Source organism: Arachis stenosperma, chromosome 7 (genome assembly GCF_014773155.1).
Source record: "Arachis stenosperma cultivar V10309 chromosome 7, arast.V10309.gnm1.PFL2, whole genome shotgun sequence".
Lineage (NCBI taxonomy): Eukaryota > Viridiplantae > Streptophyta > Magnoliopsida > Fabales > Fabaceae > Arachis > Arachis stenosperma.
Genome location: NC_080383.1, coordinates 88,898,705 through 88,969,621, shown reverse-complemented (window position 1 = coordinate 88,969,621; position 70,917 = coordinate 88,898,705). Strand labels below are relative to the sequence as shown.

General features: G+C 34.9%; 6 protein-coding genes and 1 long non-coding RNA gene across 8 annotated transcripts; 4 read left to right on the top strand and 3 right to left on the bottom strand.

Annotated features, from left to right (window-relative positions):
• Positions 1-5,336: 5,336 nt before the first annotated feature.
• LOC130941528 (zinc finger CCCH domain-containing protein 5-like) lies at positions 5,337-10,784 on the top strand. Of its 2 annotated transcripts, XM_057870071.1 has the most exons (8): positions 5,337-5,923; positions 6,010-6,132; positions 6,224-6,382; positions 7,833-7,925; positions 8,369-8,485; positions 8,726-8,800; positions 9,011-9,227; positions 9,848-10,784. In XM_057870071.1, the coding sequence occupies exons 1-8, from the start codon at positions 5,399-5,401 to the stop codon at positions 9,889-9,891; spliced, it is 1,353 nt and encodes a 450-aa protein (XP_057726054.1). In that variant the 5' UTR covers positions 5,337-5,398; the 3' UTR covers positions 9,892-10,784. The 2 variants fall into 2 exon arrangements, with proteins under 2 accessions (XP_057726054.1, XP_057726055.1); XM_057870072.1 differs by lacking the exon at positions 8,726-8,800.
• Positions 10,785-11,240: 456 nt separating this feature from the next.
• LOC130939194 (uncharacterized) lies at positions 11,241-13,329 on the bottom strand. Its single transcript, XR_009070197.1, has 5 exons — positions 13,018-13,329; positions 12,638-12,685; positions 12,504-12,548; positions 12,245-12,393; positions 11,241-12,056 (listed from the first exon to the last, which is right to left on the bottom strand). It is a non-coding gene; the product is annotated as an uncharacterized LOC130939194 (long non-coding RNA).
• An 18,307-nt stretch (positions 13,330-31,636) lies between these two features.
• Positions 31,637-33,570, top strand: LOC130940088 (uncharacterized). Its single transcript, XM_057868137.1, has 3 exons — positions 31,637-31,713; positions 32,333-32,821; positions 32,976-33,570. The coding sequence occupies exons 1-3, from the start codon at positions 31,637-31,639 to the stop codon at positions 33,568-33,570; spliced, it is 1,161 nt and encodes a 386-aa protein (XP_057724120.1).
• A 7,419-nt stretch (positions 33,571-40,989) lies between these two features.
• Positions 40,990-43,278, top strand: LOC130941663 (uncharacterized). Its single transcript, XM_057870220.1, has 5 exons — positions 40,990-41,122; positions 41,242-41,313; positions 42,055-42,636; positions 42,834-42,878; positions 42,983-43,278. The coding sequence occupies exons 1-5, from the start codon at positions 41,102-41,104 to the stop codon at positions 43,040-43,042; spliced, it is 780 nt and encodes a 259-aa protein (XP_057726203.1). The 5' UTR covers positions 40,990-41,101; the 3' UTR covers positions 43,043-43,278.
• Positions 43,279-44,642: 1,364 nt separating this feature from the next.
• LOC130942106 (mitochondrial protein pet191 homolog) lies at positions 44,643-46,730 on the bottom strand. The gene is made up of 4 exons (XM_057870796.1): positions 46,648-46,730; positions 46,436-46,543; positions 46,244-46,348; positions 44,643-45,071 (listed from the first exon to the last, which is right to left on the bottom strand). Exons 2-4 carry the CDS (start codon positions 46,502-46,504, stop codon positions 45,030-45,032), a joined length of 216 nt encoding a protein of 71 aa, XP_057726779.1. The 5' UTR covers positions 46,505-46,543; positions 46,648-46,730; the 3' UTR covers positions 44,643-45,029.
• A 143-nt stretch (positions 46,731-46,873) lies between these two features.
• LOC130942105 (multiprotein-bridging factor 1b-like) lies at positions 46,874-50,003 on the top strand. Its single transcript, XM_057870795.1, has 4 exons — positions 46,874-47,092; positions 47,743-47,826; positions 49,286-49,368; positions 49,673-50,003. Exons 1-4 carry the CDS (start codon positions 46,951-46,953, stop codon positions 49,790-49,792), a joined length of 429 nt encoding a protein of 142 aa, XP_057726778.1. The 5' UTR covers positions 46,874-46,950; the 3' UTR covers positions 49,793-50,003.
• A 3,655-nt stretch (positions 50,004-53,658) lies between these two features.
• Positions 53,659-58,072, bottom strand: LOC130941091 (tubby-like F-box protein 7). Its single transcript, XM_057869481.1, has 4 exons — positions 57,520-58,072; positions 56,559-56,646; positions 55,089-55,218; positions 53,659-54,433 (listed from the first exon to the last, which is right to left on the bottom strand). Exons 1-4 carry the CDS (start codon positions 57,835-57,837, stop codon positions 53,851-53,853), a joined length of 1,119 nt encoding a protein of 372 aa, XP_057725464.1. The 5' UTR covers positions 57,838-58,072; the 3' UTR covers positions 53,659-53,850.
• Between the last annotated feature and the right edge of the window lie 12,845 nt (positions 58,073-70,917).

Here is a 70,917-nt window from a genome sequence, read left to right as displayed (position 1 = left end):
CCTCCATTCCACTTTCAATTTTCGATTCCTTCTAAATTTCAATTCGGAGCTCCGATTGCCACATCGTTTGCGGGCATGAGACCGCCTTGGCGAGCTCTTCAAATCCATTCGAACAAAGTAGTAAGAAATTTGAATTTTTCACCCAGTCCTTAGCTCTCTTCAATTTTCTCATTTTGGTTCATGGGTATTGAGAATTGTATAATTTTGATGGTTTAGGGGTGTACTCTAGTGCGAGATATAGCTGAGTTTCATCTAATTATTTTGTGGATAAAGGTGAAGAACTTTTATCCCCTTTAAATTCTTTGATTTTATGAAGTTTAGGTATTGAAATTATTGCTATGTAGAATATTGTATATAATTAGATTGAATTTTTTTCATGTGATTTGAAGTCAAATTGGCAAAATAGTATGCTTGGAACTAAACTCTGATGGTTGAAAGCTTGTCAAGTGGGCTTTGGAGACTTGGAAACTTGTGAAAACAAAGTCTTGAGATGTTTTGGGGCTTAGGATGAAATCAACCAAGGTATGGTTTTGGTTTCCTGTAGTTAATATATAATGTTGCGTAAAAATTTAGGTTAATTGCCATAAGATAGGCTTGAATTCTTGACTACAGTGCTAGTATTGGTGTTGCCTGAACCCATTGAGCGATTCGAGGTTTATTGTGACGCTTTCTTAAAGGGTCTAGGGTGTGTGTTGGTGCAGTACCGAAATGTGGTATCTTACGCTTCTCGTCAGTTAAGACCTCACGAGGTGAATTATCCGACTCACGACTTGAAACTTGCTGCGATTGTGTTTGCACTGGAAATAAGGAGAGGTTACTCGCGACATGGCGGGAGTTTGAAGGTACAAAGGAAGGATTTGTGTGCCGAATGTGGGAGATTTAAGGTGTGATGTGCTGATAGAGGCTCACAGGAGTGGATTCTCGATTCATCTTGGGGCTATCAAGATATATCAAGACATAAAGGCAATATTTTGGTGACCAGAAACAAAAAATAATGTAGCCGTGTATGTATCTAAATGCTTGACTTGTCAGAAGGTTAAGATTGAACATCAGAAACTGTCCAAAACACTACAACCCTTAGAGATTCCACAGTGGAAATGGGAAGCTATCACCATAGATTTTCTGTCTAGTTTTCTAGCAAGTTGGGATCGATACATGCTATCAGTGGAGTTTGCGTGCAGTAATAGTTACCATGCAAGCATCAGAATAGCTCCGTATGACACTTTGTAGAAGTGTCAATCTCTACTATGTTGGTATGAGGCCGGAGAATCGAGTTTGTTAGGGCCTGAGTTGGTGGCAGAGACGACGGAATAGATTAAGAAGATCCGATCTAGAATCATTATCGCTCAAAGTTGTCAGAAAAGCTATGCTGATCAGAGATGGAAACGTTTAGAGTTTGAAGAGGGCGGCCATGTGTTTCTAAGGGTTACTCCGACTACAGATATCGGAAGAGCGATAAAGACAAAGAAACTGAATCATTGTTATTTGGTCCATTTTAAATTTAGAAGGAAATTGGGTCGGTGGCGTATCAGATAGCTCAACCACTTTATCTTTTGAACCTGCACAACGTATTTCACGTTTCACAGCTTCGAAAGTATACCTTTGATGCAAGTCATGTCTTAGAACCCGAATCAATTCAATTGAAAGAAGATTTGACGTTTTAAGTAATCCCGATCAGAATTGGCAAAACCGACTGAACCGGTGGTTAACCGATGAACCGGTCCAGTTTTTTAAAGAGTCGATTTTCTACTCAGGCTTCAAAACGTTGTTGTTTTGATCCTTAGGAAAAAAAAAGCCCAAACGGGCAAAAACCAGCGTTCTAAAAATCGGACTGGACCGGTCAGTTGAACCGGTTCAACCGAAAACCGGAAAAAATGGTCTGATCCAATACGTAAAACCGCTCAATCTAAAACCGCTCGAGAACTGCTAAATCGGCCGGTAATCGGTCGGTCAGACCGGATTGGAAGCCGGCCGGTTTTCAAAACGACGTCGTCTCCTTTGTTGAAAGGGAAAAGATTGAACGCGTTATCCACTTCTCCCCCACTTCTCCAACTCCTTCCTGCAGCAAATGCCCTAGCCACCACCAAAGAAAGCAAACCCTAGCAGTCTCCACCAATCGTCGCCGCCGTCCGTCGGAGTGGGAGATTGCTGCCGCCGTCCGTCGCACTCAAGAACTACCGTCTTCGTGCTCTCGGGCCTCTCGCCGGATCCTCCGCGTCGTGTGCTCGCATCTCGCCTCTCTCCTCTGTGCTCGGCTGCTCGTGCCTCCCTCCGCCAGTGAGTGCTCGAGCTGTGCGCGTTGGTTGTCTCTGCTCGATTCTGCCTCCCAGTGTCACTCGAGTCTCGTCTCAGTCACTGGCATCTCGTGGTTCGCCTGTCTCGTCACCGGCGGCAGAAGCAACTCGTGGGGTTGTCTCTTGCTTCGTCGCCTTCCGTGGGGTGGTCGCTGACTCGCCGTCGACCGTTGGTGAGTCCCTGCACCATCGCTTCCCTGTTCTCTCTTCTCCAGAATTCCCTTCTCCCTGTATTTTTGCATGTTGCTGAAAAAATTGCTAATCAATAAATTTCCCTTGTTGCTGATCTAAATGTTGCTGTAAATCGGGACTTTACTAAGATTTGTTAAATTTGTTGCTGAATTTGTTGCTTCCTAGTCACAGAATTATAACAGAATGCTCAGTCAGTGCTTGGTTGATTGGCTTTGCTCACTGATTGTATTTCATGATAGATTTTAAATTGATAACTTTTAAATTTTAAATTTGCACTGCCCATGTTACTGATTCACTGTTCCTTCAGTGTTTTTTGTTGTTGTTAATCATTGTGATGAGCTTTGTTAAAATTGGGTTGAAAAATGTTAATCTATCTTCATTTTTCATTGTTCTTAACTTCTGTTCTTATTTAAAAAATTGCAATTGGTGATCTTTTGATTTATTATATGCTTCATGTTTTTAATTTCACTCTGCTTCTAGGCTTTGAAATCAGTTTATGATAACTGTGATCCAATTATTTAGTTGGATAACTGATGTAATTATTGAGTTTAAGAGATTGAGTTTTTTTGTTTTCATTATTAGTAAGACATGAATAGTTTAGAATTTTCTATTTCTTTCCCTTACTTCTGTAGTTCGTTATTTCGTGTTGGCTTCAACTTTCAAATGGGAATTAGGAGCTGGTGAGTGGTGAAGATAACAACATCTTCTGGAACTGAGTCTGTTGTTTCACTGCCTGATGGGAAAGTAAGATATGATCTATAATTACGATAGTACACAGTGATGTTTTTTCCATTTGGCTGGACTCAGTGAGACAACTGGGAAATATTCTTGTTTGGTCTGATTAACCAACTTCAATATTTAACCTTGTTAATAATATCTTGTACCATTCAGACAAAAGCAGGGCCTATTTTGGTTGCCATAAATTCCTCCAAGAAAGTTCCTCTGTATGATAATGATTATATTAATGATTATATTAAAGCCTACAAGCATAAAAGAATTAAAAGAGCCTGTTTTGTTTTACTTTTTGACTCAATTACGTTAAGGTAATATTGTCTATCTTTAACTTGTGCACTGCAATTATTTTGCATATTTTGATGATTAATTACATTTAGTTGGTGATAGTTTGGGTAGGGATTTAAATTTGAAAGATATTTTATGATGTTTATTTATAATTTACTTATTATTTTATCATGAAATGGTTTTTCCGGTTGAACCACGGTTAGACCGATTGGATCAATAAACCAATAAATCAGTAACTAGAGTGGTTTGATGACCGGTCTGGTTTTCAGAACTTTGGTAGAAGCAAAACTCACCCCTCTCCCTTCTCTCTCACTATTCAGCATTCACCAAAATCTCAAACTTAACCCTATCAGAGCAAATATCCACCAGAAGCCCTAGCCGCCACCTTCTCCATCATTGATCTCCTCTCCTTGGCCACCGGCGGGACAGACCGTGGGTGTCGTCTTCGAGAGCGCTCTCTCTCTCTCTCTCTCTCTCTCTCTCTCTCTCTCTCTCTCTCTCTGTGTCTTTGTTCAAGCTCAAGCTCCCTCTTCGAGCTCTCTCGCCGTCGATGCTTCTTCGCCCCTCACCGTGGGTCGTCGCTGCTTCGCTCCTCTCTGTGGGTCGTCGCTGCTCCGCTCCTTACCGTTTTTGCTGTCGCCCCCTTCTCTTCTCCTCTGATTTTAGGTAACTTTGTCTCACACACTCTGAGCTCATTTCTGTCTTTGCCGTTCATCATTTTTTCCAACTAATTTTGAAGATTCTGAGCTGAGTCTGTGTTGTGAGTTTGAAATTGGATTATGTATTTAATTTGTTGAATGTTAAACCAAAGCTACTGGAATTGTTTGAGACAAGATATTTGCGCTCTATCACAGTAAACTCTACTTATAATTCAAAATCTTTCTTTCCCTATTGTAATGCTACCAAAAAAATCCCAATTGATTTTTACTAATGTTTTATTTAATTTCTTGATGAACAAGTTGGAATAGGGGCATAGGGATTATGGTATGCCAGCAATTTGCTGGAATCAATGGAATTTGTTTCCATAATTGACACTACGGAGGGGCCAGGATTTTCTTGTATATGGTTCTCACTCTTACCCTAAACTGATAACAATTATTTCGCAAATGTTATTTCTCCAATTACTTACTCGAATGGAACATATATATAGGGGCATAATAATAAGCCAAGGTTCATGAAGCAACACCATATTATATAATAAGATGATTCTGAGTATGGATTCTGAATTCAATTTGCTTAAATTGGATTATTTAATTTGTTGAATGTTGATGTGATTTTGAGTATGGATTCTGAATTCAATTTGCTGAATATTGAATTGATTCTAAATTTAATTTTAGATAACTCTGTCTCACACTCTTTGAGCTCATTCAATTACTTTTGTTGTTGATTTGTTTTTAGATTAGTTTGGATTTTTGAGATGAGAACATGTTGATTAGAATTCCAGAAACAAAATATGATTATATACTTTGGCTGTCTTATATCCGGCAAATTTAGGAATTTGTAATTGAATTGAATTTTGTTTTGTGTTACGATTATATTTGAAATTTTGTCTTATATTTTTTAATTGAATTTTGTCTTATATTTGAATTTTGTAAGTGAATTAAAATTAGTTTAAAAATATTGAATTTAAATATTTGAAATTGTATATTGAATTTTAATAATTTTATTGTATATTCTATTAAACCGGTTCGACCCCGGTTCAACCCCGGTTAGACCACTGAACCATTGAACCAGTCACTTGACCGGTTCAATGACCGGTTCGGTTCTTGCAACATTGGTTTGGATAAAACAGGAGAGTGGTGTTAGGCTTGCAAGTTGCAACAGCTAACGTAAAACTTGTCGAATCTCAATGACATGAATCCTTGTGATTATTGACCTAAATTATTCCTGTCATGCTGAGCATGTTTATAAACTTGTCAGTTCTGACTGAAGCGGCAAAGATGAAGGAGAATAAGGGAGAAGAAGAAGAAGAAAAAAAGGAGATGAGTCGGAAGGAGAAGCGGAAGGCATTAAAGAAAATGAAACGGAAGCAAATCAGGAAGGAGATTGCAGTTAAGGAGCGGGAAAAGGAGGAGGCTCGCATCAACGATCCCGACGAGAAGAGGAGGATGCAACTCCTGGAGCAGCAGGAGGCTGAGAGAATGGAGAGTGACAGGAAGCTTTTCGAGGAAAGAGAGAGGGCTTGGATGGAGTTACAGCAGAGGATCCAGCAGCAGCAGGAGCAACAACAGCAACAGATAGACCTTCTTGAAGAATCACAGTCGGCACGCAATGATAATGGTAGTGACAATGATGATGATCAATGGGAGTATGTGGAGGAAGGGCCTCCTGAGATTATCTGGCAAGGAAATGAGATTATCCTCAAGAGGAACAAAGTGAGGGTTAGGGTTTCAAATAAGGAAACAAAACAAAATCAGGTATTATCATAGCTGCATCCTTTTGTTGTTCAAAGAATTTCTTTCAACCTTAGTTAACACTGTTGTTGTTGCTCATGCTGTTGCAGCATGCTGATGATGCTGATAGACCTACCTCAAATCCTTTACCCCCAGAATCTCACTCAAATTCATTCGCTCAGCAGGTGCTGGAGAATGTTGCTCAACAAGTACCCAATTTCGGAACAGAACAGGTTATTTAGTTCTTATCTTATCTTGATCTTGCTCTTTCTCCTTTCTTAATTCTCAATGTGCTTATCTTGTTTTTTTGGGTTATCATGGCAGGACAAAGCTCATTGCCCTTTTCATTTAAAAACTGGAGCATGCCGATTTGGTCAACGTTGTAGCAGAGTCCACTTTTACCCTGATAAATCCTGCACCCTTCTGATGAAAAACATGTACAATGGTCCTGGCATGGCTTGGGAGCAAGATGAAGGCCTTGAGGTCTGTTAATGCTGCTTTTGTGCCTTCGCTGTATCCTCAAAGGAGCTCCTTACAATTTCCTTTTTTATAATTTTATTCTGCAATTAGTTACTTTATTATATAATAGCGGTTTTCTATCTTATATCAAAATATGCCTTTTACATCTTTTGTCTACAGCTGTTTCATTTATCAATAAAAAATGAAAGCATCCATGTCAACGGTCTATTCAGTTCAATTATTTTTCTTGTAGATATTCTCTTGTTCTTTAACTTGATAATAATCAGATTCATTGCGCTGGAGGCTCATGGTTTTGGTCTTGGTATGGTGGGTCAAGATTAACGACATTAGCTGTTGTATCCTTGGGGATATCTATGAAATATTGATCGTCCTCCCTTGTTAGTAACTTAATCAACTATTTTCTTTTGGTTGTGTTTGACATTTTTTCCTTTTAATACCTATTCTTAGATATGTCATATGTGTTTATTTAGTATCTGAGTCCTTTTTCTATTACCATTGGCATCATATGTTCGCAACTACTTTCAAGTTTCAATATTTGATATTTTCTTTGAGGTCGGAGGATTTTCTTCTTCATGATGTTTCAATCAATATTTTATATCTATATCACATTTTAGGATGTATTCATTAATTAGATTGTACAGTTAAAATTCATACTTTTAAATTTCATAATGTCCAAAATCTCTTGATCCTTAACCATAAATAGTTGTTGGGCAATATTCAAGCCATGGATTGTGGAGCTATGTTGCAGATATCACCAAATGGTTTGAGATTATTGCAGCCAGACATAAAAATGGGGACGAAGTTAGTTGGTTCTTGAAAGTACATTGCTTTGTGTGTGTGGGTGGGGGAAAGGAAAATTTTTATGCATGGCCAGAATTTATGTTGATAAAATCTGTATTGTTTCATATACGAAACTTATATTCCATTATGCTTCTGTGTTTCATTGGTTCTTGCTTGCTTAGCTATAGACTCATTGATCCTATTAGTTATAGGAAAATCCACTATTTTATTATATTCTATTTTCATTCAACTTGTGCGAGTCTAGTATGCTTAGATAAAGATAATAAAAACTGCTCTTTGTAGGCATCCTAGTGTATAACTTTTCAAAATTGATATGTATAATTCTTCTAGCTGATACAATCCTTACTCCACGAATCTTCTTGTCATCTTAAGAATCTTGCAAACTAGTGAACTTTCATCCCTTATGCACGAACAAGAAGTGCTGAATTTGGCATCTGCTACTTCTTTTGGCTTTGTTTTGAACCCTATTGCACTACTGAGATAGCTGAAACTGGAATCAAATTATCTTCACTGTTTTTGGTTATGTAGGCCTTGTAGTTAATATTTTATCATTTGTATAGAAATAATTGAAAGCTAATATTCTAGTACTTGGTATATTTATTACATTGTCAGAATCTAAAATCCTTATTTGACTTGTTTACCTATTTTTCAGTACACGGATGAGGAGGTTGAACGCTGTTTTGAAGAATTTTATGATGATGTTCATACGGAGTTCCAGAAATTTGGAGAAATTGTGAACTTCAAGGTTCTTTTGTAATGCTTTTTATATACTGAAAAGTTTTCTGCATGAAGTTTTGACAGAGACGCAATATGTTTGGTTGTATTGAGATAGAGACAAATAGAGACACATTGGACCTGAAATACACTCATTCAATCTGCATCTCCAAAGGAAGGGCACTAGTGTCTCTATCTTCAGTGTCTGTCTCAATGTCCTATTTCACCCTATCTCTTGTTCCAAACACAACCTTACATAACTATTGTGGTCTTGCTTTGAACTTTACCCACAATGATCCCTTATCTTATTTTTCATTCTTGTTACTTGTGAGCAATTAGAAGACCATATTTTGGTACCAAATTTGAAACACGTTAAAAATATTTGAATTTTCAGGGCATGAGTTGGTTTATCCCTTCCTGATCTTCCTTTTTCTCCAACTTATGCAAATGCTTATTTATCCTTATTTCTGTCAGGTGTGTAAAAATGGTGCATTTCACTTGAGAGGAAATGTCTACGTTCAGTATAAACATTTGGACTCTGCTCTGCTTGCTTACAACACTGTTAATGGGCGCTACTTTGCTGGGAAACAGGTAATTCATTCCCTGTTTATTCTTGATGAATATCTTGAATTTTGTATGAGCATATGAATTTCACAAAGATCCAATTAAGATAGAAATTCATGGGTCTTGGGACTTCTGCCCCTCCTTTGTTCAATATCCGGGAAATTCCCAGTATTGTATTGACGAGCTGTAAGGACTAAGGCTGTAACTCCTGCTATCCATGGAAACCCTGAGGATGTTTGATGCAAAACTGGATGTGTCTTATTGCAGGTAAGTTGTAACTTTGTTAGTTTGACAAGATGGAAGGTTGCCATATGTGGCGAGTATATGAAGTCAGGTTACAAGGTATACAATTTATCAGTGATTTATATTTCGTTCCCCTAGTATATATTACATATAGCTTTGAATACTGAAAACACGTGTGGTTCATTTGTAGAAACGATGTGATGACTTGGTTTCAACTTCAAACTTTAAATAGTTTTTTTATCCCTTAAATTAATTTAAGGGTTGAAGGTCAATTTGTTGATGCTGCTTTTTTCCGTTGCATGTTAACAGACTTGTTCTCATGGAACAGCGTGCAATTTTATACACTGTTTCCAAAATCCTGGTGGAGACTATGAATGGGCTGATTCTGATAGACCGCCCCCAAAATTTTGGGTGAAAAAGATGATAGCATTATTTGGTTATTCTGATGATTATGAGGCTTTAGGGGAGCGAGAAAATTTGAGTTTGCAAAAGAATACGGGGAGATGTCAAGATCAGATTCTTTCAGGTATGCTTTCACTTTGTTGTTCCTCATTCTATGACAATAAATGGTGTGAATTTTAACGGACCAACTAGCTACTACCATTTTATCAATATGCTTGAATTTGGACCTGCTTATATTATTTGAAAAATGGAGCAAAAGCTCCAATTGAGGGTGGCGTGGTGCACAAGCATGTCACATTACACACACAGCCTAACTTTATACAAGAGCCAGTGGCTGATTTCACAACATGAACTGTGACCTTTGTCATAGGGGCTGAAGATAATTATTGGTCCAAAATTCCCCCTCAAATTCCAACTGATAAATTAACCAAAATTTCCTATCAAATCTGTATCAAATCTGTGCAAAGAATTTTGCAGGCTACACTCAGGCTTGCATTCTTGTGCTGCAACAAAGGCTGTTTTATATTTGAGGGAAAGTAACTAATTGTTAGCATTAGTCTAATAAAATTTGATTGAGGAAATATGGCTTGGAATAGCATTTTGTTGATTTGAGTCCAAATTTTCAATTTGCGAACTGGAACCATATTTTATGTTTGAGGCAAATATTTTGTTCATGCCAGGTTTTATGTATATTTTTTATATGTTAATTTATACTCATTCTTATAGTATGAGAATCTTTTGCAGGTACCACTCAAGTAGATCAAGATCTAGGGAGAGGGATCAGTTGAAAAGTTATTCTAGCAGAAGAAAACATGGAGACGAACGAAGGCAAAGAACTCCCGATGAGGGATGGAATGCCCATTCAAAAGAGAATCATAAAATTAAGCACAAAACTCCAGTTTCTGAATCCAATAGGGAATGGCTAGAAAAAGATGAAAATAGGGAAAGTCACCATAAACATTACAGAAAAAGCTCGTTACATAGTGACAAGGATGACAGTCGCAGAAGCCATGATGAGGATTTTGATACAGATTTGGCTATAACTGGTAAGGACGATGAAGTTGAACATGGAAAAGAACGACGACACTGTAAGAAACGGAAGAGAGATAGAAGGGATCGGATTTATGAGTCCGAATCAGAGCACCATACCAGTAGAAGGAAAAGTTCACGGCAGCACAGTAGGGACAATAGAACCGGTGAAGCTGAATCTAATAAAGATTTGTTTGATCAAGGAGACTTGGAACCTCATGATAGCTCTAGGAAAAACTCGAGACACAGGAGGTTTAACCATCGAGAAGACAACAAAGACCATGAAAATGAAGTTGATGGAGATTGGTCACGGAGAGAGAGACACATAAGATCTGGCTATCGAGAAGACATTAAAGACCATGAAAATGAATGTGATGAAGTCGATAGAGGTTGGTCACGGTGGGATGGGGACGGAAGATCGCATCATAAAAAGAAGCGTTCAAGACACCACCACTCACCAGATGTCGGATTACAGTGATGTAGACATCTAAGAATGCAAGTAAGATTAACTTTTGTATTCCTGTGATGATGCTTTATCATCTTTTGTACAATCTCTTCTCTTCTTAGTGTTTCCTTTTTTTTCCTTTTTTTTTCCTTCTATGAAACAAAAAAAGAATGCAAATCAAACGAGCATCAGGTTTGTTTTTGTAAATTCTCATATTATAATGAGGAGATTGGTTATGCTATTAATATTGGCTAACATTGTTTAAGAGAGAGCTGTGAAAGAAGTTGTAGTTAGATGGTTTATTCTTTGCATACCGGAGGTGGTAGGAAAAGAGAGATACTAGTAATAAGATTGTTTTCAATACCTTGCTTCCTACTTGAAATTAAACTCGTGTAATTTTGGTTATTATTTTACAACTAATAAAAAAAACCTGATAATTGTGCAGGTATATCAAGCAAATATTTTGTAAATATATAGACTACAGTAAGTATGAAATGATTATGTTAAAATGAAACTAAAATATTATTCTTTATTTATTTATAGTCCAAAACTTATTTATAATAAATTTAACAAATGGACCTAGAAGTTTTTCTGATGATTTCATAATAATTAAGTACCAAGTAACGATGATTAATATTGTAGTTTTCATACTTACACGAAATGGAAGTTTTTGAAAGATTAGGATTTGATCAATTTTTTGGTTTTCTTAACATCAGCATAATAATGCTCTACAAAGTTTGCATATGAATAATGACATTCCAAATTTTCAAATTCCGTACCACAATCATATTTTAATCAGACATTTTTAAAAATAAATATCGGTGATTATATCAAGGTTCTGAGAACCGGATCGGTTATCAAACCGTTCTAATCACTGATTTACTGATTTATTGGTCTAACCGTAGTTCAACCAGAAAAATCGTTTTAGAATAAAATAAATAAAGGGTAAAGTATACTTTTTGTCCCTGAAGTTTGGCAAAAGTTTCAAAAATATCCCTAAGTTTTATTTTGTTTCAATTTTGTCCCAGAAGTTTTCGATTTGCATCAAACATACCCTCGACGGCTAAATTTTAAAAAAATTTAAGATCAATCTAATAATAACGCATGAAAATTATGCTTGATTTACTTGTGTTGAGGGTTGTTCTTATGAAATTGTTATTGAATTGGTCTTAAATTTTTTGAAAAATTAGCCGTCAAGGATATATTTGATGCAAATCGAAAACTTTTGGGATAAAATTGAAACAAAATAAAACTTAGGGGTATTTTTAAAACTTTTATCAAACTTCAGGGACAGAAAATATACTTTACCCATAAATAAATTATAAACTTGGCTACTCTTGCAGCTTCTTCAATCTCAACTTGGTCAGCTTCTGAATGTTGTCGCAAACAAAGCCAGTTCTTGGCTCACTAGTCCTATTTGCTGCCTCAGCCATTTTGGCTTCAAACTCTTAACATCATTCCCATCTAGCAAAATTTGTCCTACACACAATTTCTTCAATTAATTAGTGCCACATAACATATCATACCATATCATATGGCCTTTAACTAATATGCATAACTTCAGTTCCAGATTTTTTAACAAGCAAGTAAACTACATACTAAACAAGAATGCATCTTTACCTAGCCATCACTCAAATTAAGTGAGAAATTTTAACTTTTAAGTTTACCTGATAAACGGTCATAGAATCTCTCTATGAGGGACACAACGGTGCTCTTTTCGGAGCCGCTGCTGAACAATCCACAGTGCAGATGAGTAACCTTGCAGTGCTCTATTCTCCCCAACAAATGCCAAGACCACTCTGATTTGAACCACAATCTGCTAAAAAAAGAAAAAAAAAAAAGGCCTCAACAACAATCACAACACCACTGCAGATGAAAAAAAGTTAAAAGAAGCTCCTAAGATTAATACTTTGGTGTATTATTGACCTGTTCAACAATGTTGCCTGCTCGAGGAGCTTCTTTGCTCTAAACCTGCAACCAGCAGAAATTACAAAACAGCAATTACAAAGTTAAAAACATAACTGAAATTACAAAGAGCTTCTTGGCAGGCGGATTATTACTCAAAGATGTATTGTTATCAGCAACTGCTTCTTGATTAATACTTCCATCTATAATTGAAATCAATACATCATGATCAAAGTTAAAAACATCAAACAGAACCAAAAATAAAAAAGAATCAGCAACAAAGATTACCAAATACCAAAAGCAGAACAAAAAATAAAAAAGAATCAACAACAAATCAGTAACTATTTCAACAACAAATTAAATACCAACAGCTACAATGCAGCATAAAAAATCACTGATCACAAATTTTAAATTTAAAACACTTATCACAAATTAATTAATTTCAGATTTAGAAATCACAAATCACTCATAAGAGACATTCAAAATCAAATTCATAACACTGAAACAGCTCAAAATCAAAATGAAATTGACTAACCTTCCACTGACAGCAGGACGACGACGGCGTAGCAGCTGGAAGCCTCGAACAGCGAAGTCACCGACGAAGACAGGACGACGTGCCGAGCTAGAAAGCCTAGAAGAGAAGGTCTGGCCGTATGGATTTGGGACAAGGGAAGGAGGAGGCCGCAGAGACGCCGACAACCACGAACGGCGGCGGCGGTTCAATTGACGAAGCTGGGTTGCTGGGTTTTAGGTTTGGCCGTTTGGGGAACCCTAGGGCTTGAGTGTGTGTTTCGAAGGAGGAGTAGGGGTGTCTGGTGTGGGGGGTGTATGCGGGTTAGGGACTCGCGTGGAGGGGTGGGGTTTTTTCCTTTCTTTTTTTAAAAGCAATGAAACGACGTTGTTTCTTAAGAATCGGTCGGTTTTCGGTCTGATCCAACTGTCCGGTTCAACAGTTTTTCAACGGTTTTAATGATGGCGGTTTTAAGAAGAGAACTGGACCGTTTTTTATGCCGGTTTTTGGTTGAACCAATTTGACCGATTAGTCCGGTCCGATTTTTAGAACATTGATTATATCAATAAATTATATAAATGTGAATATAAATTGTATATTGAGCAATAAAATAATTGTATATCAGAAGTGGATGCACAAAAAATAAAGAGCAAAATAGAAGATTAGAGAAGAAACTAACTAAAAAGACGGAATGCGAGGCAGATATAGAGGAAGGGGTTCCTCGTGAAAGTGAAGATGATAAGTCTAGAAAATGAGGCTGTTTTGGATTACATTAGGCAGAATCTAGATTGGACATGGGATGATGGGAGTAATGCTATGACCTATGGAGTATGGAGGATGCAAGTTTAATCACTAGAACCTAAAGAAGGAAGAGAGCGACACAGAGTTAGAAACCAGAATCTTCATATAAGAATTGAGTTGAACAAGATGGTTTTAGTTTTTATTAGCGTCTGTTGATATGGAGTCTTCTTGATGATATTGGTTTTTTTTTTTGTTATGTCTTTTTGGTATTATGATATTGGTTTGTTTAATATCGACATTCTAGTTTTCTCCAACAGTGGAGCCTTACGCTCTCCAACAGTGGAGCTGTTCTACTTCAACAAGTGGAGCTATTAGTCAATCAACTTCTCAAATCTAATTCAGTTATAAATACGAAGACAATCATAAATCAGCCAAAGCAACAATACAAGGAATACAAATTAACAAGGCAAGGCATCGAAGGTATTGGTAATTGACGTGGTGGAAATTGACAGATTAAGAATTTATAAAGAAAACAACGTTGCAAGTATAGTTCCCAATCGACTAAAATCTGCTTATCAATTTAGAAGAGATGTCACAAAATTTAGAAATAAAATACTGAGAGTATGAATCCCAGGTCGTCTCCCAACGAGTTGTAGAGAAAATGCTATTTTATTGATCAGAAGTTTTCCGAGAGATTTTCAAAATTGAATGGCAGAAAATAAATAATTGTAAGTTAGTGCAAAGAAAATAAAAAGAAATTTATATTATCCAAAATAAAAGGCATTGACTGGGGGAATGATTAAATGGAAGTTCTATCCTTGTTGGGATCTCTTAAGTATAGTATCAAAAAGGTTGTTGTTTTCACTTAGTTAACCCTTACTAAATAAAGGAAAGTCAAGTGATTGAGCTAACTCTTAATCTCTTATTCGCAAATCCTAGTCCTCTCCCTTAGGAAGGTCTAGCGTTAGTAAATACAGAACTAGCCAACAACTTCCAATTTAATCATCACTTAAGCCTTCCAACTCAAGTGTCTCCTTTTAATCAGCCCCCATGTCAAGTTGGGGATTTACTCTATTGACATGAATAAAACGCTCACAGAAATAATAGAAGAAGACATGATAAATTAAATAGAATAAGGATTGAAAATTGATTAAAGGGAAAAGAAATAAACTGTATTAATAAATCCAAAATGCAACATAATTATCTGAACAAGATTAATAAACAACTAAAGGAGTAAGGGAATAAGGAAACAAACTAGAATAGTAACTTCAACGGAGGTAATGACTCTTCAATATCCAAAATCCAAAGCAAAAGTATAAAACTAATAAACTATGAATGTAAAGAAAACCTAGAGGAATAGCGATTCTCCCTAGATTCAGATCTAAAATACTAAAACTATGCGAATGAGAATGTGTGTTGAGTCTCTGCATGTTCCCTTCCTTTAGTCTGTGTTTCTGAGTCGAAAACTGGGTCAAAACATGGCCCGAAATTGCCCCCAGCATTTTCTGTTAATTCTGCAGATCGCGCATGTCACGCGTACGCGTCAGCCATGCGTTCGCGTCGCTGGTCATTTTGGCGTGTCACACGTTCGCGTCAAGCACGTGCTCGCGTCATATTGCAGAACTCCAATCCACGCGTACGCGTTAGGCACGCGCACGCATCACTGCAATTTTCTCCATGTTGCGCGCACGCGTGAGCCATGCATGCGCGTCGCTGCTCGCTGGTTATCTCCTTAGTTTCTTGTGTTCCTTCTATTTTTGCAAGCTTCATCACCATCTTCTAAGCCTTTCCTGCCCTATAAAGCCTAAAACACTTAACACACGGATCACGGCATCGAATGGTATAAAGAAGAATTAAAATACACAAATTAAAGACTTCTAGGAAGCAAGTTTTCAACCATAGATCAAGACTAGGAAGGAGTTGTAAAGCCATACAAATCATATGAATAAGTGGGTAAAGACTTGATAAAACCACTCAACTAAATATAAGATAGACCATAAAATAGTGGTTTATCAACCGGGCAATAAAGATACTAAATCAGAAAATTACAGGGGATTCAAAGACTCCCCAGTAGCGGCAGCCCGGGGAGAAAGAGGACGAGTCGCGAGAGGGACGGTATCCACGGTCCCATCTGGCCGGTTCAGAATCTAGACATCAGGGTCCAACTCAGGATGGCCGACCTCGGTAGTAGGAATTGAAGAGGCCGGGACAACTGAGGCTTTGGCAGATGGCACAGGAAGAGGGTCTACATCTACATCATCATTGTCCAAGCCGTTAGGAACAATCTTTCCATCTACTACAATGTTGTCCAAGCTGAATAGAGTGAGGTCGAGCTCAAGCGCCAGAACTCGAACCTGAGCCTTCAAATTCTCATAAGCAGCATTCACGCTGCCTACAAGATGGCCCTGGAGCTCAGTATAGTCTGCCTAAACAGAGTCCAACCTCTCCCTGAGCTCTACCATCTCACTATAAGTTAAGATACAGCTATCCTTATGCTTCTGTGCCATCTCCTCAGCCAAGTTCACAGAAGCCACTGCAGCAGTAGCCCGAGTCTTCTCATCCTCCAACTCTTTCTCCAACTTTGCCACCTTTTTCTCAAGCTCCTCCTTCAACCCTTTGATCCTATCATATTCCGACTTGGCCTCCTCCATGAAAGCATTTGTGGCATGAACCGGAACATCTTGAGCAGTCCTAAACAAGGCTGCTCTCATATGGCCATCTTGATATTACTTTGCGTAATAAAGTCCAAATGATGAAGAATGGACACATCATTCAAAGGCACAACCCCATAGGGAGTAATTTGCTGATCAACGAACCCACGACATCAAAATCAAGGGCATCCAAATTGAAGGGCTCAGCAGTTCTCTGCTTTTTGGGAGAAGGACTGGCAACAAATGGGGAGGCAACACCGGAGGTCGGTAGAGGATGAACAGATGAGGCCAGCCGAACATGGGGAGTCGGGATGACCTTCTTTGGTTCAGAAGTGTCCGAAGTCGACCTTTTCAAGGAAGCCTTAGACGACTCCTCTCCGAGAACCTTGGCCGAGATGTTTTGGACCGCAGTTGCCTTTCTCGCCTTTTTAAAGACATTCATGGAATCATTGTTTTTAACCATCTCTGAAAATACACAGCAAAAACCAAGTTATAAATTGGAAAGAAAAGGAATAAACTCGACAAAATAAACAAACACAACAAGATACAAAAGAAGTCCACTACTACCCAGCTTAGCTCGGAGAAGTGAGGGATCTCTTAGGAATTTCTTGGTATGAAGATGGGGAGGTTGCCCCCAGTTCTCTTCCAACACAGTTACAAAAGGCTTGCTCAACTTCATCCAACATCTCCCAAGAATATCTAGATACCACTACATTCTGTTGCCACTCTAAAGGAAAAGTGGGCTCATCATTCTCATCCAGAAAAAAGGGGTGAGCTCCTTCAACAGCTCGGACCTTGAAAAAATAGTTCTTAAAATCACGGAAGGATTCATTATACATTGAAAAAACATTTTTTCCCTGGGAAGCTCAAGAAGAGACCCAAGCGGCCTTCTTCTTAACCACACCAGGCTTTGTTAGAACAAAGAGATAAAAAAAAGGGATTGGGAAGGCTGGACACCCAATTCACGGCACAATAATTGAAAAATCTTTATAAAGCCCCAAGAGTTGGGATGAAGCTGGGATGGAGATACATTGCACGACCACAACAAATTGGTCTCAAAAGGAGTAAAAGGAAAAGTAATGTTTAGTTGGCTGAAAAAATAGTCATAGGCATAAAAGAATAGACGCTCCTCTTGGACCGAGGTTGGGAAACAAACCCGCTCATCGGGATCAGGCGCTACTAGCTCATAGTCTTTCTCTTGCTCCTGACTATTACAAAGCCTGTGATGTTTCCTCAGCTCTACACAATACTCAGAATTTACCACAGAAACACACATCAACACGAGAGAGTCCAGCCAGTCCGACATGCCCTCAGGTACTTTGGAGGATGTCTCAACAATATTTTTGCGAGAAGACATGGGTCAACTAAGTCCTACAGTAAGAAAAAGGAAGATGGGTTACTAGTCAAACAGCTCAGGCAAGTCAAAGAAGAGCAACTTGGGCGTAAATAGATACGACTCGGACTAAGCCATACAAGTATCAAGAAGTCAGATATGACAACAAAAGGAAACCCCAGGACTCACACCAAGAATCCAGGGGCATCCTTTGGAGGCAATAACAGAACAAGGTTGCAGGAAAAATCTACAGCTTACATCTCGACACTCCTCAAACAGGAAAATAACTCTCCTTTGACAGAGACACTCCACAAAGAAAAAGTTACAAAGTCACAACAAAAACATAAAAAAGCTACGATCTTTTTTACAAGTTTATCAGCAAAGGGTTCTTTCAGACTTAAAAAAACCATCAACATCGACAAACAGATAAGAGGCACAAGACAGGCAAACTATCAGCATCAAATAGACAATGCAAAGAAATCATCAAAGACGCAACCTTTTTTAGAATCAGGCAGTTCATTATTGCAAAAGAACCAAATCAAAGAAGATACAGTCAGAGATAGTAAACAAATGGTCAAAACCCTAACTAGCAGGAAAACAAGAAAAGGCTCACACAAATGGAAGAAACTTCAGAACACGCAGCGACAGTCAAAATGCAGCAAATGCAGAAAGATGCAAACTTTCTCTACAAATCAAACCTAAAAAGAATGGCATGAAAAATAGAGAGAACCAACCTGTAGAGAAGAAGGAAACGATCAACTGATCGAAGGTTGAAAACAAGCAACCGAGATGGCACCAGCAAAGATCACCTTTTTGAGAAGGAAAAAAACGAAGGGGTAAAAGAGAAGAAGATAAGTTACAACAAGCACGGAGAAGAGAAACTGAAGAGAGAGGTTGTGAAAAATTCAAAATGAAGACACAAAGAGGGAAATAAAAGGAAACGGCAAAAAAATAAATGGGTATTTAAGCCTTCGCACATTCCTTAGGAAAGAGCAAACGCACGATGCAATTAAAGAAGAGTGAGAAAAACGATCTGCATTCAAACAAACTCCGCAAAAAAGATCAACAATGTTCGAGCTCGACTTTTCCAAAAAGGGGCCCCAGTCTGGAAAAAATACAACCTCAAAGAAAAGACCGAGCTCAAGTAGGGGCACTGTTCATACCCTGGGACGAGTTGTACGACCCAGGCAGATCGAAGACAATTCGACCGACCTCTTTAGGTCAAGATTACCCGACCTCTTCATAAAGAGGTCGGCCAAACCGCTACAGAGGCCCAAGGAGGCCCAAACAGAGGAACACGACCCAAATCTAAAGGCAGCCCAAAGCCTAGAAAGATAAGGGCGGTTCCCTCCAAAAGATAAGATAAGATAACTATCTTATCTCCAGAAAGGTCACTCCACACCATTATAAATACACTGGAACACCCAGTTATAACTCATACTCTGATCCTGCTTAATACCCTTGCTAACTTAAGTATCGGAGTCTCTTGCAGGTACTACCACCCTCCGGTGACGAAGGATCAGTACCACCACCAAGTCCAACAAGTCAGACACGGCGGCTCCAGCCACCATCATCAAGTCGACACAACAGCTCCGACCAGCACAGAAGATCTCGTCCGAGATTGACCTGCAGTTTTAGGTAACCCTCGGAACAGAGCACAGTTTAACCAGTACAAAACCCCACACTCAAATTCAGTAAAAGGAAGCCTAACGCCTAATCCATAAACAAACAACTATACATATAAAAGAAAGACCAGTCATGCAAACGGTCACAAACGCAATCATCACTTTGGCACGATAATATCTCTATCCTAACGTTACTACCCTCCCTAACCCATACATCCGAACCCAGCATTTTCACTGACTCCTCGTCATTAAACTCAGAAACATAAGCCCTAACTCTAGTGTCAACCCATTTACAAGGATCATTTTCATCAAGCCCAGCCTTCCTTTTCTCCATCAAACACAAAGTAAAAGAAAAGAAAAGACAGAAAGAAGTAGCAAACAGAAGAAGTACTTAGCACTCACCATTTTTACTCATTCTATGAAAAAAAAACAAAGTCCCAGGAAATCCAGTTATGCCCAAAGATGAAACCAAAGGTTACAAGCAAAACTAAATACCGGCAAAACTAAAACGGTTACATTTGAGGTGTTTTTAAATCTGAGCCATTCAAAAAAAGGGCATTAACTCACGTCAAAATAAAACGGACAGGGATTCCTCAGAAAGCGCAACAGGTCTCACATTAATCAATCACGAAGGCGCGAAGAGCGATGCGTCAATTAATTACAAAAACTGTTTCATATTCCGAACAGAACCAGGCCGAGCTTGGGGGCTACGGGATACCAACATAGCATAAAATCTAAGGCCGAGATATACGTGACACCTACTAAAAGCTCACCTTTGTTCTGTCTAAACCAAGACAAACTTGGGGATTATGATACATACCCTATACCTCAGCCACCGAAAATATCCACGGAACTCGGAACAGATCAAAAATGTCGGACGTAAAGTCTAAATAGTCAAATGTTATCAGCGAAACTAACTCATCACCACTCACTGTTCGGCCAAGAATCTCAAATTTATCACCACAAGTTGGTAAATTTATCATCTATAAAGCCGAGTATGTAACCTCCGCAAAAAACAGGTTCTAATTTAAGTTTTATATATTTTAATACATATACAAATAACAATATATTTTAATACACATATACAAATAACAATATATTTTATTTAGAAACAAAAAAAATAAATATTTTTTTTATATTTTGTTACTTCTATTATTCTGATTATTCTGACTCCTATTTTTTATATTTCTGTTATTCTAATTCGTTATTATTTCAAGATTAAGATTTATGATAATAACAATAATTTCTGAGATTGACATCTAGAGAATCTAACCTGTAATCTTCTAAGTTATTTTTTTTAAATTAATTAATTTTTTTATAATCACAAAAAATAAAATAAAATAAAATAATAATATAAATAGAACTAAACTATTATAAAAAAAATGAAAAACTAAGATAGCATTTGGATGAGAAGATTCTTTCACACTTAGTTACTTTCTACGAAAAAAACTTGAAAACATGTGTGCCTTTTACTGTATGTGGTGTGTTATCTTAAATAGAAGTAAAAGATGACGAATAATAAATGACGTGGAGCCAGTGAACCAAACAACTTCGTATCTCTACCAATGCAAAGTTGTATCTGGCTTCATTCATAGGTGCTTCCGTGTTTGACCAAAATCCTCTGACTCCAACATTTTTATATGATCATAACGAACATTTAAGTGTAAAATAAGATCACTATCCTAAGTTTCTAGTCATTCTAACCATTTGGTAAGGCCCTAGAAACTGCATCAATATATGGGTGCTTTTGTGTCTTCCATCTTCATGGTTTCATTTCTGATGAATGATATAGGGCGATGTATATATTGAATTCTCAAAAATTAAAAATTTAAACTTCTTTTAGGTTATTTAGACTTTTTTTAAATAAAAAATTATTAAAAATTTTAATTTATTTTTTAATTAAAAAATATTTTGAATTTATTTTTTTAATATTTTTAAAAATAATATAAAAAACAAATTAAGGTTTTTAATTATAATTCTTTTTCAATAGTTCTATTTTCTCTCTTTTTGTGGACAGACTATTGTCTTTTATATTTGTTCTACGTTCTAACTTGTAAGCGAAATTAATTAAGCACGCCATGTTAGGAAAAAAATATATGGTTAAATATATAGCATAATTAAATGATAAATAGATGAGTATTTAAATGCATGATATCAAGAAAAAATACATGATATAATACATAATATAATCATGTGATAGAAGACGAGATACCAAAGTAAAAATAACGTGAATTCATTTCCGAAAAATGCAAATGATGTAAATTATACCCATAGATGAAGAATAAAAAAATCAATAAATATGTATATATAAGCCATTAATTAATAATATTAGAATACATGATAATAATTCAAGAATGCAATGAAAAGTTTTTATTTATAGGCTAAATCTACAATATAATTATAATTAACAAAATCAATTTAATATCAACTCGATTAAATACAAAATCAATTTAATATCAACTGTATTAATATATAATATTCTAAAAATATTCTAACAAGTAGTATAATATAAATATGCACGTTACAAAATTACATCAAATTGTTACTACTTTTTAATCAAAGCAATCAACAAAAATCATAGCAGATAAAGGCATGTATCACAAAAAGAGAAATAAAGTATTATATATCTAAAGTATCATTATTAAAATCGGATCAAATTAGGTTCAGTTTTAATATTTTTATCAGATCTGCAATTAATTTAGTCAATAATAATTAAGATTCTAAAAATCGAATTAATAATTGAATCGGTAAAACTAAAAATTTAAAGTTCCATTGAGATTCAATTGAAATTAAACTAATTATAATTGATGTGTACCCTATAAATTCGAAAACAAGATTAATATCAAAACTGATCATATGAAATAGAGATAATAGTGCGAAAGAATTCAACCACAACTTGAATATAGCTCCAAAATGAGTCAAACGTAATCTCTAATCTGTTATCAATAACAAACAGTATTCACCATCCAATCAAAAAGATCAGAATGAACAAAGAGAAGCTAACACTTCACTCGTCTATATAAACAAATCAGATGCCTCAGAAGAAACAGGTCACACTCCACTTTTTGTTTATCCTTTAAATTCTCCTTTTAAGATACTCTTCTAACTTGAGCGTTAGAGTACTTTTTGCAGGTTCTCCCGCTACTGTGTTGCGCACTGTCGGGGTGTTCCAACCCTTGTCCCAAACGAAGTATAGCTCTCCACCACGACCGAACAATCACTGGAAAGAGTCATCATACCTCGGTTACACACGAACAGAATATTTGGTGCCCACCGTGGGGCTCGAGCATTCATCTGACCCACTATTTCTTTGCTTAGCTTTTGTACTCTTTTTTTCTGCAGGATTCTCAACATGGCCGATAATGGGATCCAACAACCCACGCAAGAAGAACTCCTAACTCGGATTGCCGAGCTTTAGGCAGAAGTTCGGAGGATAGCGAGCTGTCCTCCGCCAATAACGTGGGAAAACATGAGGAAGGAAACTCTAAAGGCTCAGCTCAAGGCAATACAGACCCATTGAGCGTCAATCCGCCAAAAGAAAGGCTAGTCTTGGACAACCCTTTCTCCAAAGAGATCACCAAGTTTTAGATGCCAAAAAACTTTGTGCTACCCACTACTCTTGAGCCATATAAGGGGATTGATGACCACCGTGCTCATGTTAAAAAATTTCAATCTATGATATTTTTTAACGGCGCTAACAATGAACCTGTACTTTGCTGAGCTTTTCCTACTTATCTTGATGGTGCTGCATTACTTTGGTTTTCTGAATTGTCAGCAGGTTCGATCTCCTCATTTGAAGAATCGGCGAGATCCTTCATCGACTACTTCGCAGCATCGATGATAAATGTGCACGGATCAGATTACCTAGGAACCATCAGACAAGGACAACACAAAAGTTTAAAGGACTACATGACTTGGTTTGTTGAAGCAACCATGGAGATACCAGATCTAGACCCAACAGTCCACTTGCACGCCCTTAAGGCCGGCCTCAGACTTGGTAAGTTTCGGAAAACAATCAAGGTGACTAAACTGAAGACACTGGAGGAATTCCGAGAAAGGGCTGTAGGTCAAATGGAGATTGAAGAACTCTGAGAAGCACAGAAAGCAGACACGCAACCCTCCAGGAGAGAAGAAGATAAGACTATAAGATCACCAAACAATAAGGAACCAAGGAAGCCATTCAAGCTAACCCCAAAATTTGATACCTATACCAGATTCAACACAAAGAGAGAAAAAATAATCAAGGAGATTCTCAATGCCAAAATAATAAAACCCCATTCTCGAGCAGGAAGCTACCAGGACCAATGATTCGTAGACAAGACCAAACATTGCGTCTTCCATCAGAAGTACAGACACACAATGGACGAATGCATAATCGCCAAGGACTTATTAGAGAGATTAGCCCGACAAGGCCTCCTTGACAAATATGTCGAAGGAAGAAGAAACAAGGATAACGCTCGAGACCGAGAAGAGTGTCATCGAACCTCAGAAGAAAAGGATGACAGTAGATGGTCCAACCCTAACCCACCAAAGGGGTCATAAACTGCATATCCAGAGGATTTGCCGGGGGAGGCGAGACAAATGCGGCACACAAACGAAGTTATCGAGCAATGCTGGTAATCGAAGGAACAATACCTCAAAGGAGCAAGGACACAATAGACCTCAAAATTACCTTCAATCAGGCCGACATATCCTTGCTTGGACCAAACCTAGACGATCCAGTGGTGATTTCCATCCAAACAGGTTACTTATTGGTAAGAAAAGTCCTCTTGGACCCAGGTAGTAGTGCAGACATCCTCTTTTACTCTACCTTCCCAAAAATGAAATTATCTGAAAAAGCCATACAACTTTCATCTGGAGAACTGGTAGGGTTCTCCGGAGAAATGGTCCCAATAAAAGGCTACATATGGCTAAAAACGACAATGGGGGACACCCCATTATCACGGACCATGGATGTCCAGTACCTTATAGTTGACTGCCCCAGTCCTTATAATATTATTCTCGAAAAACCTGCCCCAGTTATTATGTGTTAAGTTTCAAGCACAGGACGGCGAGATAGCGACAGTCCACTCGGACCGCCAACAAGCTCGGCAATGTTACAATGCAAGTCTAAAAGGAGCGAACACAAGGGGAAAACATCAACAAGAGGTCAAGGCTATCCACAGCACAAATGAAGTATTGTCCCTAGCAGAACTCGATCCTCGGGAAGATTCCCAGGAAAGACCTCAGCCAACAAACGAACTCCAAAAAGTCCCCCTAAGCTAAAAACCAGAACAATTCACTTACATCGGCCGAGCTCTTAAAGGACAGGAGTAACTAAAACTTATAAAGGTGCTACAAGACAACGCCGATTTGTTCGCCTGGACCCCAGCAGACATGCCAGGGATAGACCCAAATATCATTTGCCACAAACTCGCCATTGATAGAGCGATCTGACCTGTAGCCCAAAAGAAAAGGAAGCTCGGAGCAGAAAAGGCAAATCCAGCCTTGGAAGAGACTAGAAAGCTCCTCAACGCTGACTTCAATAAAGAAATCTGCTTCACCACGTGGCTTTCGAATGTGGTAATGGTAAGAAAAAACTCAGGTAAGTGGCACATGTGCGTCGACTTTACAAACCTTAACAAGGCATGTCCGAAAGATGCCTATCCGCTGCCTTGTATTGACAAACTGGTAGATAATGCTTCAGGATTCAAAAGCTTAAGCTTCATGGATGCATACTCTGGTTACAACCAGATCCTTATGCATCCAGAAGACCAAAGCAAAACATCTTTCATAACTGAACATGAAATTTTTTTTATAGAGTAATGCCATTTGACCTAAAGGATGCAGGTGCAACCTATCAGCGACTAATGGACAAGGTATTCCATCAATAAATAGGTTAGAATATGGAAATCTACGTGGATGACATAGTGGCCAAGACTCCGCCAGAAAGATCGCACTGTGACGACCTCGAATAAATATTCAAACAAATTTGAACATATAATATGAGACTCAATCCAGAGAAATGCGCTTTTGGAGTACAAGGAGGAAAGTTCTTCGGTTTCATGCTGACTTCATGAGGAATCGAAGCAAACCCTGAAAAATGTGAGGCAATACTCAACATGGCGAGCCCGAAAATAATAAAAGAAGCACAACAGCTGGCAGGGAGAGTGGCCGCTCTGTCACGATTTCTGCCTGCAGTATCAAACCAATCATATCACTTTTTCCAGACAATCTCCAAAAATAAAAAGTTCGAGTGGACAAAAGAATGTGAGACGGCATTTGACGAACTTAAATCCATCTTGTCCTCGCCACCAGTACTACAAAATCCAGAAATTGGTAAACTTTTGTATTTATACTTATCTGTTTCCAATTATTCTATAAGCTCGGTTCTTGTTACTGAAGCAGGAAAAGCCCAAAAATCAGTATACTTTGTTAGTAGAGTTATGCAACCAACAAAAAGAAGATATCCTAGAATAGAACAACTGGCCTTGGCACTAGTAACAATAGCAAGGAGGCTAAGATACTATTTTCAGAGCCACACAATAATCGTAACGATGAATCAACCACTAAGGCAAATACTGACAAAACCAGAATTGGCAGGACGGCTGACCAAGTGGTCCATCGAACTTTCTGAGTTCGATATTCAATTTCAATCAAGACTGGCTCTGAAATCATATATCTTGGCAGACTTTGTTTCCGAACTTACATCTGACGAGCATAATCACGAGCAGACATGGGAGTTGCATGTAAATGGAGCATCAAGTTGAGAAGAGAGCGGAGCCGAGATAGTACTAAAGGAAAGAGAAACAGTAATGGCCGAACAATCCCTTAAATTCCACTTCTTAGCAAGCAATAATCAAGTCGAATATGAGGCGCTCATAGTAGGTCTCAAGCTCGCCCTCAGCTTCCAAGTGCAAAGCCTGATAGTACATTGTGACTCCCTCTTAGTGGTCCAACAAATCAAAGGAGAATTCCGGGTAAAGGATCCTCTATTAGAGCAGTATTGTCTCATAGCAAAGGATCTTATCTCAAAGTTTGATAAATTTATCATAACACATGTGCATATAGAGAAGAACACTAGAGCGGATATATTGTCTAAACTCGCCACTACTAGAGCAAGTAGACACACATCAGCACTATCACAACTTACACTAGAAAAACCTAGCATCGAATCATTGTGCATAATGAACATCACTCATACAAATGACTCAAGAATACCTTTTCTTGAGTATATTAATACAGGAATTATCCCAAAAAATGAGGCTAATCCTCAAAGCTTTAGGCGAAAAGCAAGTTTTTTTTACAACTATGGCAAGAGAACTATACAGACGTGGTTTCTCACACCCATTACTAAAATGCCTCAGAAAAAATAAGCCAATGAAGTCATGAACGAGGTCCACAAGGGTGTATGTGGCAACCACATAGGAGGATGAGCTCTGGCGGCCAAAATTATCCGAACAGGATATTACTGGCCAGCAATGCAAAGAGACTGCATAGCAAAGGTCAAAACATGCGATAATTGTCAAAGACATGCCGCCATCTCAATGAAGCCCGCTGAGGTATTGCACAGTATGGAGGTAAGCTGGCCTCTTTATAGATGGGAGCTTGATATCCTCGCCCCATTCCCAATAGCGTCAGGGCAGGTAAAATTTCTCTTAGTTTTAATGGATTATTTCTCAAAATGGATAGAAGCACAACCACTAGCAAGAATAACAGCCGAAAAGGTACGTTCTTTCATATGGAAAAATATCATATGTAGATTCGAAATACCTAAAGAGATAATATCGGATAATGGTAGGCAATTTATAGATAACAAACTTGCATCGTTCTTGAAAAACTTTAACATACAACATCATTTTAGCTCGGTCGAGCACCCACAGACAAATGGGCAGGCTGAAGCTGCTAACCGAATAATCTTGCAAGCAATGAGAAAAAAGCTCACTGGGGCAAAAGGTGAATGTGCAGACTTGATCCCAGAAATACTGTGGAGCTATAACACGACAAAACAAACTACTACTGGCGAGACCCCATTCAAATTAGTCTATGGAACAGAGGCACTGATACCGATCGAGGTCGGCATCCCCACCTTAAGGGCCGAACTATACAATCAAAACCACAATATTAGTACAAGAAAGGCCGAGTTAGACCTCGTGGAAGAGGATAGAGACGTTGCAGCTATCAAACCAAGAGCGACGAAGCAACTAGTAGAACGAAGACACAATAAAAAAGTAGTACCCAGAACATTCAATGAAGGGGACCTGGTCCTCAGAAGAACAAAGGAAGCAAGACGATCTCTATCGCACGGTAAACTCGCCGCGAATTGAGAAGGACCATTTCAGATCGCAAAAGTACTCGGAATGGGGGCTTACCAACTACAAACACTAAAAGGCGACTCACTATCAGGAAATTGGAATATCTCTTCACTGAAGTTGTATAGATCATAACCTGTACAATTTGCGGATGAAGGTACTCTTTTTCCCCCCTTAGAGGTTTTTTCCCAAATAAGGGTTTTACCTAAGGAGGGTTTTAATGAGGCTGGATGCCAATATATCAAATTATGTACGGACATTTGAATTACCGATCTATTCCTTACTTTTTCTCTTCTCCTATTCTACTTTCAAATGCAAAAACATTAACCAAAGCATGAATAGCTATATATATTATCAAAATACTAAATTGTCAAACTAACCCAACCTTGGTCAGCATAAACAGGAGTTAATCCAATCCAAAAAGACAACAAACATCCTAACAAACAAACCACAGAAATATACATAAATTAAGAAGGAGGAACATTCTCATCATGGTCCTCCACGGTTCCATCCACAACCAGCTTCCCGCCGATAACTATCTTGGTCACATCAAGTTGACCTTAATCAAACTCGGGGGCCAACACAACAATTTGACTGACAGCTCGGTCAAATTCAGAGGAGAACATTTCCATCCCATCCTCTTCCAACTCATGAACCCTGGAGGTCAGCTGTCCCTTAGTCTTATCATTCTCTTTCACCTTTGCCTGAAGGAGTCGGACTTGATCCTGAAGGCAAACGACCTCCTCTTTAAATTCTTTCATTTTTGCCGTAACATCTACAATGATGTCGTCCTTCTCCTTTGATGATTTCTCTAATTCAGAAAGCCTCTCCACGGCCACCTGTTGTTCAGCCCTGAGCAGTTTAGTAGTGCGACCTACGCACATCAAATAAGAAGCGACAATCTGCATCAAAAGACAAGCACAAATTAACAAACATAAACAATAACAATGACAAAGACACAAAAAATACACAAATATGTATATATATATATACCTAAATGAACTTTTCCATCCCTTCCATGCCAATCCAACGAGTCATCATCATATCTCCAGGGTACTGAGAAACCCTGTCAGACAGTTCGGCAAAAGGAAACTGATCACTCCACAACGAGTGCGAACTTGTGCCAGGGATGAAGCCATGGAGCCTCTTTTGCCTCTCAAAAGCAGATCTATTACCACCAACAAAATCCTTATCACCCTCCGAAATAACCTCAAGAGACTTCTCAATGTCATCTCTCTTCTTCTTGAAGGATGACGCCGGTTGGGCAACAGATTGAGCGGCATCTCCCCCACCCTCCTTCACGGTCCCAGAGCACTTTTCTCCTTCTTCTTTTTGAGAAATGACTGAAATCAAGAAGGATCAAGAAGAGGAACTCGCCCACCTACAGACAGAAAGCAAAAAATCAAGAAAATGAAAACATGACGGCAAAAACAATAGCCAAGCATTACCTATGTAAGCTTTCAAACCCTCACTATCTCCAGAATCATGAAAACTAAGAACTTCGAAAATAGATAAACACTCCCCATCAGAAAAACTCTCTATCGAAAAGTATAAGAAACAGTCTTCCTCCTTGTTTCGCTCAGTAGTCTTGAGAATTTAGATCGGTTTCGAGCACCAAAAAAGGGGAAACCTTTCTATAAGCTCGTCGTCCAGATAGAAGGGATACTCGATCTCTACCAACCGCAGTTTAACAAACATATATTTAAAGTTTTTGAAAGAAGATTTATATAACATGAAAAGGGAACGTCTGGAAAAACTACTCAAACATACCCACAACCCTTTTTGAATGAAACAATGAGAAAAATACAGACAGAGAACAGGGAAAAGAAAGAAACTCCATCAAATACAGAAAAGCATAAAGAAATGCCAAAGAGTTTGGATGCAACTGTGAGGGCGCATAGTTGAGTTGAGTCAAAATGTCACAGTCAAAGTTAGAAAAAGGGAATCTCACACGCAGTTCAGTGAGATAAGGGGTATAAATATAAAAATACTGCCAATCCCCTCTCCTCTCACAAACCCTATCCTCACCAGAACAATGAAGAAGCTCAACAACCACACCCAAGCCATCTTTCACAAGCTTCAAACCCTTGAGTTCACACATTGACTCGACGCCCACATACGACGAGGAACGGGTCCTCACATCGTCATGTACCCAATGGTACGTGTTATCCTTTTTCACTTCAACTACTTTCTGCATTTCTTTCTCCTTCACTTTTGTCATTACAAAAAATAAAAACAAAAAATCTATAGAGAAGGAAACTAACCTTTAGAAGTCATGTTGGGGTCAATTGGAAAGAGAAATTTGAAAGAGAAGAATGTCAATTCCAAAGTAGCAACAACAACTATTATTACAAGCCCACTAACTTAGTGGGTAACGCAAGCAGTAACCGCTCAAGGCATCGAAAATCCAAATATTGAGGAAGCACATTAATCATAACACATTCCACGAGGTAAAAAGTCCTTCAACTTTCAGTCTCTCCCGTATCCCTTTTTTTCTTTTTCATTTTCAAACACCAAAAACGCATCACATGGAAAGCCCATGATCGCAAAGAGACCTGATACATCACGAAACTAATCAAATCCATACATGCGAGAAAAACACAAACGAAAGCCGACCATTCAAAAGCTTGCCTGTTGCTTTTGAACAAAGCCAGACAAGCTTGAGGACTATGACGTGTACCTTACAAACTCAGAAACAAGATTAATATCAAAACCGACCATATGAAACGGAGCTAATAGTGCAGGAGAATTCAACTACAACTTGAATACAACTCCAAAATGAGTCAAACATAATCTCTAATCCGTTATCAATAACAAACGGCACTCACCATCCAACCAAAAAGATCGAAACGAACAAAGAGAAGCTAACACTTCACTCATCTATATAAATAAACCAAATATCGTAGAAGAAACAGGTCACACACCACTTTTTTTTATCCTTTAAATTCTCCTTTTAAGATACTCTCTTAACTTGAGCGTTGAAGTGCTTTTTGCAGGTGCTCCCACCGTTGTGTTGCACACTACCGAGGTGTTCCGACCCTTGCCCCAAACGAAGTATAGCTCTCTACCACGACCGAACAGTCGTTGGAAGGAGTCATCATACCTCGGTTACACATAAACGGAATAATAATAAAATAATATATTTATGTTAATATATATATTTTTTAAAAAAATTATCTTTTCGTATTTTATTATTTTAAAATGATTAATCACTAAAAAATGAAATAATTTGATCGATTAATTGATTATTTAATTAATTTTTTATTTTTTGACTAATTTATTATTAATTAATTTTTTATTTGTACCAGATCAATTTAATGATTGATTTTTGGTTGATTTAATTGAATTAGTTGATTCGATTTAGTTATCCAAATACTGATAAAAGTCGTTTGGCTAGAGAGAAACGGACAAATTTTTAACAAGGAGTGTAGAAAAAATATTTTAAAAATCTTTAACCAATTATAAAGATTGAAGTAGTTTGAATTTTTTTTTTGTTATTAATGATAATGTCAAAGATGACACTAGAAATAATTTTTTATTTTTATTTAATGTTTAAAGTTTTGATTTTTTTATTTTCTACGGTATCTTCAACTCGATAGATCAAGAACTAATCTATACTGAACTCCATATAAGAATTTGATTTTTTTTTGCCGTTGAGCTTCGTTATTCAAAAAATAAAAAAAAGTCGTTGGCGCATGATCACGGTGTCCACTCTAAACCAATAATGTGAAAGATGGGCTCGAGTTAATTCCAAAAGTCTAGGTAGGAGTCAGCTTTGTTCCATTTCTCAATTGACCAACAATTGCTCTTACAATATTAAGCGTTAATAATTATTATATATATTATATAAAAGGGTTGAATAAATTACAACATATATACAATTTAATTATCAAGAGAATGATGTCAGCACTGTGCTGAGAGGATCGGTTGTTGGAAAATAAACTGACCTAGGAGTTGGCAAAGGAATCAAGTGTTGTGCTGTACAATGAGAAAGACGATATAATGGCAATTCTTCAGGCACAGAATGAAGAAATAGCACAGAAGAGAAAATTTGCGAAACAAAAGGCAAAGATGAGACGGTACAGACTCAAAATAAAAAACAGGTGTGTACTAATAGTTCTAAATGACTTTCAGTTCTTGGAATGTTAAGGGGTTACAGGGTGACAAGAAAATGAGAATGGTGAAGGATTTAAAAAATAAACATAAATTGAGTATGGTAGGTTTGATTGAGACTAAAAGACAGATTGTGACGAGACTTGACGTTGGAAAGCTGTGGGGGTATGATGGGGCTGGATGGGAATATGTAGGGTCAGATGGTGCATCTGGTGGCCTCTTGATGATTTGGGATAAAATGTTTTTTAAAATGAACAACTGCTATAAGGGGAAAAGGTGGTTATGCGTGGAAGGTGTCTTACTAAAAAATAATTTCAGCTGTGCTTTTTTCTTAGTCTATGGTGCACATAGTAGAGAGGAGAAGAGTGGTGTGTGGAAGGAGTTGAGTTATGTTGCTGGGCTGTGTCAGGTCCCTTGCTGTTTCATGGGGGACTTTAATGAGATAGTGAATGTGAAGGAACGGAAAGGCACTGCTAGTCTATCTCTGTCTGCTGAAAAATTCAAGATTTGGATTCAAGACATGCACTTAGTGGATCTGCCGCTTACAGATCGCAAGTTTACATTGTTTTGAAGCCGCTTTTGCAGTCGTATTGATAGAGCTATGGTTAGTATAGAATGGCTAGAGGCGTTTCCTGAGACTTGTTTGAGAGGCGGTCCTAGGGGCCTGTCAGATTACTGTCTTATTATTGTGGAAGATAAAATGATGTGGAGTGGTCTTAGGCCTTTTCGGAGTCTTGATTCGTGTTTTACCCATGAAGGCTTTCTTAGTATAGTTAAGGAGGAATGGAGAAGCCTAGGGAAGATGCAGTTCACCGATAAATTGAAGGCGTTAATGGATCTTTTGGGAAGGTGGCATAAGGCCAACTTTAGTGAGATGGACCAGAAGATATTGAAGTTGGAGGAAGAGATCAAAAAGGTTGATGATTTGGTAAGTAATATAGTGTATGATGGAACTATTGAGGCTAGAAGGAAGGCGTTGGTTACTTGCTGTGAGAAGTGGTACGCGAGGAAAGAAATCCATTGGAAGCAAATGTCTCGGTCTCGGCAAGCAAATGAAATGGACAGGAACACAAGGTACTTCCACAATATAGCGTCGGCAAGAAGGAGGAATAATAGGATTGATGCCCTGATAGTGAATGGCAGGGAACCAAGCTAGAATAAAAATAGCTATTAGAGACTTTTATAAGAATTTGTATTACCAAAAAGGCTCTCCTTTGTTGGGGTTCAGAGATGGTCAATTGGAAAGGATTGATGAGGAAGAATCTATGACTTTAGAGGTAATGACATCGGGTGAGAAAATTAGAGAGGCAGTGCGGGATTGTGAGTCATCAAGGGCGCCAGGCTGTGATGGGTACAACATGAATTTCATTAAGAAGTGCCGGGATGAGATTGGGGCTGAATTCACGGCAGCTGTGATGGGATTCTTTCAAACATCGAGGTTACCGACAGGCTCCAATATTACATGGGTTGCGCTGGCTCCTAAGTTTCTTGGTGCAAAGGAGATTAAAGACCTCAAACCTATTAGTATGGTTGGCTGTGTATACAAGGTTATTTCAAAGATTTTAGTTAGGAGGATGCGAGCAGTGATGCTAGGGTTGGTAGGGGAGACTCAGAGTGCTTTTGTGAAGGGCAGGAGAATTCATGATGGGGCCCTCACATCGTGTGAAATAGTGTACTGGCTTAAAAGGAGGAAAAAAGAGGCAGCCATTATCAAGTTAGATTTCCAAAAAGCATATGACAGAGTCAAGTGGAGCTTTGTTGATATTGTGCTGCAAAAGATGGGTTTGGACACAGGTGGTGGGCGTGGGTTATGGAGTGTGTGACCACAACTTCTATGTCGGTCTTAATTAATGGCTCGCCGTCAAAACCTGTTAAAATACAAAGGGGCTTGAGGTAAGGTGACCCACTATCTCCATTCTTGTTTATGTTGGTTGTGGACGTTCTGCATCGAATGGTTGGTGAGGCAGTCAGGAACTGACGTATTTCTCCTTTGGTAGTTGGGCGAGATCGAGTGGAGCTATCACACCTCCAGTTTGCTGATGATACTATTCTATTTTGCTCACCAGAAGAGGAGACTATGAAGAATTATAAGTGGCTACTACGATGGTTTGAGTTGATGTCAGGGCTCAGTATCAACTTCGAAAAGTCCAGTTTGATTCCTATCAATTGTGAAGAGTAGTGGACACAAAGTATGTGTAGGCTGTGGGGTTGTAAGGAAGATACTCTCCCTGTTAAATACCTTGGAGTCCCCTTAGGAGTTAATCCGAGGCTGGTTAAGACCTGGAAGCCTATCATTGATAAGGTGGAAGAGAAATTAAGTTTTTGGAAAGCCAAGGTGCTAAACAAAACGGAAAAGTTGGTGCTCATCAAATCAGTCTTGAACAGCTTGCCAGTGTATTATTTGAGCTTATATAAGATGCCGCAGGCAGTTGCTAAGAAGTTAATTTCTTTACAAAGAAGATTTCTATGGAGTAAGGAGGATGGGAGGAATGGTATGGTTTTGGTGAGATGGGAGGTGGTGCAAGCCCCTAAGAAGCTAGGAGGGTTGGGGATTGGAGATGCAATGATTAGAAACACTGCACTGTTGTTTAAGTGGTGGTGGCGCTTTGCTAAGGAAGAGTGCCCGTTGTGGAAGAAGGTGGTCTGCTCTTGTAATGACTTAAGGCCGAATGAGTTACTGTCCACTCAAGTTTTTCCTTCAAGAGGAGGCCCATGGAAGGATATCTGCCATTTACAAATTAAGGAGCAACATATAAGGGATAAGATGATTACAGGCCTGGCTATGGAGCTTGGTGATGGACGACGGACTCGGTTTTGGGAGGATGTTTGGTTACAAAGTGGTTCCTTGAAAGATCAGTTTCCTAGACTCTTCTCTATTTCAAACCAATGTGATTCGGCTGTAGGGGATTGTGGGTTTTGGGATGGGCTAGAGTGGGTTTGGAACTTCCATTGGAGACGAGAGCTTTTTCAGTGGAAATTAGACCTCCTGAGTCAGCTACATGAGGCGTTGAGACCGGTCAAGTTAGCAAATAATAGGGAAGATAGAGTTGTATGGAAATATGATAGACTTGGTATTTTTTCTACTAAATCCTTTGTGCAGGTGCTACAAGAAGGAATGCTACCAAAAGATGTAACCAGTTACAGTTTCACGAAGTCCATCTAGAAAGGCTTGGTTCCACCAAGAGTGGAGTTATTTGCTTGGTTTGTCCTGGTAGGTAGGGTGAACACTAAGGAGCGGCTTAGTCGGTTCGGGATTATTAGCCAGGATGATAAGAGTTGTGTTTTATGTTCTAAGGATGTTGAGCAGGTCCACCACTTATTCCTTGGCTGTGATTTTGCTTGGCAGGTGTGGAGTGCATGGTTATCTATGTTTGGCCGGCCCTGGTCTGTTCCGGGATCGATGAAGGACTATTTCCTAAGTTGGACAGATGAGCCGCGTAGAAAAGAGGATTGAAAGCAGCGTACGAGGTGCTTCTGTGCAATCATTTGGCACATTTGGTTGGAAAGGAATAGGAGGATTTTTCAGAACCAAAGCAGAGGCGTAGAAGACATCATCCACATGACCATGTTTAGCTATGACGAGTGAAGAGGTGCCCAGTCCTAGTGTTGTTGATGGCTATGCCGGAGATAACATGCGGAATTCCTTTCTTTGGTTCTTAATACTTTTTTTGGGTGTTGCTTGTCTAGTTGTTAGATTTGATACTATATGCTCCACCTTAGTGTGTTGAGCTCCTTTGTTTTAAAAAAAAAAATTATCAATCATCAATCAATAGTAATATTATCAATTGCTTTTCTTTTTCAAGTCACCAAAAAAATTTGATTATCAATCAATAATAATATTATATTTATTTAATTTTATTATTTAAATTCAATTTATTATAATTTTATATATTTATTTAATTATTACTAAATTAAATAGTTCAATCATTAACTAATCAATTATATCATTGACCTAATAGTTTTAAAGGTTTTAAGTGAATTGAGAAAAGAGATTAAATCAAAAAACTATTTTTAATATTTATAAACAAATTGTGCAGAACTTCTGATTTTAAGAGATTATTTATAATTTTATCTCGTCCAGTTATATCTTGGTTCGACTACGATTTGTAATGTGATATATGTTCAATTTCTACTATGATAATGATAGAATTTTTATTATAATCAATATAGATTACAAACACTAATTCTAAAAGACTCACATTTTTGTAAACCACTTAAATTATCTCAAACTTAGTAACTCACCTAGGTGTTAATCCAACCTAGTTAAGGAGAATCAAATACACTCTAACCCAACACACTTTCAAAATCAAAATACTCAATTAAAGGTTAAATGACTTTTGTATGTACTACTCTCTGTGCCTTTTGTATCTGTCAAATTAAACTTGAATCTAGACAAAAAAAAGTATGAACACACTCAAATAACAAGAAAATAAAATGTTTGTATAATTTGCAATATAGTAAAAAATAGTTCCTTTTTTCTTAGATAAAATATTCTTTTATAAAACTTGATATATTCTCTTTACTGTTGGAATGATTTTCGTTTTCATCAACTAGCCGTTGCACCATTTATGAATTGAATCTGCTGATATTGAAGTAGAAATACTTTTCTTCTTTATCTTGATAATGTGCAATTATTATCCAAACACTCATGATAATATATTTTCAAGTTTGGCTTGATATCTTCAATGATATTCCTCTTAATGATGCTGGTTTGCATAATTTCATCTTACTAGTTTGATCATCTTTGATTGATTCTTATATTATTCATTATAATGGTTGGTTATAATAGGCAATAATTAATGGGTTATGCTACATATCCAAGCATTTTTCTATCTAAGTTTTATCCAAATTGGTCCAACACCAACAAAAATCACTCTCATTAAAAGAGCATCATTACACGCGCTTTATCTTCTTATCCTCCCCTGTGCTTCTTCTTCTTCTTCTTCTTTCAAATACATACATACATCATCTTCTTCTTCTTTCAAATTCACGTATACCTCCTCCTCCTCCTCCTCCTCCTCCTCCTCCTCCTCCTCTTTCTTCGTCACGCACGCAGTACTATATAATTATTTCACTATGAGTACGTGTTTGGTTCGTTATGCAGAAAGTTGTTTGAATTTGATTTTATATAATGGATTATATTTTTTTCACTTAGTACTATACAATTATTTCACCATGAGTATTGTGTTCGGTTCATTATGCAGAAAACTGTTTGAATTTGATTTTATATAATGAATTATGTTTCGTTCACTTAGTACTATACAATTGTTTCACCATGAGTACGTGTTCGGTTCATTACGCAGAAAGCCGTTCGAATTTGAATTTATATAATGGATAATGTTCCATTCATTACAATTATTTCACCATAATAACATGTTCGGTTCATTTATATTCTACACAATTCAAAATTTTTCTCCTCATCTTCTATTGCTTCTTCACCAGGGAAAGAAGGAGGAAAAGACAAAAAAAGACAGCAACAACAACAACAAAAGAATGGCGATAATGAGAAAATACGTGAAGAAGAAGAAACGCGAAAAAGAAGGAAGAGAATGAGGAGGAGGAGGAGGAGGAATGCAAAGAAGAAGGCGAAGAAGAAGATGCTCCGTGTGTAAACGAGCGTAAGAAGAAGAAGAAGAAGAAGAAGCATGGGGAGAAGAGTAGAAAAAGAAAAGAAATAGTGTGAGGAAAGAAGAAAAAACGGAAAAAGTGCGTGACTTAAAATTACTTGGATGAGCTTGGATGTCAAAATTACTTGGATGTGGAGAATATCTCATAATTAATTATATTTATCATCATAAGGTATCAAATCAAATATTGACTCAACAATCTCCCCTTTAATAATAAATGTGATTAAACTTTTAAACTAAAGAAAGAGTAGAACGACTTTCCTGAATTTTAGCAAGTTCCTCTTCTTTATAAACATTCTCCAACTAAGAGTGAGATCATCACAGAGCTGTTGTACCTGAGTCTGTACTAAAATTGCATACATATAACAACATAAAACTAGACAAAGGATGGTGCATATGATAGCAAGATATTAGAACAAAACTAGATTTTTTTTTTGTATATGTTCACGTATTAAGTGATATTTCACTTCAATATATTTAGTATGTGAGTGCAAAACTGGATTTTTAAAAATGTTAATGGCACTCATATTATCGTACATAAGAAAAATATTTTTAGTCTTAATTTTATAATCAATTAGTTAAATTTTCAAGCATAGAACCTGAGAATAACAGAGGGACGCTGCTATATACTCTGCCTAGACCGTTGAAAGGACAACTATAGCTTACTTCTTGTTACACCATGTATTGAGGGATTTGCCTATGAAGCAACAAATTCCACTTGTGCTTTTCCTATCCATTCTATCACCTGCAAAATCAACATCACTAAAAGTAATAGAGTTAAAAAAATTAGTTTTAAGATACCATAAACCATAATTCGTTGTCCTATGAACGTCGTATCGGATGATTTTTTTTTTTAACTGTAACAAGTGTGATTCCTTTGATTATGACTGAAATCTTGAATAGAAGCCCATACTTTAAATAATGACAGGCCTTGATGAGGTTAAGTACATCAAAGACTCAATCATTCTTCTATACGGTGGGTGTCTCATCCACATTTTTGCCATTGTTGTCCTTCTCCATCTTTATGTTTGGAGAATTAAACCTCAAAGTGATCCCTGAAGTTGCACTCGAGCTTTAAAGTGGTCCTTGAAGTTAATAGTTACTCAATTTTATCCTTGAACTTGTACTCCGAGACTAATACTAGTCCCTAAGACGTTTTCCGTTCATCGAAATACTAAAAACGATATCATTTTATATTTATTAAAAAAAAAAAGAAAAACACCCCACCTCCCCTTTCCCAGTTTCCTTTCCCTTCCACGCTCCTTTTTTCCTTCTCCAACTCTTTTTCTTCCACACTCCCCTTTTTCAGTCCCTTTTCCTTTTCCTTCCACATTCCTCTTTTCCTTCTCCAGTTCCTCTTTCTCTTTTCCTTCCACGGTCCCTTTCTCCTTTTCCAATCTTTTCCTAGTTTCCCTTTCTCTTTCCCTTCCCTTTCTCCTTCTCCTCCACTTTCCTTAACCCGAGGCTTCTGTCACCGTTTTTTGCCGGCTTCCTTTACGGCACCACGCTACTCGTCCTACTTCCTAACCTATTTTTTTCTCTTTGTCTTTACTCTTGTATGAGTTCTTTTTTTTTTAATTTTTTTTACTACAATAGAATTTGTTCTCGACGTTTAGATGCATTGATTTTGACATGTGTTAAACTCTATTTTTGCAGCCTTTTTCTTGTTTGACTTGAATCTTTCTTTCATTAGTTTATTGCATAAAGTTCACGTAATTTGAAAATATATATACTATCTTTATGCATTTGTTGTTTTGCACCGTGATGGAAGCCGGCGAGAAGCGACAATAAAGAGGGAGGCCAGTGAGAAGCGAAAAGTGCATTAGAGACTAGTATGAGCTCTCGAATACAAGTTCGAGAAATTGAGTAATTATTAATTTCAAAAACTACTTTAAGACTCGAATGCAATTTTAAAGACTATTTTAAAACTTAACTCTATAATTTATACCATAGTACCAAATAAATAAATAAATAAAATATTATAAGGAGGCTTTGAACAAAATATTGAAGCCAACGAGCAACCTTTTCAGGCAGCGAGGATCGGAGGCACTGGGGATATACATATAGGAGTTTTTCTTAAGTGAATATATTTAAAGAAACCATTACAATATAACCAAAAAAAAAAAAAAAAACGGTGAATATATTTAAATTTAACAGTTAAAGTGTCGGTCCCTGTTCACTAGTTTGCATCCTCAATAGGATTATATATCATCATATATCAGTCATATAATAAATTTAATCTTAGGTATCTCGTAATCAAATTGTTTAACAATAAGTATGTTACTAAATGATATTCCTTAATTATTTCAGACTAAATAAAAAAAATAGTATCATCAACAAAGTGGGCATATGCACGCATATAATCACTTTTCCACCATGTCTTAAGAATATGAAGGAAGAATATACAATTAATCAAATACTAAAAATTCAATAAAAAAAACTGTCAAATAAAAAAGGGACTAAGTCAACCTAGAGGCTTTATATACCCTTCTTCATTTTCATTCAAGAGCTAAGTTTTGGTCTTCATTCATGGAGTAACTTCTCCTTTTGCGTTGTAACTTTGAAAAAGAACATTGAATGTAATTCATGAACCACATAATAAAAGATGACAGCAGAAAATATTTCTAACTAAAATTTAATTGTAGATCTAGGATCATGAATCAGCAAACTATTAACGACAATTAATAACACAAACTTAGAAAACACATTGAAGAAGAAGGAAAAAAAACATACAAAAATGAAAAACTTAGCTCAAACAGCATACATAATTAGTCATAAACATTGTAAATTGATAAGAAAATAAGAATGAAATATTAGAAATCGATAACATTGATAATGTTACTAAATTTCAATTGCATGTCTACTAACAGGATCATGAGCCAAATGCAATAAATAAAAGATTTGGATTAAATATGATTTTAATCTTTATAGTTTTGATTGAAAATTGAAAGTGTTCCTAATTTTTTTATTTTTTTGTTTGCCTTCATAATCATTTTGTTTGTTGAATTTTGTCTAAAATAGCCTCTAAGATTTTGAATGCCAACTCACCCTTAAGTGGGGTGTTAGAAAATACTAGTTTATATTAATTACTACTAAACCAATTCAATTTGGTTGGAATATTTTTTTTGTTTCTCACGGTATTCTCCAACCCAGAAGGTTAATGACTAAGCGGAACCAATTTAAGGGTCTGTTGATGGCGAATGAGTTGCTGCATGCATAATGCGTAATTTGAACCCTGACACTTAATCGAAGAGTGAGCTGACCACTTGATCAATCCAAGTTGGTTTTTAAAAAAGATGTTTTTTTTTTTGTTTCCCACGGTATCCCCCAACCCGACAGGTCAAGGACTAATCCGCCGCGGTACTGAGCTCCATTTAAGGGTTTGCCGCTGGCCAATGGGTTGCTGCATGCACAAGGCGGGATTCGAACTCCCGACACTTGTTTAAGCGGACTAGTGAGCTAACCACTAGATCAACCCAACTTGGTTTTTAAAAAAGATGTTATTAGTATGCAATTTATGATTGGGCCTCTTCTTATGACCATGTAAAAAATGTATATAGCCCGATGGAAAACAAAAAAGCCCAAAGTTTTTTTTGAATTCTTTCTGCCCTAAAATTCGTATTTTCAACTTTCGTTCTTACCATTACTTCTACTTAGTTGACACTTCACACAATTTAGAGACCCAACACTGCTTTTACTACTCTTTTTGCGATTTCTGGGGATCAACATGAACCAAATTAAGCCGCAGGTAAAAGCTCTCTTCCTTTTTCCTTTTCTAATTTCAAAACCAGATTTTTCATTTCCTCAAGTTCTTTGTTTCGTTTGTGTAAATGAATTTGGTTTGCTGTGTTTTTTGATCATTTTAAGGACAATGCTGCTGCTGCAACAAAAGCCATTACTCCATTTCAATCTGATGAGCATGAGTCTCCTGCTATTGAGGTTAATCTTCTCTTTTTGTGTATTCGTTTAGACAAAAAGAAAATCACAAATCAGAAGCTAAACCTAATAATGTAAATTGGGTCCAAAATAATGTTTTGCCATTTTAATGTTGGCTCTGTTCTATGGTTGCTCTATTTTCAAATTATATAAATGCTGAATAGAAAGCTTGACCTAAAGTTTCATTTTTCAATGTGTGTGTGTTTGTCTTTTTGGTTGTGCTGTCATTGTTATTTATTATGCTGTATGAGGATTAATGTGTTTTAAGCTGTTTTTGTGTCACAGGTTAATTTTTATGTAAACATAAGATGTTTTCCTTTTCTAATTCTCAGATCTGTTTATAGGCTAGCAGATAGATAATTAAGTGCATGTCTCCTTTTGATTGATCTTCTGTAAAATCGTTTCTACTTTCCTCAAGTTATAAATTGATGATGCTGTGGATTGATACTCTTCTTTGAAGAGATCACATAAATGGCATGGTAGTTATGACCATATGCTATGTTTTTTGCTAGAATCGCAGCAATAATTAAGCTAAATACAGCAAACTTTGCTTGCCATGGATATTAACCTCCTTAGTTAATTGATCAAAATACAAACTAAAATGCAGATTAAAATTTTGAAAGAGGGAATTGGTACTCCTTTTGTGGCTAGGCTTTGTACTTTCTTCGATTTTTACTAATTTTATATGTTTAACAATTCCCATGCATGTTTGCATCCTGTTTTACTAATGAAACTTAAATGCAGATTTCTCATGAGTCTCCGGTTTCTGGTGCTGGATGGGTTTGCAAAATCCCCTCAGAAGACTCAGGATGGCGTTCATTCAACACCAAATCATCTTCTCAGACTCATTTGCTTTCAGCAGAAGAAAAATCAACCATAGCAGCACTTGATTTGCAGCTCAAGGCAGTGAAAGCTTGCAAAGCATTTTTAGTTGGCAATACTAGTTCGGACTTTGATGAAGATGACATCATCGATGATGAGGATGAAGATGAAGATGAGGATGAGCCGATAGACGGTGATGACAATGACGACGAGGGTGATGAGTCTGCGGAGTACAAGTTTTTTGAAAAAGTGTTTAAAGAAGATGGTGAATTAAGAAGATATTACGAGAACAACCACAAAGAAGGGCACTTTTATTGTTTGGTTTGTGGGGCTGTATGGAAGAAAGTATGGAAGAGGTTTAAGGATTGCAATCAACTACTTCAACATTCAACTACTGTATTAAGGACAAAAAGGATGCGAGCTCACAGGGCTTATGCTCAGGTTGTCTGTAAAGTTATTGGTTGGGACATTGATCAGTTGCCTGTAAATTCCAGGAAGATTTTGGTGAGTAATCTTGATTGATGCATACATCACGCGTCTTTATGTTTTTCTGATACATATACCTGTCTTGATGCTAACCGAGAGAATCAAGCTGGAGATTTTATCTAAATTTGAATTGCAAAGCTCAAACTCAAAAAATCGTAAAACTTGATTTGTAGTCTACCGGTTGATGCTAATTAACTGAGTTATTCTTTTATCAGGTTGAATCCAAAAAGTCTGGAGGGGATGGCATGGATGATTCAAATGTAGGTGTCCATATGCTAGATACTTGTATATCCTATGTTAATTTGGTTTAAGATTATGGTTACTTAAAATATATGCTGAGTTGTTGACTATGTTGTTTTCACAGGGTGAAACTGATAATGGTAATGCTGATGAACGTGTTGACGATTTGGTTCATGTTCCGTGAAGTGCAGGAAAAGCGAATAGCAGTTATGATATAGTTTAGACTTTAGATGAAGGCCCTTAATCTTTTATCCCTAACACTAGTAGAGAGGCTAATGATTCTGACTTGAAAGATGTTGTTTATATACTTCTATCTCGTGACCCTTAATTTTGTAAATCCTTCTATTGTGGAGTTTGATCTCTTCGGATAGTGCCTCATTTTGAAGCGGTTTTTATTATCACATTTATGTGTTGTGTTGCTTCCAAAGTTTTCAGCTTCATATATGACAGTTTAAAGTGATGTATCCAAGAAAAATGGCTAAGAGGAATGCCTTCAAAAATAGGCAAAGCTCAAACATCAGTCTTAGACTTACTTTGATAAAATTTTTACGATAAAATTTTTACTTTTTAAAAGTAACTTATAAAAATTAATTTTTAAAAGGTAGTTTTTTAAAAATGATAGTATCTATTTTTGGCAAATTAAATCAAAAATGATTTTTAATAAGCACAAATAACACAAGTGTGTTTGATAAAATAGTTTTTAAAATTTAAAAATATTATAATAGATATTAATATAACAATTAAATTTGGATATTAATGTGTAAAGTTATATTAGATTTTTTAATTTTGATAAGCGCAAGCCAATTTTAAAAAACTTTCTTTTAGGTTCTTTCAAAAGCATCTGCAGCTTTTAAAGGCACATAAATTTTTTAATTTATCAGATACAAAACGAAGTGTTTGTGCTTTTAAAAAGTACAACTTTTTGAAAAGATTTACCAAATTAAGTTTTAGGTTTGCATAAGCTCCAAATAAAAATGGCCAACAACTATTATCATCCGATGTTATGTATTAGTTGTACCGTTACGACGATTATGATAGTTATGTAATTTTGGTAATATTTAAAAAATGTTGCTAAAATTAAAGTAATATCTTTTTTATTTTTTCTTTAATCAAGTAAAAAAAATAGCATCCTAATTTTAATAAAAACATTTTAAATATTCTCAAAGCTGTACAGCTACCATAACCACCATAATGGTAGTTATTAATTTATTATAGCATGCATCTATATAGAATGAAATGTTTATATTTTAGATGATTCATTCATAAGCCAAATTTAGATAATTTTGTTCCCTAGTCTTCTGTTATTAGGAATTTGAATATTCACTAGTATGTGTTTTATTAATTTATTTTTATTTTTATTTTTATTTTATCTTATCAAGTATGTATTAGTCCAAAATCGAATCTTCAAGTAAAAGTTTACATGATTTAGTCATGTCTTGACTTTCCCCATCCATTAAGAAAATAGTCCTATGAATAAGTGAAAGGAAAAGTCTAGGGGGCAGCAGTTTTATTGAATTTTGGCCAGCATGTAACCAGCAGAGGAAGGTGAGCCATTGGATGAAATTTCACACCAATCTCACACCATCAAATCATCATTGATGGCTAGTTGATGGCTAACAATCACAAAAATTGCTGGCCCCCTAGCATTGCTCTAAGTGAAAATCAATACATAACAAGATCAAGTGAAATTTTCACATAAAATGATCTATTTGTATCTTGTCTCATTGTCTTGAGAAAAACAAGTAGAAACATCTCTCTTTTCAAACTTCAAATTTTATTGGAATCAATCAAAGAATAACAGCGTTTAAAGCTTCAGTCCTCTCCAACCATAATAGCCAACACATGGAGATAGTGTTCATTTCAAGAATCCATGAACAAACACGGGACTTACACAAATCCTTCATGCAACAAAATGTGGTGTTTGTATTAATATTCTTTTTCTAGCAAAGCAAAATGTTTTGAGCTTGCAATGCCAACTAATCAAACAATCAAATAGTCTTCTTCCCATTTCTGTGATTCACCATCAACATTAATTATATTGATTTCATCTTTGAGCAAAAAGAAACTGAAAGCAGCATTGTTAATTGGACACAATTTTCATTTTCATCAGAATATGGGAGCAATTGGAACATACAGATATTCTCATTCTAAGTTAAGATCAGCAAAAGCTCTTAATAGCCCTTGTTTCCACGAATCCGAGCTCTCATATCAACCTGATAACAATGAAAATGAAGTTAGATGTTTAATTTTAATATCACCCTCAAGCATGCAAATATTAACGAATAATGGAGGATGATACTATACAAATATAAACTTATTCATTATTTTCTTCACCAACTATGTACATTTTACTATTTTACATATCATTTACAAAGGGAGAACGATTCTTGAGCGCGCTCTTTTTCGTACATGGAACTGATTCATACTCCCTTCTACCATTGTATGTCGTGTGAGACCAGTTAATTTGGGTCCGACGATGATGGAATGGTGCGAGTCAACTTGGCCTATGTGGGAAATGTACATACAACACAACTTCTTGCAAATGCAAATATAGAAAAGTGCACCAGAATTCAAATACAAACCTAAATATGCTGTTAGTGACTTATTGCCAACCAACACATACAAGTAGATACCATGAAGATCTTAACTAATTAGTTTCTAGAAAGATTGCAGTTTAAGGCTGAAGGGATGCCACATCATATAGACTAAGTATATATACACTTAATTATCAAAACATTTCAACATTGGTTGCAAGTGATCGATATTTTCTTAATTTAGATTACATAATAATGAATAAAGACAACTGGTATTTTAGAGCATTTCAACGAATTTACTTGGCAACATAAATAACAATTGCCAAAACTGTCCTCATGTACTTTTTTTCATCTTTCACTGGTATTGAGATCGATCCTATTGTTAGAAATCTGACTAATCCAGCTCAAAAATAGTGCCGTCTTTTCCACTACTGGTTTTGAAAGTTGAAGCAAAATGGATTAACCACACCCTCCCTTGTTTGTTGGATTGTAGCATGCATTCTCATTAATCATCAAGACTAAATTCCCCTTACCCACCATGCTTTTTAACCGTATATCGGTTATCAAAATCTTGGTACATTCCTTTTGAGATACAATAGTTTGAAAATAAGCAACCAAATAATTCGGTTGAACTCCAATAAGATGATAAGTTGATGTTAGTGTTAAGTTAGCAACAAAAACAACTACACATATAATGAAATACTGAACCTTCATTCAATTCAAGCACAAAACAAAGAATATGACAAGGTACCAAAACAAAGAATTATATTGTATATGCATTTGAAAATCACATAAAAATGAACCAAGATCAATTCAAAAGACACAAACAAGAAACCAAGAATAACAAGTACCTGGCCTCTCTTGCAATTGAAATAGGTTTCCCTCAATCCCACACATTCACTTGGTATTGATGGAGTCTTCTCTCCAACACACTCCCTATAAGGTCTCTTCTCAACCTATTCTCCAACACAAACATTGCATAAATGATGAATAAATATATAGAATTTTTGAATTACAGCAAAAAACAAATCATTCAAAAGAACCTTAACACAATCAGATTCACTGAGGCACTTGACCAGCTCCGTGGCCAACCCTTTGCAAGACTTAGACATATTCTTCACACCCTTTTTTTTCTATTTCACCTCTCCTACCTTCAAAAACCCCAAAACCACATCAATTAACATACACACACTAAAAAATAAATAAATAAATAAAAATTGAATTTTGGTTGCGACCATAAACAAAAAGTTTTCACCTTGAACCACTTAAGGGAACTGACTTTCCTTCATCTAATAATCTTCATTCAAAAATTAAGGGTTCCAGAAGAAAAAAAAAACAAGCAGGTATTTTTATGGGGTTTAAGCTAAAAGAAGGACCTTTTGGTCATTTCACAAAAAATTCAACCCGGGCCCAATTGGGTTGGACCGGCCCAAGAATGAAAAATGTCTCCTTTTTCTGAGCCGGGAAAGAAGGGTCTCTCACGCTCACGCATACATCACCCTTTCACAAACCCTTTCAAGTTTCATCAGAGAAGAAGAAGAATCATCAGGAGAAGATAATGTCGGGTGTGGGGCCCATATCGCAGGATTGGGAGCCAGTGGTGATAAGGAAGAAGGCACCAAACGCTGCGGCCAAAAAGGATGAGAAAGCTGTCAATGCTGCTCGCCGCGCCGGAGCTGAGATTGAAACCGTCAAGAAATGTATATTTGTTTTGCGGGTTTTTGTTTTATTTTTTTTGAAAAAAAAAGTTTATGTTTTTGTGATGCTTTCCCTTCTAGGTCATGATATGCTTTTTTGGTTTTAATGGGTTTAGGTTAGAATCATGATGAGGAAATATTTGAAATTTTGGAATAAAATCGATGGTCTGCTTTATCCTTTATGTATTTGTTTTCTGTGATGACTTATTTAGCGCATAGGGTATTAGGGTTTTTGTTGATGATTTGTGGAATGGATCATTTGGGATGACTAAAAGTGCTTTTTTTTTTTCATTGATGTTTTTCTTATCTGATGTTGGTAGGTACTTGTTTATTTGGTTGCATATTGGCCAACGTAAAAAAAAAGAAGTAAATCTGTTCTAGAATGAAAACTTGTTTGTGAATCTATATTGTTACTGTTGTTTGAAGGAAGAAGAAAAACGAGTAATTTCATTCCTCTAATCTGAATTCAAGTGTCATGGTCTATTTGCGCTATGCTTGTTGTTTAATTAGGAATTGATCAAATCATGAGAGTATTAATGCATAGCTCCCTCAACTGATAATTGGTCTGCATATGTTTAAAAATATAGAAACATTTTTGTGTTGATACTTGATAATGACATTCAATTTAACTTGTTATTTCGTGTTCTCCGCAGCAAATGCTGGAACAAATAGAGCTGCCTCTAGTAGCACTTCTTTGAACACCAGGAAGCTTGATGAAGAAACCGAGAATCTTCACCGTAAGTACATGTTATTTGTCTATTCTATGCTTCCTTTGCTTAACCTACATTGTAATAGAAATCCTGATCAGCTTTAAGAAGTAGCAACTTGATGGATTTATTCTTTCTCTGCATTTGGCATTTGTATCAAGGGTGGTTGTATTCTTGTAGAGAGAGAAAGTGCTTGGCTTTGTTTATATTGGCTAATCACATCACTTTCCCATTTGACTTTAGTTTTAATTCATTTGATGGAGTCTACATGGTTTTGAAACTAATATGCATTTGCATGTTACTATCAAATATGTTTTGCTTTAGCATTTTAATTTGGCTTATTTTTCATATATTGTTTCGCTTGTGTTTTAAGTACTTCTATTTTTCCATTACTATATCAGATACCTTAGTGGATGTCTATTGTTACTGTGTTACCTCTCCTTTTTTTTGACTTGCACATATGACTTAATTGTTCAGCCTCTATAGCACAATACTTTGAATAACAGACCACTAGTGAGAGTAAAAATGGCAAGGAATGCGGTGACTTATATATCGTTGTTGATGAAAGAGCATTCAGTGTTAGAAGATGATGCTCCTGAAATTGTCTTTCTTTTGTAGCATTTCAATCTTGGCGTTAACAATTTGGATCATATAATGTTGGTCTTTTGAGATTGAGTGTGAAAGCCGAACATATGTTCTTGGTCTTTTTGGTATAATGGTATTCCCAATAATAAACTTGAAATGAATTCAAACCCCTTTGAGGCTAAAGGACAAATTTTGCTTTTGCAACTATTTTATTTAATGTTTGAGTCTAAATCTGCCCAGGTGCCCTATCATTTAGGCCTATATATGCAATGATATTCATTGCATTGTTACTGTTTCAACATTCAAGAGATTCCTGAAAAATTAGCACACTTCCACAGTCACTGCCAAGTGGAGAAAATGTATGATGTGATTTAATTGGTTACTTTCTGAAATTGATTTCAGTTTAAAAAATTATGTTGCAACAACTACAATGGTATATAAATAAATTGCAAGAATAGGCATTGTAAATTGGCAAAATAGATGTTGATTTTATAGTAGTATATCCTCCAGCTTCTCCCTTCCCTGTAATGTACTTTTTCTTTCTACTATAATTGATTGATGCGAATGAAATTATATTTAACATACTATCAAAATGAACATTGTGATGTCGTTCACACATTATATTGGGCAGAGCTTTGTGTAAAACTTATGGTTTCTTAATGTTGATAGTTCTTGTTTATAAATTTTAATTACATCCATACTACTTTAGTTGAAGAAACTTTAAGAGCATCTCAGGTATCACAGGTGCTGTATGATTTGTAGAGATTCAACTTGTTTCATTGTTCCAAGTCCTCAGCTTCTGATTCCGAGCATTTTTCAGCAAAATTTCTTTTGTAGTTAGTACCATTTTTATTAGAAATTGAACGTGGAATTCTTCTCATGATATTTCTAACTGTACTCACAGACGACCGTGTACCATCAGAACTAAAGAAAGCCATCATGCAGGCCCGACTGGACAAAAAACTTACTCAGGCTCAGCTGGCTCAGGTCTCTCTCTCTCTCTCTCTCTGTGTGTGTGTGTGTGTGTGTGTGTGTTTTCACCACCTTTTTTATTTGGACTTATCAACTTTCAAATGGAGGTAGTAATTTCCTATTCGCGCATTATGATCTTAAAAGACAGTAATATTCGTACACAGTGGGAGTAAAATATATCCAAACTTCGCTCGACGCCGAGAGTTTTCCAATAATTTTCTCAACTTCTGCTTGCATTTAAAACTCAATTATCTCCAAAAGTAGGTATTATCTTTGGTTAGAAAGCTAAGATGTTGATCACTTTTGCTTTCTCTGTCAGATGATCAATGAGAAGCCACAGATTATACAGGAATATGAATCTGGCAAAGCCATTCCAAATCAACAAATCATAGGGAAACTGGAGAGAGCTCTTGGTGCAAAGCTTCGTGGAAAGAAATGAATCATATGCTTTTAATTATGTGTTTGTGTGTCTTTCTGCTGATGGAGCAACAAAAATCTTTATGATGTCATGATATGAATACTTGTTGTAAGGAATCTAATCAGAATTTAACCTATGAATGTCATGTGATCCATGGTTTTGTGGTCTGAGTCATAATATGGAACTATGAAATTCTATGTCCCAATGCCAAAGTTGGAGTGTTGTTTGTTCATATCCCCCTTTTTTCTCATTTGTAAGTAGAAGATGCAATTATTAACCCTATGAAATTTGGCTTGTGCATTTTACATCGCATAAATGTTCACAATGGACAATTGGGCACTTTGAAAGAAAAGAAAAGGTTCTTGTGCTAATTTTTATTCCAAAATACTCTCTAAATATATAACGGTACCTTTGGAAGAAAACTCAATAGAAAACAATTTTTAAGGTGATTACTCGCATGAATATGTTTCTAAGTAATATAAAATTGTTAGATGATTTAACATGTTTGAAATTTTAGGAGATACGGACAAAAATAGGGGCTTTTTTAGTATTTATAATAAATAATTTTTAGTTTTAAGAAGACAGTTATGTTTGTTAAAAGGCTGATCTGAATAACTATTATCCACCTTAATTATGTGGTTAGGTTATTAGAAATTTTCTTTAAATTTTTATAATGAAACAGGTCAAATCAAACAGAAAGCAATGGCCAAAAGTGGCAAAACAATTCTTCTCCAGCCAGTAGGAAAATATTACTACTTTGAGCGATGGGTTTGGTGTACCAGCAAAGCCATTCCACTTGGTATTGGAAAAGAAAGGTCTTTCATTTATTGGCATGTCAAGTTGCTTAACCTAAGCAGTAAGCCTATTGGACTTTTCTGTTTGACCCAAAAGTTAACACCGGCTTTATTGGGTAGTAATAGTAGGTCTCCTGCTTAGCATATTGGTGTTCACATTAACATTTGACCATTTCTTTTTTTTGTTGGAGTGGGGGCCTAGGGCGTCTAATTTTTAATAAGTTTGATACTGGGAAGTTTCAGAACTCATTCAAGGTCACCCAACCCAATTCAAGGTTTTTAATTATTATTTTAGTTGAGTTACTTTAGTATAATTAATGACTAACATGGCAGAATGAGTAGATGACAATGTAAACAAAGTTACCAACATAATGTAAGAGTAATTTAAATAGTAGCTGTGGCGATACCAACTTTATTCCATTTCTCAATAACTATATTCCAGTGCAATAATATATAGACAAAGAAACATTCTTGGTAATAGTAGCACAATTATGTACGTAAGCAGATAAAATTATTCTAAAAAGAAAAAGGCAAAGTTCAAATTAATATGGTTAATACTGCACTTATTTTCTTACTTTTCATTTTAATAGTTACAAGAATACAAGAGCTCGAAAGCAAACTTTTTAATTTTAATATGGAGAGAGTTGGTGTATAACAAAATTATGAAGGTATATGGTATTTTACCAGGATATGAGAATTGTGCAAGACAAATCAGACCGTCCAATTGGAGGTACTGAAAATTCTGGGTCTCTAATTTGTGTACTGACAGAAAACTCTGGATCCGATTTGTGTACTGACAGAAAATCCTGAATCCAATTTCAATATCCATGAAATTTTACTCCACACAAATCGGACCGTCCGATTTGTGCTCCTCTCTGTGCAATGAAATCAGACGGTCTGATTTCTTTCCACTAAAACAAAAAATTAAAAACCGTCACAATCGTATATATCTCCCCAATACTCCATAATTCAGCGTAACTCACATGTCAATTTCATATAAAAAAAATTAGTCCTCAAAAGCAGATAGAACCTCTAACCAATATGAGAAAAGTCCTTAGCCAGGAAACAAATTTAAATGATCAAAACACGAAAAAAATATTACATCTATTGCACATATATAGACGCAGAGTTCCATAAAAAATGGTATGTGCTCATTAAAAAGTATTCATAAAACTAATTGCTATATATTTGTTTATAAATTTATCTGTTATTTAATTTATTTTTAATATATATTTTATATTTTAATATTTATTTTATATAAATAGTTAATTTGATAATTGATTTTTCATAGACACGTTTCATCGCACCCCCCTTTTTGCTTTTTCCTTACACAAACCAACCTGAATCCCCTACCTATGTTCCATGCATATTAGTATTTGTTTCTTATTCATTTCTCTTTTTCCTTTATTACATTTTTTGCGTATAACTTTTTCAATTCCTCTTTCTGTCATCTACTATGGAAAAAAGAAATTAATACTTCCTATGTTGTAGGTGACATTTAAAATTTTAAAGATACAAAAGGGAAGTATATTTATTTTTTTGTTAAACTATTTACCAGTTTTATATTTATACTAAAATTGTATTGTATTATATTATATTTTATAGTTTTATTCGTATCGCATTGTATCAGAATCTCAAATAAAAATATGTGATGCATAAGTGCCTAAAATTCAAGGTCACCAAAGGTATAATTGTCAATGCAATCAAATCACTGAACAAGGTAGTAGTTTAGAATTTGATTCCGGAAGATTATCATCCATTAGGATAAGCTTAGTTTTGAGAATATAATAACATAAAATATTAAAAATATAGCACAAAAAAATAGACATACGAAAATTAATATTTTTAAATTTTGTTTAGTATTAAATTTAATATAAAATAAAATAAATAATAAAAAATTTAATTTATTCTTTTAGATAAAATTTATAATAAAAAATATAATTATAAAAATTTGATAATAATAATAATAAAAAATAATAATATAAATTACATCTTTATCTAATATCTTTGTATCTTTTCAAAATATAATATTTTTGTGAATATTTCACCAGTCAAACACAATTTTATATCGTATTCATGTCTCTATATCCTAACTTTGTAAATAAACACAGCCAAACAGGTGCCATTCCCCTCTGTTCCTATCTCTGTGAGAGATATTTTGCTAAATATCTTACAAAAAGGTAAAACCACCTTATGAATTTTGAAAATGGTGGGACCTTAACACCTTTCAATATCTTTACCCTTAAGCAATGGAGTTGCAATTGGTCCCAGTTAAGGCAAGGCAAGGATGCTACCATAAAAGAAGAGAATAATAATAATAGCACTAATAGTAATCTTTTAAGAGCATGGACTACTCAGTATTCGTTCATGCTTGATCATATTTATATCATCATAGCTAACCCCTTATCCATTGACAAGCATCTGATGCAGCTTTTCTGCTTCAGCTTCAATGTCAAGGGCCAACCATATGAGCTGTCACTGTCAAATACTAACTTCAAATCGATCACAATGATAAGTATATCGATCTTTTGATTAAAATTTTCTGATAATAATACTTGAATACCGGCAGTACAATTTAGATGAGAAGTGGGGACCAGGAAAATAATTCAGCAAAGAAAAGTATAAATTAGAAAACGCTTTTTGATCACTATACAACGTGTGTTCTATATATTATGTTCAATAGTTATCTCCTACATAAAGTTTAGAAACTGATATCATCCCATCCCACCTTATTATGAACCTAATTCTTTCTTCAAGAAGGGTACCCAAAATTTCCTATATGTTTGGTCATTTTCATATTTAGCCCCACTGCTTGCCATGATGCCATCTTTGGCTTATCACAAAATTCAGTTATACATTGCTTATTCATTCCCTCCAATTTTTAACTAAAATATCTCTCTGCTACCCCAGACAAGAGATAAGTATATTGAATTGCAGTAATTCCCAATTCACATGACGATGTTAGAACTTCTAAGTCTAACTAAATTCAGGGACTTGTGTAAAAGAAAAATGAAACACTATAATGGAACCTGGGTTAGAAGTTAAAAACAATTACATACTGACTAATGTGAATAAAGAATAAAGAGGATCAACTGCAGGAAGGGACCAACATATTTTCATTATGGAAGATGTCATGTTCTATTGATAATATAACAACATTTACTTACAACAAGCTTCCTGAAATCAAATTTATGGACTCAGCCGGGGAAAAAATATTAAACAAAAATAAACTATTGACGTACAACATTCCACGGAATAAATAAGCATAATGACACATACTATATATTACTCACATGCCAGTTTAGTGCCAAAGCTAGTCAAGCAAATGGCAAATGCCTGAAAGGCAGATAAGGGCTGCCTATAATCCATGGTGAAAGTATCATCCCCCACTTTGCCAAACTGCAGGAGAACCGTGTCCTCATCTCCTTTCCCTCCCGGTTGGCTTTGGTCCACCGTAGCAACCAGCTGAAAGTTCTTCACGGATGCTACTGTCACGCGGCCATGAAAATTCAAGCACCAGCACTGCAAATGCTCGTGCCACCTTGGTGCTTTGTTCTTCAAGACTGTGCAGGTAGGAGTAGCTTGATCTTTACTGTTTGTCTTGTTGCCGTCCAATGATGTGATATCTGAAGTTTCTCCCAATGGTGTTGCAGGACACTTGAGGGAGCAAACCATCCTCCTTGGCCCTCTTGATTTCAAGAGGTTGAACTTGTAGGAGACCTGCCCCACTTCAAAGTTACCAGCAGGAACTTGAGGGCTTATCTGTTTGCTGGCAAAACGGCGACTAGACCTGCCACTCGATGGTTTTGCACCAGCATGGGGTGGTTGACTGTCGTAAATTGTGAAGTTGGTGCCAAGAAAATCCGAGCTGTTAAAGAGATTCAACAAATAAGTGGTCCATAACAACCAGCCAAAAATGGACCAAGAATTCACATGTAGATTTTTATTTATTTAAATGAGAATCACAAATTCCAAAACACTAACAGATTTCGTACAATTGTTAAGAACAGCACCATCAAATTGCGTATTCAGATCTACAGCCTTTTTTTTTACCAAGATGGGATTAAGAAGATTTAAAAAATTGGATTAAATCATTTTTATCCAGCTCAAATGTAAATAAAGGACATGCCACTCAATTTTCGGACAAATTGACAGCAAATTAAGGGTTTCTTCAACTTTTTATAACCAAGCAACTTTGGTCCCAGATCCACTTTGATAGATTTGATCTTATAAAGCCACCAAAATTAATTGACTGTTAAGCACGTGCAAACAAAGAATGGTCTTCATTTAATTCCCTTGGGGGGAGGGGGATGAATTCAGATAGGTCACTCAGATGTTCAATCATATAGTTGGAAGCAAATAAATGACGGTTCATCGGATAACCAAGTGTGTACTTCGAGGTACCATTTCATTATTGGCTTTAAAGAGCCAACAGAAGAGACTAAGAAAAATGCTACATTCCAATGACAAAACTGAGTTAAAAAACATGCCAAAGAAACTTTTAATTGGTACGAAAGCTTTACCTTAATTTTCCAACATAAGCATTGCTTCCTTGGGATAAGTCCTCGGCATCAAGTGATATTATATATTCAGTATGGGTACCAAACCTGTATCTTCTAGCCGCCAACAAAAACTTCCCTTTGTCTGTGAATGCTGTAAAGGAGAGGGGTAGGTGAGTATATTAGAGGAGAAAAACAGGCATAAATATCCATCAGATAAGAAAAGGACAAACGAGCAATAGACTTTCAAAGAGATGAACTATCTCATAAAATACTGAGAAAAAATAAACCTCGGATTAAGCATTGCTACCATAAACTACCCTACAAAATACATTGATTTATTGCAATGCTTCATAATACTATACTTTCACTAAAGTTTTAAAAGTTCTCCACCCTTTCAACCAGTTGAAGATTCTATATGTTTAGGGCAAATATTGCTAGCACCAATCATTGGTCAAGAATTAGAATGCTAGAACTCTATTTAGAATCTCACACCATTCACACAGAATGCTCCTATAAGAGGATATCCAAATACCATAAGCTAATTGGAAGGGCAAATGCACAACATAAAGCTAATCATTGCAACTCAACCAATTGTGCCCGATTCCAGGAGAAGTTACTGTTGGTGAACTTAATTAGTTGTGCCAAAATTGAATATGCCAACATCCTCCTCACAAACTATGAGAAATGTCATATGCCATGGACCAAGGTGTTGAAATTTAGCAATGGGTGCTCTCATTCTTTAATGCAAAATAACTTATGTATATAACTTTCTAAATAACAGAACCTGTATTAAGGCAGATTTTAATAACACCTACTCTTCTATTACTTAATCTCCCTTTGATATATGTTTCTAAAGTTTCTTCTCTCACTAAATGAAAATTTGAAAGAAATAAATAAATGAACATTTCCAGTCATAGATCCTTTCACTTCCTCTGAAAAGAACCCTCCAATATTTCTCCATAAAATTTATGTTACTAGCAGAACTCAATTTTATTTCCATTCTCCAAAATTACTTTAATATGAGTAATTGGACAAGTTTTTGTAAATTGACTAAAGCAAGTCAACATTGACTGGGTCTGGCCACTCAAATGCATAGATTCTAGAAAAATAGGTTTGACATTTCTTTTTTTCTTTTATTTTTTTATTTAGTTTTGAGGAGAAGGGGGGGGGGGGCAGAGGGGGTATCTGTCTATAAATAATAAATAAATATAAATAAAAGTCAATTCACATATTGGCAAACCGCAAATCCCTTCAGACTTTAGCAAGTTCATTCACAAAGGGATAGCATATCTAGTCATACAAGAAAGGTTGGAATAATACACTTAAAAAATGAAATCTTGCCCAGCTCTAGTTGTTACACATACAACACAGGACTTTATAGTGACAAGAGAGGAAGAGCAGAGATGCTCATTCAACTCTGGCCACAATTCATTTTCATCGATCTCTACCAGTAGGCAAAAAAGGCCTTTCATCAAGACAATACTTACTTACATGGTGTTAAGGCAAGATATAGATAAAATGTCGAGGTCTTCTTGTTTCGCTTTATCAGACACTGGTTGGGAAGTTCACGTGGACCTGGCTGCAGATCATCAAAACATAATGATAATGTCAACTCCAGGTCTCCAAAGTTCAATAGAACAAAATTCGAAGAAATTGCAACAAGAAACGAAAGCATTCATCACAACAAATGCAAACATCTAGCAAACAATTAATCTTTATCTACTAGAACTCTGATGAAAGTGAAACTACATCATCCATATACGCACACAGTGAAGCACGGCCACTATCTGAATCCGAAAGTTTTCCTCACAAAAGAAAGACATCACCATTTCCCGCTCTTGCATCTTCTATGACTAACGAACTGCAATTTCGTATGCAGTAGTGAGGGCCCATTCTGAATTTGACGCATTAATCAGCCAAATACCGCCATGGCTTAATGCAGGGATACCAAAATCATGGCTGATTCCTCAGAGCAGAGTAAAAATTCACTCCCTAAACTAATCGAAGCATTCATCACGTCTTTGGATTAAGCTAATTTTAATGTTAGAAGAAAAAAGAAAAAGCTCATAATCAAAACCGCACTTTGGGCAACTTTTACCAAAAAAAAAAAAAAATCCCCTAAAAATTGACCAAATCCAACACGCCATCTTCAAACATGTCCGAAACAATCAAATCCCAATTCTAGAATCACGCTCAAAAAAATATTTGCATATAATTTTTAAGAATAAAAAAGACAAATAACTAACCGAATATTTTAACTTCAAAAATTTTCAACAGAAGACCACGAAGTAAACTCAACTTTTTCGTTTTTTAAAATTTTCTTCCGCATAAACAATACATAACTCAATCCTCACGCATCAAATTAAAAAAACAAAATTTAAGCTGATTGAAAGAAAAGGCATAAAATTAATTCAAATTTGAGAGAGAAATGAATAACAATTTGAATCCGAACCTTCCTAAGACATGAAGGAAAAGTGATTTTGCCGTTATTATGAGGCTGTCCAACGATCTCACGCGTCATGTCCCTCCACCGCTTGCAGACACAGGCGCACGCCACCACGTTCTGCCGCTGCGGCCACTGCTCCTCCTCCACCTCCACCCTTCTTATAATCTCTCCCAGCAGCTCCGGCAACATCCCCGACCACGCATTCCCCTCCTCCCCTGCCTCCTCCTTCTTTTCCCCTCCCTCCACCTTAGGAGCTACCGCAGCGTTAACCTCCATGAACGATTTCGAGAATTTCCGTGAGCGGAACACCTTCCTTAGAGACATCTCCTCAGAACAACAACAACAACAACAACAACAACAACAATAATAATACAACAATTAGAAGGTGTAAGGAATAATCGAACCTAATTTGGGAATTTAGGGTTAGGGGTTTGAGAATAAAATATAAGTGTTGGTGTCATAGGAGAGAGAGAGAGTTTTACAGAGTGAAGAAGGAGGAGGAGGAGGAAGGGGGAAGGAGGAGGAGGAGGAGAAAATGGGAATAACGGAAAGAAGGGGTGTGATAAAGTGACGGGTGGGTGAGGGTGATTGAAATGGGATGGTGGGCCCAAGAGGACGCTGAAGCGAATGACAGGCACGTGAGATTAGCGAGTACTGTGTTTTATTTTTATTTTATTTTGTGTGTTGGTTTTTAATTTTATTAAAGGGTGGAATAGTGTTCTGTGTTTGTCATGGGTGGTGCTGAATTTTGCGCTGATGATTTTTGACTTTCTCCACCCTGGATTTACTCATTTATTATTTATTATCTTCTCTATTCTTTTTATTTTTATTCCTTTTCTTTTTAATTTTGACTGTCCATGAGTTGTTGACTTGTTGTGGCCTTCTGGGGATGTTAGCAGTAATAACTAATAAGTAATAATCCAATTATAATTACTTATTGAGAAAATTACTAAAGCTTTTTTTAAAAAACTAAACATCAAGTATAGGCACATGGTTAACGTCGTTTGGAAAGTTTTAAAAATAATTTTTTTTATTTTTTAATTTATAAAAAATAATAATATTAATATTTAGTGTAAATTTAAAATTAAATTACAATTTTTTAAAAAATTATTTAAAAATTTATAAAAAAAATTAAAAAATAACTTTTTTCATAATATTATTATTTTTTATCATATTTCTATAAAATAAATATTTTTAGAACTAAAAATTTAAATATAAAAAAATTTATTTATAAACTATTTTTAATATAATAATTTATTATTAAACTATTTTTTTTTAAAAATTAATTAAATTATTTATCCAAACTAAACCTTAATTACTTATGTTTTACTTTTCTTCTCTTAGTTCTTTTTTCCCTTGAAAAATTAAGGTTGAAAACTTCAACTAAAAAGGTTAAGAACAGAAATAAGAGTTAATACTTTTTCTACGTATCCACTATCCAATTGCAGTCTCATATAATTATTTTTATTCTACTTCTAGAGTAAATTACATTCGTTTGTTTATTTAAACAACACCCCCTTCTCCCCAAATGCTCCAATTAATATATTAGCGTGTTTTTTGGGTTAAGTAAGAAAAGACATTTTTTACATATTTTACGGAGTAAGGATTTTTTTTTATAGAGTAATTTTATTTATTAAATTTAAAAAGGTAAAAAAATTAAAAAATAAAAACAGAAACTAGATATATAATATAAAAAAAATTATTATATTATTCTACGACAAATTATATTTTAACACCAAATATACTGATGTGTGCATTTTCGTATCAATTTGTATATGCTCTTAATTATTTTTTTTAAAAAAGTATTATATAGTTATCGTACATAAATTAAGATTTAATGATTATTTATGTTATGATTTATTAAAATGTTAATATTTTATTTTATATTTTTAAATAATTATTATAATTTTTTTATATTTTAATGAGTCAAACATCAATAATCAATAATTTTAATTTTACAACAGACTATATTTTGACGCCAAACATACTAACATAGCATGTTTAAGTGTTGGTTGGATGCTCTTTTTTTGTTAACTATTTTTAAAAAAAAAATGTTATGTGATCAATCATAGACAAATTGTCATTTAATGATTAATTATTATTAAAATTGGTTAATAATTCTAATATTTTATTTTATATATTTTTAATAATTATAATAATTTTTTATATTTTTGTAAATCAATAATTTTAATATTTTATTTTATATTTTTAAAATTTATTACGATTCTTTATTTATATGAATGTTATATATAGCATTTCGTTTATCATTTATCGGCATAAATTTTAGAGTCAAGTATGTTGACGTAGTGTGTTTTTTTGTGGGTCTATATATTTGATGTTATTTTTTGAAAAATATTATCTACTAAATAATTAGATTTGTTAATATTTAATGATTAATTATGGTGAAATTTATCAATTATTATTATATTATTTTACAACGGATTGCATTAATGGCTTATTTGGGTTTTTAAGAAAATATATTTTTTCTAGTTATTTATTTATTAATGTTTAGATATTTTATGCAAAAAAAATTTATTTATCAATTATGTTTAGATATAATAATATAAAAGTATTTTTTTATTTATTTATTATGTGAAAAATATATCTTTTAAAAAATATGTAAATTGTAACTTCTCAAAAAAAATATTTTTTATTAAAAAAGAATTTTTTTATTCACTTAATGATACACAAATATGTACTATGACACGCATGCTGACGTGACACATTCTGATAACAATTTGCTTACATTTTTCTTCTCAACCATTTTTTAAAAAAGTATTATATAATTCATCATGCACAAATTAATATTTAATAATTATTTTATGTTAAAATGTGTCAATAATTCTAATATTATATTTTATATCTTTTTAGTAATTATTATTATGATTTTTATTTTATATTTAAGTGAGTCAATTATCAATTATCAATCATTTTAATTCTACATCAGTTTATATTCAAACGTCAAACATGCTTATATTGTTGAATATTTTTCTCTTCTCAACTAATTTTTAGAAAAATATTATATAATTGATGATACGCAAATTAATATTTAATGATTACTTATATTCAGATTTATTAACAATTCTAATATTTTATTTCGTATTTTTTAGTAATTTATTAATTATAATTATTTTTTTATATTGGTATGAATTAATAATTCTATTATTTTATTTTATATTCATTTAAAAATTATCACCGAGTCTTTTTTATATTTCTGTGAATGTTAGATATAATATTTTGTTTTACCATTTAGGAGCGTAAGTTTTAGAGTTAAATATACTGACGTCAATGATGTGGTGCGTACAGTGTCACTCTATATATTGATGCTATTTTTGAACCACACACACCCTAAGGGTTAACCAAGAGGTAAAAAGATGGAAGGAATTATACTTTGTTCTTCTCAAGTTCTTAGTAAAAATATACTAGTTCATACTATTAGGTAGTTGAGGAGTGTTGCTAGACATCAACCTTGATTAGTAAATTTAATATGACTAATTTACTACCTGCTTAATATTAAACCTATGGGGTCACACACTAACGAGTGTTCTAATCTTTGCTGTAGAATTATTTAATTATTATTTTGATTTGATCAAATAAATAATTATATTAATTCAAATGAAATATTATTGTATTTTTTGCTAGCATCGAGAATGGAATAATAATATGATAATTGAGAATATTAAATAAGATTTGAGAATAATTAGTTATTCTATTTCTAAATTTGAATTATTCATTTGGATGATATCCTAACTGATTTTGTTTTAAATTGAGTTATGATATGATTCATAAATTTAAAGGATTCAGAGTAAAATTTTAAGATATGATTTAAATTTGAATTGAGATTCAAATTTAAAATTAGTAAGAAATCTCATAATATATATATGTATTCCAAGAGTAGAGAAAAAAATGAGAATAAAGCACAAGAATTTTATTCCTTTACCTCTACACACATAAACGTATGTAAGACTAATTCTTAGAGAAGAATTTTATGGCGTGCAAAGAGTTGCAAAATGTTTCTCAATTTATATCAGATGTCCATTAGTCAAGGAGTTGACAGCAAAGGTTGGTCTTGGTGTGGATACGCATAGTGCCTTCGTACTATCGAATGAAAAAATAATTTTTAGTAGCATACACAGTTATTTAGATCTGATCTATATATTGTTTAATTGAATAAAATTTAAGTACAAAATAAATCTTTAGATTACTTTCATTTCTTCCGCTGTGTGTTATGAACACATGGTAAACATTCACAATCGACCGAGGAATGAAGGAAGAGATGGTGGCAAAGGCTACGGACGACAAGGCACACGTATTGGAGGAATTCCAACACGTGCAAATGTGGCACACACTGATGAAAGTGGCAATCATGTTGTCAACACAAAAGACAAGAGATGTGAGATATCAGGATTGACCAATGAGTAATAGAACGTATTGGTAGATATGATCAACAGGCAAAAATCAAATGAATCTGAAACAATGACTGGTAAAAGAACTTTTGATTTATGGATCATTGATAGTGGAGATTACAACCACATAACTGGAATCTTGGAAAATTTATGGGAAAAAAAACTATACACGGGTGTCCAGTAGGTTTATCGAATGGAGAGCAGGTGATAGCGTGCAAGCAAGGGACAATGATTCTTGACGGAGGACTTGAATTGAAAAATATTCTCTATGTACGTAAATTAAAAAGCAACTTATTCTCAGTTTTTCAATTAACAAATGCAGAACATTGTCTAGTTTAATGCACTAATAAATTTTATGTCATACAGGATCGCACTTCAAGGACGTTGATTGGAGTAGGTGAGCGAAAGGATGGACTCTATTGGTATCATGGGGCACACAAGATTCAATCTTGTCATGCCAGAACAAATAATCAACTAGAACTTTGGCATAAGAGACTCGGGCATCCATTGTTTAAAATTGTGCAAATGCTCTCCAATGTTAGTGAGAAATCTACAAGCAATGAGATTTGTGAAACTTGTGAAAAATCCAAACAAATAAGATATAAGTTTTCTTTAAGTGACTATCAAGCTTCTAATATTTTTTATTTAATCCATTGTGACTTGTGGAAACACTATAGAACTCCCTCCTCGTGTGGTGCTTCATATTTCTTAACTATTATAGATGATTATTCACGAGTGGTTTGTATATATTTGTTGAAATGGTTGAGGTATCAATCACGTTGAAAAAAATTTTCACGTTGGTTGAACACCATTATAACAAATATGTTAAAATGGTGCGATCTGATCATGGGATGAAATTTATGTGTTTAAAATAATACTTCTTACAACAAGGCATTGTTCACCACTCGTCATGTGTTAATATATCACAACAAATTGGACGAGTGGAGCGCAAACATCGACATATTCTCAATGTTGCTAGATCATTATGCTTTTAAGGCAATCTTTCTATTCGATTTTGGGGAGAATGTGTCTCAACTGCTGGCTATTTAATTAATCGTACCATATCCTCAATACTGAAGGGCAGGACTCCGTATGAGATTTTTCATGAAATAATTCTAAGTTATAAGTACTTAAGGGTTTTTGGTTCTTTGTGTTATGCTCAAAAATAGAATAAGCAACGGGACAAATTTGTTAGCTGTAGTAGAAAATGTGTGTTTGTCAGGTACCCTTTCGGGCAAAAAGGATGGAAACTATTTGACTTGGAAAAAGAAGTTTTATTTGTCTCTTATGACGTCCATTTTGTTGAAGATATATTTTCTTTTCAAGAGGTTCAGACTTTGGCACCGGTACCAAGAATTGAAGATATTGGACCTCCTGTAACAGAAATAATTGTTGAAGAAGACACACATAATGGGCCAAGTTCAGAACGCACACTTGGGCCTAGTACTCTACATTTAAATGACTGTGTTGGGGAACCCCTCATTGAAGCATCTATTGACAAACAAAGGGGACATGAACTCAATGAAGAGATTAAAAAGTACATCGCTGACGATGCATCGGAACCAAGTGCAACAAAAATAACGCGGACTTACGATCTACCACCAGTCACGATGGAAGTTCTACTTGGTCGATGTCACAACATGAAGACACCCTCAGTCAGGTTGCGTGACTTCGTCTCTGCTGCCACGATACCAATAAGCCCTATTGACTAACCTCTCTCTCCATCAAAATCTTCAGGTGTGTCCTATCCTATACAAAATTTTGTGAATTATAATTTTTTTTCAAACAACACCGCAGTTTTCTTGCCTCTCTCCAGATAGAACAAGAGCCTTTATTTTTCTCACAAGCAACTAGAGATAATCATTTGCGCGAAGCTATGTCCCAAGAAATCTGTGCGCTTCAAATCAATGACACTTGGAAGCTCACAATAGAGAGGTTCAAAGCAAGACTAGTAATTTTCGAAAATAATAAAGTGAAAGGCTTGGATTACAATGAAATATTTTTTCCAGTGGTGAAGATGGTAATAATTCGCACAACACTCGCAGTGGCAGCATGCCAAGATTGGGAACTCCACCAGATAGATGTCCACAATGAATTTCTTCATGGAGAGCTTCACGAGGACGCTTACATGAAGCTTTCTCTTGGTTTTCAAGTGCCTTAACAAGGACTGGTATGTAAACTTCAAAAATCTCTCTATGGTCTATAGCAGACTCCACGTTGCTGGTTTGCAAAATTTTTATTTGCCCTTCTTCGATATGATTTTTAACAAACCCCAAAGGACCATTTCTTATTTAGCCTTCGACACAATAGCGTGCAATTAGTAGTTTTGGTGTATGTTGATGACCTTGTAATTCCATGAAATAATAGTGCTGCAATTCAACGTTTCAAAGAGTATTTATACAAATGATTTTACATGAAAGATTTAGCCCGGCTGAAGTACTTCTTGGGAGTTAAGTTGCCAGATATCAGATTGATATCTTCCTGTGCCAAAGAAAATATACTTTGGACATAATCACCGAAACAGAACTTCTAGGTGTAACACCGTGTGAAGAGAATCATCAATTGGGATTAGCTACAGATTCTGTTTTATCCGATCCTAGCATATATCGTCGACTTGTTGGAAGACTGATTTATTTGTGTTTTACTCTACCTTATCTAATCTACAGTGTTCACATGTTATCCCAGTTGATGCAAGCCGTTTTATGTGTTGTACGCTATTTAAAGGGACACCTTAGGCATGGAGTTCTTCTCCCACGAGAAAATAATTTGAAGCTCTATGGATGGTGTGACTTCGATTGGGTTAGTTGTCCACTTATTTGTAAATCAATCACAGGCTGATTCATCAGCTTGGTAACTCATCAATATCTTAGAAACTCAGAAACAATAGACAGGCGTCTTACTAAGGCTGAATATTGTTCAATGGCTTAGACAACAAAAGAGTTGAAGTAGATTAAAGATATACTCTCCTCTCTATATGTACCTCATCATGTCCCCATTCGTCTCTATTACGACAATCAAGCTGCTCTTCACATTGCTAAAAATCCAGTTTTTCATGAACGCACGAAGCACATTGAAGTAGATTGTCATCTTATTCGGAATGAGATCGTGCACTAACGCCTCATTCCATTATGTTCCTACTCACACTCAGTTGGCCGACCTTTTTACTAAAGCTCTTGGTATTAAAAAATTTGAAGTAATATTGGTCAAGTTGCGCATTGAAGACTTGCATGCTCCACCTTGAGAGGGTATTAATAGATAATAAAGTATAGATACAGTACTCTTTGAGTACTCTCATGTATATTACTAGGATAGGAAATTATGTATTCTAATTTATTAGGATAGTAAATTATGCCTTTTAAGATGGAAAAAATTTGATATAATTTTATATCAAAAGATGTATATATATGTGTTTATAACTAATAGAAAAGCAGGTTGAAATAATTTATTTTCTTCAAAATACACCACCACTATCATTACACTTCCATCATAATCCTCTTCATCCAAATTTCACCTACTATTATTGTCCTTTATCTACTTGCCACCAACCACACCCAATCATCTTCATATTCACATTCATTCTACTATCAACTCCTTATGGCCACTCCAAATTCTTTTTCACAATCAACCACTACCAACAATAACAATAACAAAAAAAAAAGAAAAGAAAGCAGAAGATGTAAAGGCAGCAAACCTAAAAATTACTTTGGGTTTAGGTTTAGAAAAAAGAAGGTAAAGGGGTGCAATAAGGCAAATAAAAAGAAAAATGCGACATTGGTAAGAGGAAAGAGAAAGCTTGTGAGAGCGGTACGGTTTCAAAAAATGGTAAAAGAGACATTGTGTCATATCAACGACGATAGTGATTCAAAAATGACACACGACGTAAATGACAGAAGTATCACAAAGTGTTGGCGTCAGCAACGATTCTGAAAATACAAAGGAGGAGGATTGTGTGGCAAAAATAGCCATGGTAAGCCTCGAAGTGAGTCAAGTAATCTCAACATTTTTAGCTCAAATTTAACTTATTAACAATTCGATAAAATAAGCTTATGAGCTTATTAGTTAAACCTAAACTTAGGTAAGCTTAGTTTATTGTCTCATGAGTTGAGTTAATATACTACTTATTATATTTATACTTTTAATTTATAATAATAATAATATATAATTTTATACACACATAATTATAATATTCATGTAAGTTAAGTTACATTGATTTTTATTTTTTTATATCTAAATTATAATATCTTTTTTATTTTATTTTATTTTAAATTGAATGAATAACAACTCTAATTAAATTATTTATGATAGACGTGAATAACATATCTATATATTAATATTTAATATAAAATTTTATATATTAATATTATTTGAGTCTGTTCCTAAGCATAAATCATTTTATATATTTTTTGTGTGTCGAATTTGAACTTAACAAACAGGCTCGCTTAATTGTTAAGAATCGATCTCTCTTTTTTTTTTAGCTAAGCTTGATTTAGACTGATTCAACATAGCTCGATCCACTTCTAGTCTTAACTAGTGACTTTTTTCGCTTTATCTTCTTCGTTCCTGTTTTCTTAATTTTTTTAGGAACATATAAACCAATACTTGTTGGATTGTTATTAAAATTGTTTTGATTTTTAATTTGTCTATAAGATAACTGTGTATGAAGTTGAGATTTTTGAATTAGAACTGAAGTTGGTGAAAATGATTGAAGATAATGAGGCTAAAAATTACTAGTTCTTTGCTGGAGATGAGGTGGTGGTGGTGATAATAGTAGTATATATTTAATGAAGATGTAGCTAGATAGAATGAGGATATGGTTTGAGATGTGAAGAAGGATTGGATGATGAGGGAAGGTGATGAATTTGACCAAAGATGTTTTCTTTCAAAACAAAATTAATTATAATTATTATTTTATGGAGGAAAATTTATTCAAAAATTAACATTCTTTTAATAGAATAATCAATTTAAAATTTTATAGTAATGTTATAGGCTTTTTGCATACAAAAAATGTCAACAACAATTTTAATTTTTGAAAAAAATTTTGAGAATTAAATATAACAATCGTCTTTAAATGTGTCTAAAATAAATTCAAATAACTTTATACATATTTGATGTACCACTTTTATGAACCATTGAATTTTATTAAAAAGTTTAGATAACATGTACTTTAAAAATTAACTTATGCCTTAGGAAATATGATATCCTTTATTAGAATTAAAAATTAAAATTTTCTACTAATAATAATAATCTTAATATGTGTTTTTACTGTATGTTCGGGAGGTAAATTTAAGATTATCTCGTGGAACATAAATTTGTAGAATTGGGATACAAGACTACTATCAAAGTATTCAATATAGAAGAAAATAAAAAGTTTGTTGAATAAGCAAGAGAGATGAATGAGTAGAGAAAGTAGAGAAAAATTGAGAGAATTGGAGAGTGAGAAGAATAGACAATTGATAAAAAAAAAATGAGAGACTCTTTATACAATTAGTTAGTTAAAGTCTAATAACTAACTCTCCATATATATCTAACATCCCCCCGTCTCCCACACATAAATTTAGGGTGGCTTTAAAGCCAATATGAATTTACCTTTAAATTTGTCAAAGAGTGATTGTGATAGAAGTTTTGTCGTAATATCAGCAATTTACTCAGTTTCTAGAATATGAATGACTACTACCAGACCTTGAATGACTTTATTCCTTACAAAGTATAGTTTTAATTCGAAATGCTTGATATTTTTTTGTAATATGGGATTATATGCAAATAAAAAATATATTATCACAAAAGACAGTTGGTGGTATTAAACAAGGTTGCCTGAACTCACTTAGTAGTGTTTAAATCCAAATTAACTTAGCAAATCTTGATGTTAATGCTTTGAATTCAGCTTCAGTGGAGCTTCTGTTGACTGCTGGCTGCTTCAAACACTTTCATGAAATTAAATTTGAACCAAAATATACCTAATATCCAGACACTGATCCTTTAGCATCAACATTTACTGTCTAATCTGAATCTAAAAAAAATAGATAAATGAAGATCATAAGTTTTGTGAAATTAAAGAGTAAGTTTTGTAGTACTTGTCAAGTATCTCAAAACCTTTTTTATTGCCAACTAGTGTTTTTGTCCAAGATTATCTATAGATTGTCTTAATTTATCGACAAAAAATGTTATATTTAGATGAGTAGTATTCACATATTTAAATTCCCACACTATCACTCTAAATAGTGTAAGATCTTCAAAGGGTAATGCTGTATTGAATGTTAATTTTGATGTATTGACCATTAGTATACTCATTGGCTTTGATTCTTGCATGCCAGCCTTGAATAGTAGCTTCTTGATATACTTATTTTAATTTTAATCAAAATATTTGTATGGTAAACAACTTTAAACTAAGAAAAAATGCAGATTACCAAGTTCTTTAAGAATAAAAATAAGGTGTAGCTATTTGAAAAATGAAGCAATTCCATCTGTGCTATCTCTTGTGACAAGCATATCATCTATATAAATAAGTATATAGATAATAGAATTTGAAGTAAATTTAGTGAACAATGAAGGATCGGACTTAGTACAAACAAAACTATATTATTTTAGTGTAGCTGTAATGGTGAGATACCAAACCTTTGGGCTTATCTCAAGCCATAAATGGTTTTATTGAATTTATAGACTAGACGAGGATTTGTATAAGTGAATCCTAATGATTATGTCATGTAAATGGTTTCTTGAAGAGTACTATTTAAAAAAATATTATGAAAATCATATTGTGATAGGTTTAATGACAAAGAAACAGATTTGATCAAAATTTATCCTAGCAGTTTGTATGTATCCACAAGTCACAAGTCTTGCTTTATTGCTTATGACATGACCCTAAGCATCTTTTTTCAAATCAAAGATTCATTTATAACTCACAACTTTCTCATTAAGGAGTAGTTCAACAAGGGACCATATATTATGGTAAAGGAGAGCTCTATATTCTGTCCACATAGCTTCCTTCTACTGAGGTGATTGTAATGCAGCATGAACAGACTTTGCTAGTTTGTCATGTTGATTAATTTCAACCATATTGGTAGTTGATTGAAAAATCTTGGATTTTAAACTACTAGTTTTAGATCTGGTCCTCATAAGATGTGATCCTCATTTTGTTGTTGTTCATTAGACAAATCAATTTGTGCAAGAGAAAGATTAATCTCAATTGTTGATATTAGTATAGTTGAATTGGCATATTCTAATTACACAGAGTAGTATTGAGACCTTGATTTATTTGTTGATCGTATTGAGTTTTATCCATAGTATTAAAGTCAAGAGTGTTAATATCTTGACCAGTCTCTTGTATATGGTTTGAATTAGTACCAAATTGAGTAGTTGGGGTAAGATGGGTGAAAGGTAAAACTAAATTCATAGGTAAAGAATTAGATTTAGGATTAAGATGAGAAGTAAATGCGAAATTAACAGTTATTTGTAAAGAAAGACATATAAATAAATTTGTTTTCATGAAATATTACATCTCTAGATACAATAATATTACCCTTAGAATTTATACATTTGTAACCTTTTTATGAACAAAATAATCAAGAAAAATATGAAGTTGAAACCTAAATTCTAACTTATGCTTATTATATGGTATGATATTAGGAAAACACAAACATCTAAAAACTCTAAGCAAAGTATAATCAAGTACAGTATTAAATAGAATTTCATGAGGGGATTTATAGTTTGTAAGAGATGATGATATTCTATTGATTAAATAAACTGTAGTAGAGGATCCATTCTCACAAAATTGTAGTGAAAAAGAGACAATAGCAAAAAGTTTCAATTCAATCTCCATAATATGCCTATGTTTTCTCTTTGCTAGGCCATTTTATTGTGGAGTATATGGACATGATAATCTATGAGCTATCTCCTCTTCTTTCAAGTAATTAAAAAAAATATTCGAATAGTAATCCATACCATTGTCTGTCTGCAAAGCCTTTAAAGAATAGCCAAATTAATTTTTCATTACACTTTGTATTGTTTAAACACATTCAAGACTTGTGATTTATGTGTTAAAAGATAAATACTAGTATGTCTAGAATATATATCCACAAAAGAAATATAATATTTGTAAATATTTTGTGATGTGATGGTGTCTAGTCCCCACATACTAAAGACAACCAAAGCTAAAAAAGAATCATAATTGTGATTAGATAAAAGGTAATATAAGCTATGAGCTTTAACCATGCAACAAAACTCACAAGACAAATTTATTTCAGTATTATTAGCATATTGAGTAATTGATAACTGATATTGATTTAGATTAGATTTTACAATTTTTATAATAGGGTGTCTAAATTTTTCTATAATAGATTTCTAAAGATGCATGTTTTACAAAGTACATAGTAGAGGAACACAAATTTTGGTATTTTTATTTTTTTTTAAACTTATACATTCCTTTTTCAGCTTTGTCTTGGAGAAGAACTTTCTTGGTGGCTTGTGATTTAACCAACAAAAATCAGGTTAAAATGAAAAATACACATTATTATCCTTAATAAATTTAAACACTTACTAGATTTTAAGTGCTAGTAGGTATTAGCAGTAAGTCATAAAATTTATATCTTTTTTTATAGCATAACATTGCAAGTAAGAATTACCAATTCTTGATATGTTTATACCTGTACTATTACCAATATATACATGTTCCTGTCCTTGATAGTCATAGAATTGTTGAAGATTTAATGGTTTAGGGTGTAATACTGTATTGCTCCAGAATTATTATACCATGAGGAATCTGTTACAAAAGTTAGAGTAGCAATCATATCTATAGGATTGTGGAGTGATGGTGGTAGTAGTGGTAATGCATTGTGCATGATAGTTGAAAAAGTATTTTGTTGTGCATAATTGAAAGATTGATCAAATTAAAAAGAACAACAACTAGCTACATGTCCAAATTTTCTATAGATTTGACACTGAGGCCGATTTGACTATCAAAGAATTTTCTTTCGCTGCATCCATTTCTTTCTCTACAACCACA

What these genes read in the sequence shown, in the direction of transcription:
- LOC130941528 (XM_057870071.1), top strand. Translation starts at nt 5,399, where the DNA reads ATGCTGAGCATGTTTATAAACTTGTCAGTTCTGACTGAAGCGGCAAAG. An exon ending in GCTACTTTGCTGGGAAACAG is followed by an intron (nt 8,486 to 8,725) that starts GTAATTCATTCC and finishes GTCTTATTGCAG; the next exon opens with GTAAGTTGTAACTTTGTTAG. An exon ending in ATATGAAGTCAGGTTACAAG is followed by an intron (nt 8,801 to 9,010) that starts GTATACAATTTA and finishes GCATGTTAACAG; the next exon opens with ACTTGTTCTCATGGAACAGC.
- LOC130940088 (XM_057868137.1), top strand. Translation starts at nt 31,637, where the DNA reads ATGGCAATTCTTCAGGCACAGAATGAAGAAATAGCACAGAAGAGAAAA. An exon ending in CAAAAGGCAAAGATGAGACG is followed by an intron (nt 31,714 to 32,332) that starts GTACAGACTCAA and finishes CCGCTTTTGCAG; the next exon opens with TCGTATTGATAGAGCTATGG. An exon ending in GAAATGGACAGGAACACAAG is followed by an intron (nt 32,822 to 32,975) that starts GTACTTCCACAA and finishes GTTGGGGTTCAG; the next exon opens with AGATGGTCAATTGGAAAGGA.
- LOC130941663 (XM_057870220.1), top strand. Translation starts at nt 41,102, where the DNA reads ATGAACCAAATTAAGCCGCAG. An exon ending in TGAACCAAATTAAGCCGCAG is followed by an intron (nt 41,123 to 41,241) that starts GTAAAAGCTCTC and finishes GATCATTTTAAG; the next exon opens with GACAATGCTGCTGCTGCAAC. An exon ending in ATGAGTCTCCTGCTATTGAG is followed by an intron (nt 41,314 to 42,054) that starts GTTAATCTTCTC and finishes ACTTAAATGCAG; the next exon opens with ATTTCTCATGAGTCTCCGGT.
- LOC130942106 (XM_057870796.1), bottom strand. Translation starts at nt 46,504, where the DNA reads ATGTCTAAGTCTTGCAAAGGGTTGGCCACGGAGCTGGTCAAGTGCCTC. An exon ending in GTGAATCTGATTGTGTTAAG is followed by an intron (nt 46,349 to 46,435) that starts GTTCTTTTGAAT and finishes GTTGGAGAATAG; the next exon opens with GTTGAGAAGAGACCTTATAG. An exon ending in TCAATTGCAAGAGAGGCCAG is followed by an intron (nt 45,072 to 46,243) that starts GTACTTGTTATT and finishes CATTGTTATCAG; the next exon opens with GTTGATATGAGAGCTCGGAT.
- LOC130942105 (XM_057870795.1), top strand. Translation starts at nt 46,951, where the DNA reads ATGTCGGGTGTGGGGCCCATATCGCAGGATTGGGAGCCAGTGGTGATA. An exon ending in AGAAACCGAGAATCTTCACC is followed by an intron (nt 47,827 to 49,285) that starts GTAAGTACATGT and finishes CTGTACTCACAG; the next exon opens with ACGACCGTGTACCATCAGAA. An exon ending in CTCAGGCTCAGCTGGCTCAG is followed by an intron (nt 49,369 to 49,672) that starts GTCTCTCTCTCT and finishes TTTCTCTGTCAG; the next exon opens with ATGATCAATGAGAAGCCACA.
- LOC130941091 (XM_057869481.1), bottom strand. Translation starts at nt 57,837, where the DNA reads ATGTCTCTAAGGAAGGTGTTCCGCTCACGGAAATTCTCGAAATCGTTC. An exon ending in TTCCTTCATGTCTTAGGAAG is followed by an intron (nt 56,647 to 57,519) that starts GTTCGGATTCAA and finishes GATGATCTGCAG; the next exon opens with CCAGGTCCACGTGAACTTCC. An exon ending in GCTTATGTTGGAAAATTAAG is followed by an intron (nt 54,434 to 55,088) that starts GTAAAGCTTTCG and finishes TCTCTTTAACAG; the next exon opens with CTCGGATTTTCTTGGCACCA.